At 40.3% G+C, this 72,089-nt stretch overlaps 2 protein-coding genes across 2 annotated transcripts in view; both read right to left on the bottom strand.

Moving 5' to 3' along the window:
• Window positions 1–5,125, bottom strand: part of LOC139148228 (uncharacterized) — a 27,312-nt gene extending 22,187 nt beyond the window's left edge. Inside the window, exon 1 of the mRNA XM_070719541.1 lies at window positions 4,534–5,125. Within this exon, the coding sequence (XP_070575642.1) occupies window positions 4,534–4,639 (106 nt within the window). The 5' untranslated portion in view covers window positions 4,640–5,125. The remainder of the gene's footprint in view (window positions 1–4,533) is intronic.
• A 10,717-nt stretch (window positions 5,126–15,842) lies between these two features.
• On the bottom strand, window positions 15,843–61,292 carry LOC139148227 (neuropilin and tolloid-like protein 2). The gene is made up of 4 exons (XM_070719540.1): window positions 59,994–61,292; window positions 43,023–43,460; window positions 24,147–24,275; window positions 15,843–18,666 (listed from the first exon to the last, which is right to left on the bottom strand). The coding sequence occupies exons 1-4, from the start codon at window positions 60,085–60,087 to the stop codon at window positions 18,290–18,292; spliced, it is 1,038 nt and encodes a 345-aa protein (XP_070575641.1). The 5' UTR covers window positions 60,088–61,292; the 3' UTR covers window positions 15,843–18,289.
• Window positions 61,293–72,089: the final 10,797 nt, after the last annotated feature.

The raw sequence follows: 72,089 nt of genomic DNA, 5'->3' as shown, positions 1-72,089 counted from the left end.
TGTCTGTTCAGTGTTCAGATACCTTCCTTGGAAATGACTGTTCTATATTGAAAGGCGAATCTGATATAAAAATTGAAACGAGACGCGTCATGCTAGGGTCAAAATATCATATATAGGCCACGAGCGATAGCATGCAACGCGCGCTCTACACAGGCGATGAGTTCACCTGGATTTGATATGGTGAAATTTAAACTGTCATATTTTATTTTTGAACACACTCATCAAATCAAGAGAGACAGTTTCGATCGTAGAGCATCAAGTGACGGCTGCACAATATTAGAGAACAAAAAATATGAGCTGCAAGCTCAAGAATGCTTGCAATAATTTGGAATAAATGGCAGTAAAAAAAAAGCAGGTTTGTCAGATCTAGCGATGGGAGGCAAATGCTCGGGATAAATCAAGATTTACACCAACTTGGGGCTATGTAATAAATTAACCTCTGTGGCAAGTCATGAATGTCTTGGATATTAGGCTGCCATTGGAAAATAGACGAAATTCGTGTTTTTAAAAGCAACTCTGTTCCATGCTGTCTTTGATGAGATTGAGAACTCGAACGCTTTCAGAACCAGACTTTGTAGAAGTTTGTTGAATTTTTCATTCCTCTGCATATTGCTATTTGAAATATCATATTATTGAGGGTCATTCTAAATTTAAAAACCTCCTCTCGTATGATTGCTAATATTATTATACGGAGGACCGAACATCACGTCAGCGCACAATTTCCAGTGACAAGCAGAGCGTGTACAGGGTCAGTATGTATACCGAGTATACCGATGTCTGAACAGAAAATTGTTATATAAATGAGCACGCATTGAGACGATGGCGATGCAACAAACAAGGGCAAGTAATTGTTTTTGGTGTTTTTTATCTCTCTCTCTCTCTCTCTCTCTCTCTCTCTCTCTCTCTCTCTCTAGAGCTCTCTCTCTCTCTCTCTCTCTCTCTCCGGAACTGTCGTCGACCATGACGGACTGCCTTCTGCGGTGACAAAACTGAAAAAAGTCAGAAATTTCAAGGATTCGTTTTCATTCGTGAGAACTCGAGGCGATGAGTCCTCACCTCTCTACCCTTGGATGCTAAAAATATACCATTGACGGGTCTATTTCTCACAGAAGCGAGTATAATTCGTCTTAGGTCGTTAATGATCAATAACGGGGGATTTCTTTAAGACCACTGCTGACAAGCATAACCAGCGTTCTACCCCTGCGGGGGTCATTTCATCATCTTGTGACGTTGAAAATATCGCTGCTGATGATAATAAATAAAAGCCTAAACCTCAATAAAAGGCCTTGCCCATCTGATTAAAGCCAGTATTATATATAATCGTGCTGCGAAGATTCGTGCGGACACACTTTCTTTGATTTACTACTTAGAACAACGTGTCCCCTCACAAATTGCTGGTGATGGCGCGCACAAGGTCCGCCATGTTTTAAAATTGACTAAGCTGCGTAGCAAACAGTTTTATTGGGAAAATGTGCTTGAGTCGCAACTAGTGATGTTTTGGCGGCTTAAAACTCCATATAAGGGGATGGCATTTAAGTCTTTTTTGCCATCTGAAAGGCGAAATTCATTTCTTTCATTAAATCAGGAAAAGATTTTTAAAGGCTCTTTTAAATATTGATGAAGCGTTTAGATGTATATTTGTCGTCAATGGAAAGCAATATACAGATCTGGCGAGTTCTAAAGATGTTCAGCCTTCGGCGCTGAAAAGAAAAATCCCATCTGAGAATCGGTACAAATCACCTGAATTCACCGGGATCGAGAGAAGACAACGTCCTTGTCACATCGCAAGACGCGTTGAGAAGTTTAAATCTTTTTAGTACCTATAACTGAGTTCAATTATTCTGCAGATCAAGGTTGCAATTAATCGGCCATGAAAAGCGTGATCTGGTTTTTTCTCTCCCTCTCTCTCCGTAAATGTTCCTGAATGGGAAGTGAGTAGTAAAACAAACTGAATGACCTTCCCAGCGGACGATGCAAGGCTATACGCGACAGAGCCGGCGTTTCAACACTTTGAATGGAGTGGATGAAATTCACATCGCTTCCCGTCATCAATCTCAGTGTTCGTTTCATATTGAAATGTGAACATTTTTATTCTATTCCTTCGTTTCCATGCGGCTACATTTAATTTTCAGTTCTTTTCGTTCCCGCGACTCGACACCTGCATCTGCCAACTCAGGAAATAAATAATGCCGGATAAATAAACACGGAGACGTTTCTTGACATGTAGACGGACTGAAAATGACACGCTTGGAATGAAATCGACATTCTTCCGTGAAATAGTTACAGAGAGCGATGCCATCCCGACATGGCGCGTCGCTGATGTACTGCGTGACCCCGCTGACCCTAATTATTTGAGAATTAATTCGAACCCCCGTGAATGTATTTTATGATCACGTTGTAAATCAAAAGTTTCGATAGCTGAGGGGATGATGTGCAGTAGTTTTAAGACAGCATTGCTTGGATGAATACACATGCAACATAAAGTATGATATTTTTACACTGCAGGTATTCTGCTGTCTCGTTGTGCGCATTATTGCGAATTTCCTTCACGGGGATGCGAAATATGATCCATAAAATTAGGTTATTTCTAGCCTGTTCTTCCGGTTTAAAACACTGCAATTAATTTGCTCGCCCCATATAACCGGGCAATAAACTCTAACTCGTTCATTACAACAAAAACCTCGAGCATTATTAACGTTAACGATGGATGGATATGACGAACAAAAACAATCTTTCAAATTACATGTCGCTGATTTAAGCAGGCTATGTATCATAATGGCGCATGATCAGTCGGTTTCTGCGGGATTCAAAGTTGAACAGCGTGAAAAAGAAACTGGCACCGTGTATCTCCACCTTCACATGTACCGTTCACAAGCCCTAGTCAATATTCAACACACGTGGTCAGATGTGCTACTGACAATTTTTCCCGCGTGATTCCACACTGAGGGGAAATAGGAATACTGTCCAATTCATTTAAGTGTGTGCAAATACAGAAGTTTTGCTTTAATATTTAATATAGCTGCGCATTAGCTCACGGTCTGTGCTGCTTTCCAGTCGATGGAACACATTCCTGCGTCACTGATTATGCCGCCCAACTAACCCAACCATACGAACGCCACCAGCCTCTGTACGTTCGCTGTTATCGACCACCGGGTAGTTGTTACTACACATACCTCAATTGCTTCGGCTTAGTTACGATGCGACGCGCGCCTACAACTGCAATTGACGTCATCGAGGACAACTCGCCGACGACATCTCGTCCGCTCCCACCATCATGCTATCGAGCACGCACGCCCGCCGTAGAAGCTAATTGAACGCGATAAAGAAAACATACTCGGGGGAACTGTTTGTCTCGCAATTGCCGGTAGTCCTCGCAATTTGTGACGGTTCATATTACTGATGCCATGTGCGATGGCCACTGATTAACACACACGACGATGAAGGGGCTCCGTTCGAGTACCGCGTAGCGAAGCAGCTTTGATATATCCGTCAAGATCCATTTGTGAACACGTGTAAGCCGCCAGACCCTGTTCGTTATACGCTACTGTCAGTTACATCACTATTATCAGCTTGTCAGCTGAAACACGCATGCCTACATGTGTAATGTTTGATTTTAAAAGACAAAACACGATTTAAAAAATTGCAAATTAGTTAATATAATTGATTACCATAATCTCTTGTTAATTAAAATCGGCTTATTGAGTTTCAACCGGGACCAGCTAGGAGATTACTTTGTACAAGCTAGCTATTTAAGTGTGATGCGCGTACGAAGTAGAAGGGAATACTAATTCAAATCGAGAATCCGTACATATTGACAGCTGTTGGTGACAGACATCTATAGCGCATAGTTCTATTACTGTACAGTAACAATAAAGCCAGAATATTCCTTGAAAGAAACTACCGACGCCGCAATATAAGAAAATTGATTAGAAATTGCATTAATGGTGAAGTGTCACCCTTGACCCCACACTCAAATCAAAAAACACATCAATATGTGAAATCCTTTCAGATTTCCGACTTTTTTCTAATTCCCTAACCAAATCACAGCAAAGATTGCTTTCTAGCTGAATTGATAATGCTTTTCTCCGGCTTCATCTTTATCGGCGGCTCGAAAAATTGGGGGCTGCTATACGAGCTGGCGTGTTTCTGGAAAATTGAACCACTTTATAATCATACGTGGCAAACAGAATATGAGAATCAAAGCATGGATTGCAAAGAGTAAACAAAATTTAGTATAAGTTAAAAATCAGGAGCTGTTCATAAAGAAATCGTCATGCCTGGCTGTATGTATTGAGAGGGCTTGCAATGAGCAAAGTATACCGTAGCTGTGACACAACATGTGTGCTTTTCACTACCATAGCTTCAACAACGAGTGTTTTCTAAAGGTCACAGGTTTAGATAAGCTATAGGGCGGTAGCCGAAAAGAGTTAGACGAATGCATGTAGAACAGCTGCAGCTGTACGGTATCGCGCGAACAGTGACATACTGCCTTTAGTGGCAGCACTGTTTATAGTATACATGCGCTCTGCTTACCTATTTCCCAAGCTATGCAGCAGAATGGCACAATGGAAAACAAATATAACAGAGCGGTGATGCCACGTCCATTGATGATCGCATTATCGTGATGGAGTCTCAACATATTGTCGATCCAACGTGATGCACCCGATTGTGCTGACCAAGTTACGGGAAGATGTATAATCCGCGGAAGCAGTCTCTGGCCGATCGATAGCTTATAGTACAACCCCCTTTACACGTCGTCAAAATAATGCAACATTTACAGTTGGGCTTGGATCACGTTCTGTGCTGACAATCCGCTGTTGAAAAAAATGTACTCCTCAGGTCTGCGAATGAGAAAACGAGTTTGGCTCACAACTCGAGAATTGGGTTTAGTCATGCGTGTGTTGACTCATCAGCCTGCCGGGAACGTCATTCAAAACTCCCCTATCACTAAGGGTCTGCCACGATGTGTCCCATCTGATCAGCAGATGCAAATGTACTAGCAATCAACAGTTCTCCATCATACACCACGGAATAGCGTCTACCTATCCAGTGCGTTCTCTTGCGTTCTTTTTCATTCCCTCACACAACAAACGCGGACCAGTTTTGTCAGGATATAGGTATACTAGCACGCACAGCGACTGCGTACGCACGCATACGGCTCCTTGTTTTATATGCGCGCAAAGACTCGATGCGCGGTGGCGAAACTTAATTGGATCACCTGGAATAGTTTCTGTGTCATTCCGGGTCAGCGCGTCGTCAGTGATGGGCAATTTCTCTTTTTTTTGTTTCACGGCAAAGGGAAGCCAGCTGCTATTTATCGGAACAGAAGTCACGTAAACAATTTGGAGACATTACCAGAACACACATACAGATTATGAACGTGACTGACACCAGTAGTGTAATTTTCAGGCGTATTTCCAAAAAAATAAAAGAATAATATTTAACATCGATGAATAATTCTATTTATAAACGATTCAGAAATTAAATGGTCGGGAGTTGAAACAGAGTAGCTATTGTTATTTGTGTATGTCTATCACGTGAGAGCAGAAATTTGAAGTCTACGATGATTTTAACGACACTGTCAAGCACATCTGTCGTGTCAGAAATTAGAAAAATTGCAACGTGACGCAGACCAACAGAATAATATCATTGGCACTTCCCCATATGAAGACTCGGAGAAATTAGGTCACTCTCTTTGTTTATGATGTATTATTTTACATGTCAGTTATTAATATTTGTAGATGTCATGTGACGCGCCGGAACAATGAATAAACATCCATTGCCGCCAACGGAAACCGAGATAGTTTGGCAATGACATTGTCTCTGTAACTTTTCTATAAAGAAATAATGTGAAGAGCTTCAAGTTGAAATGCCCATCTCTAGCAAAATTGCATGTCTTGGTGTTGTACAAAGTTAAGCTGTACTCGACACACATTTTACCACACATCGGCATTGCTAATTATACAGAAGGCGTTATAAGTTCTCAACCCATCTATACACAGAGACACAACAATATCGTGAGATTTTTGCCGTTTGTGCATTCGTTGAAACAAAAGCCTGATCATCATGCCTGATCGCGCGTCCTTAAATCATTCTAATGAGACTGGCCGTGAAAAGACCATAACGCTTTTATAAATGCGGCGTTTATATGTAGTTGATAAATCTAGCTTAAATTGACATAGCCAGCTGTAAAATATTTATTAATATTTTATTGTTATTATCAAGTTATCATAATGAATGCACAGCTAATGGTTTCTTCTTTGTCTGGTGTTTGTGGTGCGATTCAATTGATTTGCTGTTTCTTTTCCAATTGCTCTTTTCAGACATGCTCTCGTTGAGTTGAACTGAAGGACCGTGTCTGCTTTGCTAGCCTTGGATACACGAACATTCATTATGCGATTCGATTCGACTTAAAAGACTATAATAAAAAGGTTTTATATAATTATGGCCACTGCGCTGTGGATGTGCCTGCCGAGTTTTCTTTCTTCGCTCGTAATCAGTCAACAACAGTTAATGCAACTATTACAGCCGTTACAGATTTTTGATCGATTTTCCGTTTTATATAGCTCGAGTAGTCATGAGTACGCATGCGTTATTGAATGACTACCTGTATGCGAGAACACGCCGCTGACGACACTTGACTGGTAATTGAAGTATCGATTACTCCCCCTGCGTCAGAGTTGCCCTGGGGCCAGGTATCAGCGGTGGGTTCGTGGCGTACATGCTTGAACTCTAACCTCATTTTATCCACCCTCGAGAAAATTATTTCATGAAATTATTTGAACTTTGCCTCTTTGAATCCCGAGTATTCTCACCTTGCAATTTTCTGAACTCAAAAGCAACATAGCGTTTCTTGGAAACGTGCACACTATATCAAACCTGGCTTTCTGATTTACATAGGTCAAACGCTGTTGCATTCGTGCTCTGCTAAAATCCATTCGCTATCTTTGCTACAGTGTTGACAAAGTTCAAGTACACACACCCACACACACACACACACACACACACACACACACATATATATATATATATATATATATATATATATATATATATATATATATATATATATATATATATGGGTGAGTGAGTATGAATGTATATATATATATATATATGTATATATATATATATATATATATATATTATATATATATATATGTGTGTGTGTGTGTGTGTGTGTGTGTGTGTGTGTGTGTGTGTATTTGAAGTTGTGCGGCTCCGCAAAAAACACGAGATGACGTCATACAGAAAAAAACATCATGGGATTATATATTTATCACATGAACAGTCTTCTTATTTTTCTTTGATGTGGATGGATCAAAATTATTGTAACAAATTGCATGATTTTTATCGCGATTTTGTGTTTTATTTACGCGGATTACTTACATTTCATGAGTAAAGCGGCCCGTCACCAAGGAGATGTACAAATGTTTACAGGTATACTTTCATTCATAAATCCCATTAAGCTTAAAATAAGATACATCGAATGGTATCTCCACCAATCAGACATACGGATTCGGTCACGTGCGCCTGTCAATCATTGTCTCGCGCTGGACCGATGCCAAGGCAAGTCTGCCATCGCGGACATAGCTTTCACCGCGCTAGCGACGGATAACCACAGTATTTTGAGTTATTTAGAATATTTACAATTATATTTATGAAGTTAATGCAACGACACGATCGAAACAGTAGTTATCATTCTTAGAGATGCTGTGGCTTTTAAAATATCACAAGTTTACGACCTTTGCGAGCCCGAAAGTTTCAGATCGATGACAGACACAGTGTATACGCTTGTAGTGGGCACTGCCGGCCGTCACTGGTCTCCACCAGTGGCCATCTCAGTCGTCAATGTTTTCGTCTTACGGGCTTTGATATTTTCTGTGACACATAATATCGCCCGTAGGTGCATCCCAATTTTGTTACTTGAAGGGAACTCTGTTCTGTTGTGAGTGTTGTCAGAGTCAACTTTCGAAATACATCGGATTCTACAGCGCTGCACTGTACAGGTCGACAGCTTACGTCTTCACTACGTATACAGCCTTACGCTGCAGGTTTGATTGCGATCGAGAAACAATGGAATAATGTGTGTGATGAAGGAAATTTATCGTTGTTCGTCGAATGACTTTATGCTTATGCCTTCAATGTCGCTTTCCCAAAGATTATACGGTATACTCATTTATTAAGTTGAACTTTCGTTAAGGTGTATCTTTCGGGTTTATCGCCAACCGGGATCGCCAGGTACGACGTCGCTTGGCGATCGCCAGGTATGACGACGTCCACATTGGGCCTTACGACTGGTGCCGTGACGTTGCTGAGCCATTAAAACGATCGACGGTATCCTCATTCGATTCTTGGGAATAGCTAAAGCTTTAACGATTCGAAATTTCGTTGGACATGCCTTCTCTGTTTCGATATCTGGATTTATCGGGTCACCTTTTTGTCAAATTGCCATGAGAGCACGGCATCGATCACGAAAATCGGTCTATGTCGTGTCGCGACGTGCATACGTGCACGTGCGAACGGTACCATTGCAGGAAAAAAGTTCCGGTTGATGACGTACAACAGGGGTAATACGGATTTGTTATCTGTGCTGGTGTACGTCACACAGGTGGAGATACGGGCCAGTTCATGTGATAAAAATACGTATGTATGTATGTATGTATGTATGTATGTATGTATGTATGTATGTATGTATGTATGTAATATGTATATATGTATGTATGCATGCATGTATGCATGCATGCATTTGTACATGCATGCATCATGTTTATATGACGTCTGTAAAATGTGTGTTGGGTGTCGGTACGCTGGGTGGGTGTGAGGACATTTTCTCTAGCTTGCGGCACAAACAGATTCTCCGCATCTAGAGTACACGTACGTTTAGTTCTTGCAAGCGTTATCGCTGAAACTCTCCTACTTTATGGTCGCCAAGGGACCCATGAATACGTAAAATATTAGTACAAACATAACAGAAAGAGGAAAACTCCTTTGGGGTAAGTTCGACTAATTCGTTCATTACTAGTGACGTGGATGGCTAAATGACTGCCGGGGAAATATTCAGATGAAAGAATTGATATCACCAGTCAGACCTGTGCAAACGAGACTTCTAACTGTAAATTTAACGCGTTACATCAAAACATACGTTATTTATTGACTTTTGAGCGTTCTCACGGCTACAGAGTGAATACTCAATTAAGGCTATGCATTTGACTACCTCATGCAACATAAGTCTTCTTCAGCCGGTACATCTGACAGAAAAAGCCCCGAGTTCTACCAAACACTGTATTGCAAGATCTTAAAAAATCCACCACGATAAGAAGTGCACAGTTATAATCAAAATCAAGCGAAAAAATATTAAATAGTCGATGAAAAATTTTGTTTCATTTTGCGTCAGAGATAAAATTTCAAGATTAGAAGGATAATCTTCCGCTTTCTTCTCTCTTAGAGTCGATATTGAAAAAGTCATGTAAAGATTAATCTGGCAATATGCAATGCGATATATTTTTTCCGACATCAGAAGTTTGCGTTCTTATATCCCTGGCTTCTCTGCAGCCTATAAAACAGACCCAAAGTTGCATTTCGTGTCGAGCATAGTTCAGTATTGCTCACGTCATGATGTTAGAAATAAACGAAACGACTCGGTCATATCGCCGGTGTCGTTCACGGGGCAAAGACTATTTGTCACTCTCAGAGTCTGCATAAAATTTCCCCATCAAACTCGAAATATCCACAGGGAAATATGCTTAGCTGTCCAGCAGCAGGAAGATTTACCGCCGTACAGACAAGAATATCGATGATCTATTGAGGTAAATTTTTTTGCACCAGTCCTGACTGGATGTAGCTTTGAAGCAGTCCCATTCATCATGAGAACGTGTAATCTTCGTTATCCATCTCCCCGGAAAGTGACAGATGTGCTCCGCGATCTGCAGAACACAAATCCCGTCCCAAAGGGGCGCTGTGTTATCATACTTGTGATCATAAACTTAGTCATGGATATAAAACATATGGAAAATGAAAACTGACGAATTTCAAATGAAGTGGGTCGCTGGTGTGCGCAGTCTATCGCGCCGAATGCTAAAAACGAAGGTATTTCTAATCTGTCCGTTAGCGGTACGAAAATTCTTCACGAAGGTGTTCTGGCTTATATAGCAATTATTTATTGGTTCATTTCTTGTGTTTCGAAATAATCCTCTATTTAAGTAATTTACGGCTCGTGATATAAAATTGTGTAAATCATCACCAAGATTTAACAGTGTATATTTCTCTCGGAAAAGCAGTCCCACGCGTACAGGCGAAGCGGCTCAGTACAAAGTAGATTAGAACGCTAATTGCAATTTTCTTTCTCCTTCATTTCATGTCGACGTGGCAATTATTTTGATCGTTCTGCCCCCTCTTAGGAGAGCTGAATTGGTAAGTGTTCGACTAGTTTGCAAAGCCAGTATAAGAGTGTAGTATGCAGGGATTTTACTGTCGAATTGAAGTACGTCAAGACTTATGGAAGGATTTACGTCATGCAATACTTTCTGCATTCAGCTTGACGTCAAGTCCCATAGAGAACCCTTTTTTAAGGTCGATGCAATACACTTTATGCTTCCATCCTCTTTGTTGCGTCTTTCAAAGGCCCAGCGCCGCGTGATTTAGAAAGCAAATGAAAGCAATGACTTGTCATTACTCAAAGCGATTACCGACACAAAAGAACAAATCACTGCAGTCTGACCTCTACATTAAGCATTTTCTACTCGGATTACGGCTTGGTTGTAAAAGTCACCTGTTTCAATATTGTCAAATGAGTGGAAAGAAAGGTTACGGCATCGACGGACGCATTGACGAGGATATGCTCAATCCAAATTTGAATTTCTATCAAGCGAGACTTAAAAGATCACGTGTATGCGTTAGATCGCATTGAGCACACATATCGTAGATATTCCCATGAATGTTGCAATCTATTTAAACTTACTGTACATCTGTACCCTGGAGGGTGAAAGTACACGTGTTATTCACAGTACTTGCTAGAAGCATGTTTAATTTAATATAACCGTATGGGAATATCTGTGCATGCCCGTTGAACTGTCATCTTTGATATTGATCTTTACAGTGGGAGACCCTAATTGATTGGATGTTGTTATGTGAAAATAACGTCTAAGATTGGTATATTTTGCGAAATTGGACGAGTGACTGACACGCTATCTGGTAGGCAAGATATACTTGCATTTTGCATCAATAATCTATAAACACCCTTTCAAAATTCATCTCGATAATATGACCGATGCTGTTACTTTATACGACCCAGCTTTAGTGACTCATACAGCTCTTCATCGTAAAGAAACACCTTCAACATTCTCAAGCTATTAAACTCGGATTACCTTACTTTTCTGCTTGTAAAGCTTTGTGTGTAAGTATACTGCCTATAACTATTCCATGTCAAGATACTTCTGTTTCTCGTTCTACAGTTTTTCATTTAGCAAAGAGGAGGAGCTTACTCGCACCGTCAACCTCGTTCAAGAAGTTCTGCGATTTCAAGAATACGACCTCGCTGAATTTCTGAATGTGTCTAAAGTATCTTACAGGCAAATCAAGAACGGAGATAATGTTCATGTAGTCAAATTAAACTGTGAAAAGAAATATCTTCTGGTTTCAAAAATTGAGAGCTTGGGAAAAGAAAATACGCTCTGACCTGCATATGGGTGTAAGTAGATCTCCATTCTGAACATCAGTTAGTTTCGTAATGATTAATTCCTTCATCGAATGTGCCATAACACCGTGCCACGCAACAGCGCCCTCTAGTGATAACTGTAAATCCTGAATACAATCAGAGCGAGCTTGATAGACCAGCTAAAGACTTGATTTCAAAGTTTGCAAAAGAAATACATGATAGGAAAATATGGTCGATATACTATGATGTAATTAGAAAATGATTGATTTATTTTGTCGATTTCGTTTCATGAAATGTAGTGACATGGCATCACCTGTCGTCGAAATCTCTACGTTCGTGTAAAAATATTCCAGAAACTTCAGATGACCAGTGGTAATGATTTGCAAAATTGCAACCTACTTCAGGCAGAAACTAGCATATTTCAAGATATTAAAGAATGGCATACATAGAGATAGGATACAGCAATATTTTGGCCTATCAAAAAGATATGTATTATTTGCATTTACGATTTTTGTCGCACCCAAACACCTGATCGTTTTGTGCATTAGTCAGACATAATCATTGGATAGTCACTGTGACAGAGTTGATTTGAGCACAGTGTTAGAAATATACTAGTAATACTTTCTGTAATTAGAATTACAAAATAATGGAAATATAATCAAAAATAAATGATACGCATCTTCAATCTCATCATCTAACGTGCCATGTGAGAGTTATTTGATTTCTTTCAGCAGAATGAGATGTGTATCTTCTCAATTCTTGAATTGTGTGTGAGAGAAAGCATTTGTAGATGTTCAAATAATCATAATACAGAAATCTGCAATTCTCCTTGACAACTGACCTTGCCCAGAATTAACTGTAGAGTATGCATTCTTGAGCGTTTTTGGAATTGCTAATCAGTTTAAAAAATTCACGTGTAACGATTTGCGCACCATCGCATGCCCACTGCCTACTTAAAAGTTTTGGTTTCTCCTGATTCTGCGTTAACAGCTGATTCATACTGTCTCAGTGAACCTATTTATCTCGAATTTGACCTCTGCCGTTACATTACGGCTGAAGATAGGGGTATCGAGCTTGTTGAAAGTACACGCGAGCCAGTTCTCCATAGGCATGGTTGCGACAATACATAAATGCATGTAACAGCAGAGCGTACATTGGTTAATTGAATTTGCAATAGTTGAAATATGAGCTGTACGTGTCAGATATCTATAGAAATGATTGATACGGCGTCTAGGGAAGAGTGTTCAAAATGTGACCGGAAAACTCTTGATGAATAAACGACGTAATGCAACATATGTGTCACCAACTCTAAGAATGAAAAGGATGATGACCAAAAACAAATCCATTTAGTTAGTAAGTTAATAATTAGTTATCTATTCATGCATTCATTCATTCATTCATTCATTCATTCATTCATTCATTCATTCATTTATTGATTCATTTCTGTATCTATTATCTTTGACAAACAGTAATAACACCAATACTTGCGCCTGTCGTCTGTGTGTATGCATCTCTCCCCTATCGATGTTATCGCCCTCTAGCGACAAAAGACGTCAAAAAACTTGTATCGATGTCACCGATTTGCCTGTTCACGCTTTTTGTGACAATGAGAATGTACACAAAGCATTTAAAGCTCGCGCTATGACCAGTATCCAACCATATAAGCCCCTCATGCATGACATGGGTTTTCAGTAGGATATCTGACTGAGCAAAATATGAAAGTACGGGGGGACACGCGAGAGGCCGAGGGGAAATTGTCAGAGGGTAGTGTATCCTATCTTGCGTGGGAAAATTTTAAGAAATTGATGTGTGCAATGGTGCAGTATGGTGCAATCTGAAAGTGTTTTCGATTTGGATTTTTTTACTAATAAAACTGTAGAACACCCCAAGGAGGAGAGCACGTGAAGGGTGTCCACTTGTTCTGTTGCCTTATGTTTAATCGTTGAAAGAAAGTTCTGGCCTTGCCAACCAATGCATTGCGTGCAATATGCAACGTCATTATTGACAATTATATCATACAAGTATATTGATGACGCAAATACAGCGATCTGATTGGCCAAGACGTGAAAAGAACCGTGGTGTATTCGTGATATAGCACGGTATAGGCACACGTGCTAGCTCTCGCAAAAATCCTTTTTTGACGTTCCACGCCAGAATTTCAATATACTGTTATGATATAATAGCAATAAATCACACCCAGCGACGGTATACCGCTCGATTTTGACCAGTTCACTTCTAATATGCACGAGCGATAGCAAGTGCATATATGTCGTGAACTGGTAAAAATCTCGTGGTATACCGTCGATGGATGTGCTGTATTGCTTAAATGAATTCTAGTCCAGACCAAATCAGATATACGTAACCGCACACATAAAACGGACATGTAACTCACAGGTTGAGCGGTTGTCAAGTTGAAAGCTGGGAATTTCCATCTCATTTAAGAGTGGAACAAGAAACTGTATCAGAGAGAACGGAAATACTTATGGCAAAAGTTAAAGCAAATTGAGTTTTAAAGGTAGGTGTAATAATATTAGCAGAGTGACGAACATGCCTGAAATTGCAGTGACGAACTTCCGCTTTAGGTAGTGAGCTCCTCAAAACTGAACGAGCTAATAATCTTTCGCACATGCTTTCTATAAGAAAGCTTAAAATTGTTCCCTGTCGATATCAAGAATGAAAATCAAGGGTAAGCGTGCAAAGTTTGGTAATAGAAAAACGAATTACAGGACATTTACCGATATTTGAAATTCAAAATGTCCGCCATCCCTGCATTAACTCTATGGTGAAAAATAAAATATTCGATTTAAAAAAATACGCCGGTGAAAACTTTATATACTCAGGGAGCTTCAAAATGAGACCCAACAAGTAGTAGACCAAAAAAGTATTAAAAGTTTGAAAGTTCGAATATCTTTCCCTCTAGAGGCGCATTACAGCCACATTGAATATAAATGTATATTTTATACACAAGGCAAATAAAGTATTATTCTTACAAGAATCAATGGAAAATTACTGGCAAAGCAATCGACTTGTTTCTTTACATAGCATATCGTATAACGTATGTATTGGAATGTTTATGAAGTCTGCATTGAGAGGAAATGACAATGCTTCTGTCACTCAAGATAGAATTAGCGACCTCAGCGACAGATATTCGGATTCTCACGTTTTTTCAACAAGTCTACTTTTCTGATCTGCCGCTTGTGGGGCATCCTTTTTGAAGGTCATGCAGTAATTAAAGTTTCCATAGTCTTAGTTTTGTGAAAATAGAAAATGCAATTTTCCGCACAGAGTTAAAACGAGGGCTGGTGGCCATTTTGAATTCCAAATACCGGTAAAGATTGGTTGATTTGTATCTCCGTCTAGAACCAACGTTTTGAGCGGTGACCTCTGATTTTAATTCTTGATTTGGAATGAGAATGGTTTTAAGTTTCCTTGAGGACATCTGAGCAAAGGCGTCAGTATTTCAGTTTCGTTGCAGATACTATCTTAAAAAGCTCGTTATTTTTGGAAGGCTTAACTTTGTCAGAAAGCAACGGTGAGTTGCTGAAATCCAACGGTACCGTAATTCTCACGAGATAAATCTCAAGACGTAAAATGGGAACACCCATTTTTCTCGTCGTATTTCTTGTCTACGGTGTTACCTACAACATTTACATTTTTAAAGAAAATGACAATATTTTACTAATATGGCAATATGAAAATATACAGCTCATGACAAATTCAGCGGATAAGCATAAACCACGGTTGTGGAGGGACCGTGCATAAACATCAGGAAAAGTACGACCAAAGTTATTCCATTTGTTGGTGATCTTTTTCTCTCACATACCGACTTATTTTTCTCTAGAACGATGTAGATGACAGTGTTTTGACGCCTTGCACATCTAAGGTTGCAAAATCATTTATCGTCAACACGATTGGAACTAATTTGGGATAATTGGATCTTGATATTTTTCAAGTTTCTCAAAAGTGTGAGGTGCCATATAGGTGAATGTTACAATTATTACAAATTACTCATAAAAACAAGTGTATAACTTAAAAAGAAAAATTGATGAGGCTATATTTGCAGATTAAATCGACAATACTTCACCATCCAATTATCCAAAATTAGTTTCAATCGTGTTCGTCGATGTTATGACGTAATCAGCCACGTCGGTCACCGTGAAAGACAAAGACTCGGATCAGCATAAAATACATCATTACAAAAATCTGACGATTTATTCATGAAACACGATTTCATAAAATATCTCCTTACATTAAATAAGTATGTTTAAAAGAATTTTACTTGATAAAAAGTATACAAACATCTAGCTGGAGCGGCTCTTTTGAAAAAATAAACATTACTAAAACGTGTTATTCACGTAACGATTGTCACAACTACATGTCATAATCTTGAACTTCATACAAGTTTAATCCACCAATTGGTGTTTTGTTATCCATAAATTGTTAACCTTAGAAACATCAGATACTATTATGACAAACGGCCGCTGAGAACAATGAAGATGTCCCATATACTCTGTGACGGCCCACCACGGAATGAACCGTCGACTCATATTGTGTTTCAAGTCACATTACGTTTTTTAACTAACCACACGTTCGTTCCGAGCGCTAAAGATGAGCGCAAAGTTAACACGAGACATCTTGGATAAAGTGAATACAAAATGGAGATTGTATAGCTGTCCATGGTATGGCAAAATTCTCAAGGAAACCGATATAAAATGTATTCCAAGAAAACACCTTTTTTGTTCCTGATATAAATATTGTCGCTGTTACAATTATCGTATCTAGATCTATTTTTGTTCTACTTCACTCTAAGGGGAACTTCAAAATGTAAAATAATTATCGCTTAGTTGATCTCTTTTCAAAAGAATTGCATCAACGATGGAAATTATCACCAACAGACCGGGAGCGTCCGTGAGCCGCTAGCGTGAGAGTGCTGGTCACAGCTCATCCCCGAGCTGCTCGCGTGAGGGCGCTGGTGACAGCTCGTCCCTGAGGGATACAAATAAATAAGATTTCAAATAATCAAACTGCATATTGCATCAACAGACTTTACGCCAGCAAGTCAAAGCAGAGTTTTAAAGAGATGTTTTTAAAAAAATTCATTGAACTAGTAGCAAAAAGCCAACACGATAGATTCCATAACAAATGGCGTCTTTGTTTTGGACCGAACAGTCTTCCCGACGGTCCGCTCGCAGCCACTGACCCTTGACCCTTGAACGAGATCAGCTGCTCCAGGGTATGTGGTGTAACTGATGCCTACCACGTGACCTCTTCAGAGTAAATGCATAGTGTTAAACCCTTTCCACTTGTCCGTGTAACAAAGAAAATTATTCGACAACTTGATTGCTAAGTTAATTATGACTTTTCGTATTTTAGATATCTATACTAGTATACACAAATGAGATGTTCAAGTGCGATGTGAATACAGAGTGTCACTCGAACTGCTATTAAAATTGCATTTTCAAATATTGGAATCTTTTACTTGGAGTTACCGTACTTTAACTAGACGCTATTTTTAACGGCACAGGTGGATAATAAGATCATTACAATTAATCACAGACTTCAATCTTCTATGAAATCTTTGTCAGCGTACCTTGTCTACTTTTATGTAATATGCATACTTTTCTTTGAAAGCATGATCAAGTCACCCCTGCCTATGTCTTGACCTCAATACAGTCTGATGTCACATGATAAAGACACAGGGACGAGTAATAGAAGTTTTAAATACGTAAATGCACAGAACAGTACAACATACTTCGCTTAATTGTATTTGCTGCAATTGGTTAAAAAAGACCGTATTTGAGTCCTTCCTGCGCGTATAAAAAGCACACAAAAGATTTCGCCCTCGTTTTGATAAGAAAAATGACGTAGATACGTACAAAATATTGAAACAATGTAAAAATCGATTAAACCTAAATCATAGTACGTATATTGTTGGTACCATCCGGGACATTTATTTCAAACTCTGCCTTCATGTTCGTGTGTCGACCAAAATCTTGATTTGAAAACTTGTAGGAAGTTTATTGGTCATATTTCATTCTCTTGTAACTCTAAGGTGCCGCCTTTTCCATGGCACCCATGTAACATAGCAACAGTCGTTATGGCTACCGGTTACTGGCATCATGTCACCTCATTTCCTGTCCTACCCGTTTTCTTTTCGTACGTTGATTTACACACTGGTAAACTTAACATCCCGGTTCATTTTCAAGAGCATGTGGAAAGGACGAGTGATTACACAAAGATCACCGAATGAAAAACGAACAGTATTCGCGAAGTGATGGAAAAACCTTAGGTTATCATAACGCATTATTTTTAATGATGAGAAGAATGTTTCTTTAACGTGTTCAAACAAGTTTCATAAATTACGTAGTTACATATGACGAGACGCCATCCATGGCCTGTAGAACATAAATTTCCAAGTTCAAGTGGAAGGGGAGCCGATCCACTGAATTCGAACATAGTCTGTCGTCAACGTTTCACAACAAGTTACCATTACAATTTTTTAACAAATTCGTACCATTTTTCACAACTGCAAAGTGAGGGACACTGACAATCAGGTAATGGTTACCGTAAGTTCGCTTTGTACAAGCCGTTTACACATTTCCAAATAACACTTTGCTCTGATGGCTCTCGGTCCTATATTTTGGGCGGCAGGTCCACCGACTCGTAACTGTGGTGGTACATCACCCCAGGGCCTTGATGGTGATGGTGTTGTCCGCCGTTGTACATCTGGTAGGCATGTGGCGGATAAGGTGAGGTACTCGGCGGTGGAGGTGGCGGGGGCGGAGGGTGCGCGGCGTAGCGGGGCACCGGTGAGTGGTTAGGGTACGAGGCTGGGCGGGTAGAGGGCGCGTTGTTGTGGCGGTTTTCTCTGTTGGACTTCCTCCAGCGGCAGCAACACACGATGCAGACGATTAGGACGATCAGGAAAACGAGGCAAATGACCGATACGACAATGACCACAACACCTATACCAAGTGCTCCTACACCGAGGGCGAAGATATCTTGAGGAGCTGAAAATTAACAGGAAATATTATTAATAATTTTGACCGATATCACCATCGTGCGCTAGTCGTCAAGTTCAACAAGTGCTTAACCTGTGTTTTATTGTCTAACGGAAGTTATCGCTTTTCAAAGACATAAATAAAAGCAACAAACAATATCATCATCATCATCATCATCATCATCATCATTAACTCAATTGTATTCGCCTCAGATGTTATGAGAAGAGCCAGTCAATTTTACTTTCTTTATATTACTTAAAGTTTTCAAAGCAAATGTACTTCAAATGTGACATCAATGGAAAAAATGCTCTCAGTGTCTTGATCTCACTGGATTCTCAAATGCTGGTCGCATCACTGAAAAGTGTAGTTATTGCGAGCCAACATCAACAACGCCCTCTATGAACAGGAACAGGTATAGTAAACATGCTTCAATTGCTGTCTAGGCGACTGCCTAGAAATGTAAAATATCAGAATTTTTGTTTCGATGATGATGATGATGATGATGATTTTTGCAAACATCAACTCCACAAGTAATTGAGAGTGGCAGTGAATTGAACTAGGTAATGTGTGGTGTCTGAAAATTTTCGATCGGTGAAAAAGTTATATTTTGGAAAACTAATGGCAACAATAGTACAAGATGGGGCTTGCTTTTAACTGACTGTCATATTGAATGTAGTTAATGTTCAGTAGTTTTAGTAGTTACGTAGTGGGCAAGGTATGGACTCGACCCTGCATATACACGAATTTAGCGTTTAAGGTTTTGAAGCAATTTCAAACTTCTTTTGTTTTGTTTTTTTCGCTTTTGATTGGAGAAAACTGAATGTAAATGGTGACCGGGAGTTATGCCGAAATAGAATATCAGTTAGGTAACGTTACTGAACATCTGTAAAGATGGCATCGACCCATGGTGGCTACAATCACGTGACTGAAATTAACTACCCGACAGTTATACCTGGGCAACGAGACGACAACGGTTGGGAAGGTCCTTAGAAAAAATACGCATATTACACATATACACTGTATACACGTCCGCGTGTAAGACAAGTTTTAATTTATGCAAAGTCCAAACGACAGCCTGGTAAAATTTTAGCACCTAAGCCAGTTTGCACAAATTCAGACACGGATCAAACGGCGCCCTCTCGCGATCGATGTTGATTACATTGACACACCGTGTTGACCGCGGCGGGGTATCAATTACGGCTTAATAAAAAGCTGGAAAATCGGAACAGATCGGGCAGAAAATCGAAATATTACATTTTGACGCATTTAGTTTATAAACATGAATAAAGCGGATGTGGACAAATCTGGGCGATGTTGGAAAAGCGACGCTGTACAGTGCATGCCAATAAGCGAAGGTTTTTGTCAGATGTTACCGAGCATGGCGGCGATCGGAACATACCATGTTGCGGCGCAGCATAGCATGCCATTTCTTTTGAGGAAGGCGCGCTGCAGCTGTGACCTCCCTGACATAGCTTAGGTTCCTTTATAAACTAGACACAGCCAAACTGTTTGTTTAACATCGTTTGTACCTGGTACGTGTTTTATGAGGACGTGGGTTTTGGATTTCCCTTCTGTAAAGGGAACTCTCCTGGAGAACAAGGGTCTCTTTGAGAGCCCTTCCTTGCCACCCCATTTTCAAAATATGACACAGGTTTCTGCATGAGGTACCGAAAATGTATGCCTCATTAACACCGGGTTGTATTTCCTCGCTGAGTATTGTAATCAACCGATTGACCGTTATATGGGAACAGTCTCTTTTTTCAAAAGATGGAGAATATAAAACAGTTTACATGCCGGTTAGTGTTGGGTGTTTGCTTTATTTTAATTGAAGAGAAAATTGGACGATAACTGGTCAGGCTTTAAGAGGTGACAGTGTTGCACACGACGCAGTGTTTTGGGGGGATCTTTGGCAGTTGCGTGTACAGTCATGTGGGAGTAATAAATATCGCTGCTGGAAAGGTTCATTAGCCGAAGCAATGGGCGGGTGATGGCGTGCAAGACAACGTCTATGGCCGGATTTGACATATGTTATTCGTGAAACATAAATCCCGCTAAAACTATAATCGACTGTCACAGTGAAAGCCAAAACATTCACTGATAGCATAGAATCTATGCTGATGCTGAGGAGTTTGAAAATCCGAGCTTGCTGTGAACGCCGCCAGCAAATCTCGTCCTGCCATGTCTTTCGTCGAGCTTGTTTGGCGTGTACACGTAATGAACCGACAAGTGACATGTCAGGAATGACCCGACGAGTGATATCGCCAGTAAAACTTATCGTACACGATGCTCAACTTTCTCTTCTGCACAGTCAGGTTCTATTTGCGGTAATCAGCGTCAGATACGACTGGACACTATTATTGTCATTACAAAATTATTATTTTTTTAAGTTTTTAAGAAAAATCGTTCGTTTTCGTTCTTGACAGTAACGCCTTGGCAATTGATAAACGATACTTTACTCACTGTGGGTGACGTATGTATGTATGTATGTATGTATGTATGTATGTATGCATGTATGCATGTATGCATGCATGCATGCATGCATGCATGCATGTATGCATGCATGCATGCATGCATGTATGTATGTATGTATGTATGTATGTATGTATGTATGTATGTATGTATGTATGTATGTATGTGTATGTACGTACGTATTGTCTATCCATTTATCTATCTCTGTCTCCCGCTGACATTTTTGTCTTGCAGATCGTTATATCTAGTTCATCAGTTCTCACACGAGGCAATAATACTAGAAATACAAAAAAGTCAATATAGAGATTTACGAATGAAAACGGTAATTTGAACTCTCAGGTCGAGATTAAACCTTTTAATCCTATTTTCAGCGATAAGCTTTCCTAACAAGGGCCAAAGGTCGGGGATTTTGTACGTAAGTATTCAGTATTGCATGGCAAGGTTTTTGCATCAATGAGGTAATGTCACTCGGTTAAATGAGCGTGGGAAAGAGAGTGCGAGTGGGCCCTTCTCCTGATGATTTGGCGTCTTCTTAATGAGCGAAATGAGGGCGTTGGCATCCGGCGTGGTGAAGCTATAGAGTTGTTTTTTGTAACGACCGGAACATCACGTGGTCCAACCCCTGACGTTTTGGGTTGGGGAAAAACATGTCTGTATGTTTGTGACATAGGGAATAGATTACTAGTAATTCCAGCACGACTGGATGGTCAAACATACTTAAACTGGCCAGCTGGTCCAACCGCAGCGCACTGCTCTAATTACAGAAATGTGAAACCGATTTGACGGGACACGAATTCCTGAGCCGTGTTCTATGTTACACGGCTCTCGTTGGCAATATACAACTGGTACCCATCCTGACCTTTTGACCTCCGTCACTTTTCTTAAACAATAAACCTGGCACAATAAATAATTTAAGCACAAGTCATAAGAGATCACCACTGTGTGTAGATGAGTTAACTTTATCGCGATGTGAAGAAACGGACAGAGTTAGTCGAGTCGGTTATTATAACGAATGTACGATGTGCTTGTGAAGCCATTGCGAGCTCAAATATCCCAATAAATTTAGTAAACCCATCATAAATCGCGTTCACGGGGACTGAAGGAGCTCTCCAGCCTATCTCTTCACCGACGCAGCTCCGACTTCCACATTTCGCTACTGTCGCATTGTGAACGACGCATGAATTTTTCATCCACCTACGACGACGACGATGATTGGAACAGGAAATGGAGATACGCTTTCGACGACAGAAACTACGCAGGTGTCAGGCATGTCGCGGAGAGTGACTGTCAATCAAACGTAGATTTGCAATGAGAGATGTGTCCATGGCGCATGCTCATGGCGGACTTTCCGTTCTCAATAATGCATGCTCTATAGAATGTCATCGTGGAAGATTTTTCCCCTCTAAATAATGCATGCAAGAATAATAACGCACTCTGATAGAAGCCGTCTTGGCAAAGTTCAAGCCATTTTTTAAAAAGTCTTCTTCGTATTATATTTCCTGTCCATCAAGACAATTAAGCTGCCTGAAATGAAATATTTTCGCGAAGAAAAAAATGAAAAATTCACGAAGCCCAGATCAAACCGTGCTATCACGTTCTATAGGGAATATGGTCAGAATACTCGTAGTGTTGCTACCGTTGTTCGGCAAAGGCTAGATACTAGTATTTTGCAAAATATCCTTCTGTGTTTTCAGAGAGGATAGCATGAGATAGCGACTCTTGGAGTGCTTTCAATATTTAAATATTCATCCATCCGAACAACTGCACGAGGCACCATGGAAAATTAAAACCGAGCGCCTGAAGTCATGAATTGCAAACCAAGTCGGGTAGTTTCGTATTTTAAATATTTTATCGGCGCACAGCTGACGGGGTAGGGTGGCCATGAGTAACCCTGTAGAGTGGTTGTGAAAAACTTGGCGTGGTAAAGGCAGTGTAATAAGTCGTTCCCGTGTATGCCATTTTGCTTAAAGAATAAAACTTGAATATAACGCAAGGCGATACAAACTTGCAGTGGTAAGGACAGTCACATGTACAAACAGATTGCCTACAATTTGTGCGTATAATGCAAATGAGCGATGTCGATTTTCCCGCCTAAATCTCGAATAATGCAGTTTTGCACGTTTAAACGTTATACAAAATGGACAGATAGTATTTTTAACGCGTACAAATGGTAGAAATAGACCAAACACGTTTTAAAGAGCCGTGCCATTGCTTTTGCGTTGCACGCAGGAATGTCATTGGCTAATTATCAAAGTCCCACCTTAGGTCGTTTTTTTTTAATTGTGCTTGTCAAAATTGCCAAAATACACAATACTTGGGTGGCGAACCCTGACCAGGTAGTGAGGGCCGCCTACAACTAGCGCCATGTGTTACATCTATAACAATACTTGTCAGTGCCTTAGACAGATTTATTTGGATTCACTTGACAACTTTCGATGAGTCTGAATCGAATTCAATCCGGCACCTTTACCCTCCAACGCCGAGCTCCCCTCATAATTTCTCGTGTACACTGGGAAACGACAGTAATCACGTTCGAAATTGAATAGTGCGAGGCTGAACAATGTCACAACGCCGGCCAATAAATTCTAAAATGTGACACTGAATAGAGACTTTTTTCTTGAAAAAAGAAAGACTGAGGCGATGCGATTTCTCCCTTGGGTGTGTGACTCTTCCGTGTGTCTATTTGAAGAAACTGGATAGAAAGCCTTAATTTGTGAGTTAGCCTTACATTTGCAAGACCCGGTGAATGGCAACGGCCAAATTGAAGTACTGATGTGTTATAGTAACACTCATTTTAAGTAATGGGACACGTGACTGGTCCCAATGCACATGCGCCGTAGCATTAAGATCAAGGTTAAAGCCAAATCGAGGCGAATTTGCATTGTTTAGTTAATTTCCTGCCATGATGGGATGGGGCAGGTGTTATGGGAGACGCGTTAAGACATGCGCAGTCTATTACCGCGGGGATATGAGAAACTCGAAGGGCCGAATGTTGACAATAATGAGATACTCCGACATACCGTCTTTACAGCGGCTATTGGTTTCGTCACTGTTGTCGTTGCAGTTATTTAGATCATCGCAAACCAAGTCCTGATCAATACACATGGTGCCATCGTCACAGGTAAAGCAATCTGTTGATGTTGCACCATCTGCAGAAAAAGATAAGAAAAAACATAATCAGAATAATAATCACAACACTGGGAGAGCACTTCACTCGATGAGACTTAATCGTGTGAGGGAAAACGGCTGTCATTAACACATTGGCGAAGGGTCAAATGTTGAACATCACTAATTAAGGGGCTTAACCTATGTACCATCGACATTTGAATACAAAGTGTTAGGTAATCCTCAAAACAAGGGTCATGAAGGTCTGCACGTAATAAAATATGATTGCTTATGGAAAGCAGCAAGATGACGCGGAGAAAGCCACGTGCTTTCAATCTACAAATTTTGAACACTTCAGCCTATAGTTTGGATCTGTATGAGAAATCTGATTAAAAAATGTCGTTGTGTAGCCATCTTAAGATAAGTGAGTAGAAATTGGAAATCGGCAAAAGACGGCAAACCCAAAGAATAAACATTTTTACTTCTACGTCGGGCTTCCGACTACAAGCGCCAATCAATCATATGTCACGTGACAATTCTCAGGGGTATGACAGGTGTAATGGGGGTCATAAGACAACCATTGATCAACTAAATTTAAATACGCTACGCTAGACTTAGCTGACCTTTCAACCGAGCTCAATAATTCTTGTCACCAAAAATGTACTATTTTCCCCATTTGCATTAACCTGCCGTCCCGGCATTAGCAACCTTCTGGTATGCGGCTGCGCCATTAAACTTTCCATGGCAACCAAATAACCCTTGTCAGCTTCTTCAACAAAGCCATCTTGTACGATTGTGGGTTCAGGATGACAAGTCTGTTTCCTTTGAACTTGATTTGTTTTCAGTTAATCATTTTCACCGATGGAAAAGGAGACTTTTATCAAATATAGGTGCCATTCAAACGTTTAGAAACATTTGTAAAAAGTATTTCCCATAGGCACTAGCATCTATGTACCGCTGTACATAGGTAAACATGTAAACTAAATAAGTGCAATGATGTATGTATGTATGTATGTATGTATGTATGTATGTATGTATGTATGTATGTATGTATGTATGTATGTATGTATGTATGTATGTATGTATGTATGTATGTATCTATGTATGTAGGCAGCCAGGCAGGCAGGTATGCACGCATATTGTATGTATGTATGCATGCATTGCATGTGTTAATGGAATTGCCGATATTTCAGTACTGACACTGGACAAATTAATGGAAAAGTTGGTCAGTTCTCGGCTTCTCTGGACCTGAAAGATTGCAATATCATCTCAGTCCGGGCTAAGTACGCATCGGATCATTGGGATCGCATCGGATCATTGGGATATAAGTTAAATTTTATCCAATAGCCAAAACCAAAGGAAGATCAATCTTCCAGTCTTTAGACTGAAACATTGCCGGATCTATCGAGCCGTTTCACCATAGGGGTCACTGTGGAATGACCCCAGAAGCAACTCGGATCGTTGTACCATCCGACGGCGGACGCGACACTCCCCGCTGAAAATTCACTGATCCTGTTCCTAAATCAAGCCAACATTCCTGTGCATATTGCATTGTTGAAATTTGTAATGATGCGATAACCGGGTGAATGATGTATTAAAGTAACCAATATCAGTCCGCGTTATTGATGTCAATTCGTCAGCAAAGTTTTCCTGTATCGTCTTACTCCCTAGAGTCGTTCGTGTTTGCTTCCCAATGCGCAGCGCCGTGCATTGTCACATATCGACTTTCAGGGACCAAGACATGGCGGATCACCTTTCGCCAGCATTTATGGTTCGCCTACCCTCCCTTCAAAACAAATTACTTCCCTTTTCTCACGTTTTATCCTCACCCAATTACCGTGCACTTTGACCTCGCTTCGACCTCGTGTATCATTTCGCCACCTGCTTGTGTTTATCAACAAATAGCTGTTAGTGACGGATAAATCTTTTGGTTTTAAAACAATTCTGCATCACAACGCAATATGTTGTACAGCGGCTTGCAGGAAAATGGTCGCTCCGTTTTCTTGGGGGGGGGGGACACACCACAATGAAAATCGACACTGCGAATTATTGTGAAATTATTTTCCAACCTTGTCATGAATTTTGGCCTACCATGCCTGATTAGCCCTTTGTAAGACTGAACTCTGATATTCTCAAGCCTGCCCATGGGACCCGGTTCTGGCGCGAACTGGCATCTTCAGAAGCAGACGACATCTGGTTTTGTCAACCAGCTCATACAATGTGGAGCGCTAATCCAAGTGATGGAAAATTCTCATGCCCGAGACATTGGTTCTCGAATTCACTAAATTGAAATGCTGTCGTCTGGTTCATGAAGGTGAAGTAATCAACTGGAGACAAAAAAAGCCGAAGACTATATGCATGGCTTTCCGCTCCAGGCTGAACTCAAAAAATATCAACAATAGTTATAACATATCACCTGTAGTCTCAAAGGGAAATATTTGACTGACAGTTCAAAATAAAGATAAATGAGAAACGGTTCAAAATGAATATCAATTAATAGAAGTGAAGGTCGTCTGATCTTGCTATCCTAACATCCACTTGCACGGGAAGCAATGCAGATTTTCTTTCAAACATGGATTTCCCCTCTGAAAAGCTGGGCAGACGAAAGTGACTCTGTTTAAACTGAAGATTACGTGCAATATTTCAAAATTAGGGTTTGGCGCCTGTTTTTGGAACAGCCATAATCCTGCAGGCAACTAAATCGTTGGCTTCCTCGTTACAAATTCACGATAACCGATTTCTCCTTTCAGTTTGTCAGAATGTAAAGATGATGCATCGTCTATTGAGAGAAAGTACGACCCGTACCTTGTTAAAAATGCAGATGTTTCCAGAAGAATTATTTTTCGGCGGATAGGTTAAGCTGGCAAACGGCATGAATGATCTATGAAAACAAATTTCGAATTTACTATCGTCTCAACTGAAATTGTTCCGGGCGAATACTTTGTTTTGTATCATACAATTTGAAGAACAGTATTGAGCAGGTGAACGGGGATGAACACTGACTGAAAGCAGTGAACCGTCGTCCTTGCTTTCACTGCCAGAGTACCTTGTCGTTTGTCCTAAATATAGATCTACCATATACCATTTAGCAAAGTCCTGCCGTCTACCTACAAGCCATATACATACTTCTGATAGTATACAGCATTCCATTGTATTCAAGATTTGTTGTAGATTGTAGTTCATTGCTAGAGAGAGGTAGAGAGCGTGAGAGATGGCGAGACAGACAGACAGAAAGAGACAAAGACATATACAGAACAAACAAACAGGCAGAGAGACAAACAAAGGTCGGACAGTAGCGACATACTGACCGGCCGGCTACAAGGGGCAAAGGGAATCAGTGACGGAACTAGGGACCGACAAACAGGAAATATATAGTGAGTGAAAGACAGAGCCACAAGCAGGGAGGCGGACAGACAGACGGAAAGACAGACAAACATACGGAAAGACAGGGGAACAGCCACAGAGAAGCATTGGGAAGCGTTGAACCCTGAAAGAATCTAGAAGAGAGAAAACGGGTGCCGGAGACGGACAGCATATCAAGGTATTAAGGAGCTTTACTATTCTCGGTCAACCCTGCGGCTATACTGGAGCATTTCAGAAAACCAAATATCAATTTGTATTAATTCAACATTCAATCGCAAGTGCTCGATCAGATCAGGAGTGTTTTTAGGTTTTCGCCGACGTCTCCGCTCAAATCCTGAAATCCTACTGAGCACAAGCAAATACGGCCATGCACCTACTGGAGTGAGCTATTGGGTTAGAAACTATGATTGGCAGCCCAATTTCTGAGTGGGAGATTTGAGCTGCGCGGTCGGGATGAACGGACAGATTTATTACATGTCACTCCTGAACAGAATTGACAGAAGTGGATCCCGTATATCGACTCTGGGAGTCAAGAAAAGTGTCACTGAAAGTGATTGTTCTAAATCTTGCGACTGACAGTGAATGCGTTCCGATGCTACTGGCCAGTGACCTTGCCCGCCTTGCAGCGTCAAAGTTGTCGTTTTCAATCAACGCACTTCATTTCACAGAGATTCATTTTTAAAAAATAACTGAAGAAGATGCTCAAACTCCCCACCATATGCTAAAGCAGTACAGCTGAGGTTGTCATTCGCTGTACTCACAGCTTAGAAGCTAGACCACTAAATCCCTAGAAATTCATCAAAATTCTCATTAAAACTACACGTTACTTAGTTTCCCCTCGTATCAAAAAGCTGACACGTATGACGTAAGCTCCCTTCCAGATTTGTTCTTACCGCCGACGACGAACGGCTTTTACATCGCAGTATCTACTCCGATCACGTAAGCACAGAAGCGGCATGCGTAAAGTTTGTAACATTTTTGTATACTTTTGCAGGATATTCGGCGATGAGTTGAAAGGCATCACGTGATTTTGATGAATTGTGCGATCTATTAATATCCGTGGGAGGTCATATCACATATTAAGGCGGAACGGGCCTCGGGGACAGGTTTTGGGAAACTCAAATTTTGACATACTTTTGTGGTAGGCTACTTGCATCATGCACTCATTTTGAAGCCCATGAAGTGAGTGGACTTTTCTCGTCTCTGTGAAAATTGAAAATGTAATTTTCCAAAAAGGGTATGGCGGCCGTTTTGAATTTCAAATATAGGTAAAAATGAGAGAATTTATTTTCTGTAATCCAAAAAAAGAACGATCCCTGATTTATATTCTCGGTTACGAAAGAGCCCGGTTTAATTCTGGACGCGTATTACTTTAACATTATCTGCGACAAAGAATAAAATATTTTTCCCTTAGAATTCCCCAGGTATGTTGTGCCGAAAACTTATTATTTTCATGCCCTGCTGGGTAATACTAAGATTCGCAGGTGTCTTGTCGTGATATAATGTGCTAGAACAGAGGATGCACAGAACATGCCAATCGTTTTAGGTTGGATTCAGAATGAGATGTATGTATTCGCCCCGGGGCCGTTTATACGACAAAGGTTTGTTCCTTGCCGAGGAAAACGAAAATTGAGAGCGAAAACAGCTGCCTTGCTATATCAGTATTGGTCAGACTCTATGCGATTTTAAGATTTTTCCCTGCGCAAGGCAACGTGGCTTCTGTTCATCAAAGGAAGGCGACACGTTCAATATGAATATTTCAAACAACAGGAATAAGTTCGCCCAGCGGCGCTTGCAGGAAATCCTATCGGTTTTGGTCAGAATTCTTCACCGAGCTGGTGGATTAGTAAGTTTATATGGCACAGGAGGCTGAAAAAGTGGATTAGTTGAAAAATTCAAGAGTTAAAAGTTTAATGATCGACATTTTAAATTATGATGGTGATCATATTAGATGTAACACTGTCCGCTTAATATTTTACCAACGAAGTATCAACTTCCGAGTCTGAGACTGGGCACTTCAGTCTGCACGACGAGCCAACGACAAGCATCAACAGAATAGCTCGTTTACAGGGGGGAAAGTTTGCAGTCAAAGTTGAAAAGCCTACAGATGTTATCCAAATGCAAGCGATACAGAACTATTCCGGAATGACATACGAGTAAATTCCTTGTTTTAATGAGACCTACAGCCGACCTGTGTCAATTACCAACACGGAGATTGAACTGATACAGCCCAGTAATTCTGTCCATTCCCTCACTGAAACCTGGGTAAATTGGATGGGGCTTTTCATTATATGTCCCCTTTGGCCTCTTTAAGCTGGAAAAGCGCACTGTACGCCCTGTACAGTTGTGGACAGCTTTTCAAACAAGTGGCAATATTCTGCGACCGAAGCCAGGTTGTCTCGTTTTAGAGTTGGACTTTTATCACTTCGTCCATCGAGGAAAGATAAACTGATATGTTTTCAGTGACTGAATCGTTACAAATTTGTGTCTGCGCCGAGGGAGCTGTCCTTGTAAAAGCGAGCAGGGGTTGTCTTTCAACACGGCCAATCAATTAACAGTGTCGGGTTTCAAAACAAACTATAGCCGTACTTTCCTAATTAGGGGTTTGGAAAAAACATCTATTTGATAGTTGGCTTATTTCTTTTTACCGCTGACAGATTGCCTTTCTATCTCGACAGAAAAAAGAGACTCCGCTGTGTTTGACATTGAACCTTTCAGTGCAGCCTGAGGTCACAACCACTTATCGTCTCAAGGTAAACCGCGCCCCGGAGACATTTTCGGAAATGTGAATGATCTCCCATTGTTTTTCATTTTCTTAGATCTTTAGAAATTAATGGAGTCATCTTGAAAACTAACAAGAAGTTACGGGTGCTCATCGTCTCGTTTTTCGGGAAACTCTACAAGTATTGTTTCAATTCGAAAGAATGGCGGCCATCTTGAAATTAAAATGTGAAGCAAATGACAAGTGATCGACTAGGTTCTCTGAGGCAAAATAAGCATTTCACGAGGTGCTGTTTTGTCTTTTTTTAATCTGCGTTTTACTGAACTAAAGCATGATAGCTATTGGTCATTTTCTCGGCAAACATTGCCTAGTCTGAATACGAATCTTAGCAAAGCCTAATTTTATTTCACTCTTGTTGTCGCAACTTAGAAAACATTTGGACGGGAGTTTAACTCGGTTACAGTGGACTTAGAAAGGGACCCCGACTCGACATAGTAAGCGCGATTTCTCGAGTAAATTATTGACAGTTCTTTTTCTACCTGTCTATTGGAGCCCGGCTTCGTTCCCAACACGTCGTGACCCATCGTCATAATACCTTGCAATCAATAATTCTCATCGACATGATCGCATGAGAATGGGATTATTACGGGCACTGTCAATCATATCCATGAAATGTCATTTTTCTTACGCAATATCAATATGTACATTGAACAATTACATGCACATGCATACCGTGGCTTCTATACAATACTTGTTCCATTGAATATATCATCTTCGTATCAGACATAGGGTTATGTTATATAAGTTTCTTTTTATCGTTATTTCTAAGGTGAAACCTTTAAAGATGTATGGATAATGAACGGACCAACAATCACGACAACATCTATTTACGCAGAAAATCGTACCAAAAGATGTTATCGATTTCGACAATTGCGCTGTATGGACGTCAATATTGACATTTAACCCGTTGCCATGGCATCGTCTCGCGAGCAATACCGTATCATGACGGTGTGCTATCCATTCAGAGTGTTTGATGAGGATGTTAGGGGTTCCTGAAGACCTAGAAAGCTGATTGTCAGACTGGGATTTTTGATAGCCCAAGAAACGGTTAATGAAATTGTGATGACTACTATCAGTGCGAGACGGATGATGGGTAGTTGGCTGGATACCACATGTATTCCATTGCATCGACCTCGTTTAAAATAAGTCGTCCCTGAAACGGCTTCTTTGATTTAGACTTAAATAAACAACCACTGTAACTTTTGATAATATTTTCATTGTTTCGCTCTGTATAATAGCCACATTTCCCCATTATTCTCTCTGCAATACGTTGAAAAAAACATCTGATCTGAGCCCCACCAACGTAGCCCCTGGTGTGCAATGTGTAGTGTTGTTGTTGATAAATTAATCACAGTCCACACTACTGAAATTCAGTTAACGCAACATTAGACTTGAAATATACAAATACGGTGACGACAAGTTGAAGACTGGGTATTTTGATATGGTTTGAGGAGTGGGACAGGAAATAGTATTTTTAAATTTTATAAAAGAACAAATGCGCTGAAAACTAAATAAATAGTGTTTGTTTTCTAAAGGTGTGTCGCGATGCTGCATAAATAATGGAAACCTTAATCGAGTGTTTCCTTTAAGCTTTTGTAAGCCTTACAATTACAAAAATGCATTTTCAAATGTGGTTTTTGGTGAGTCATGAATAATACTTCATGCGTCTGGCCTCGTGCGGAAGATCAGGTCCGAGTGTTTTGTATATCTTGAAGATGACATTGAAAACAAAATCATCTTCTGTGGTCACCGTAACCGCACACTTATCTGATGGTATCCATGGAAACAGCGCAACAGAGGTTTTTTTAATTTGCAAAATGACCGCCTGGGAAAGGCTTGGTTGAGGTTTAAAAATCGGTGTCTCCAAACTATCAGGACTCTCATTATTATGATCCCCGTATGAAATGAATCATCGAGGTAGGGAAGTGCTACAATCAAATCGATTTTTTCTATGCTTGGAGCGCGGCAACTCGCCGTATATAACTATGGATGAAATCACGGGCAGGTCCTGGGTACCTGGCCGAGTAAATACAATCAATTACGAAGCAGACGCGTCTACGTCATAACCGATTTTAACTGCACTCTACAAATGGGAATTGGCCATCATTACAGGCAAGGTATCAGATGCATTTGGCCAACATGATCATTGCCATGGCCAGGCGAAGAATGGAGAAATGATTCTTATTTCGCCTAAGGTCCTTTCTGGATTGTTTTTCACCGCTTATACAGAGACCTAGCAGATATCTTGCTACTCTAATGAAGGACATGGCAAGTGAGAATATTGGAACGCACAAAACATACACCCTGTGGCCGGGTCTCCTGGATCAATTTGCATAATTAATTATTCGATGCATGACGCTCCTTGAAAAAGAGGAAAAAACTGCATTCCAAGATTCATCTCCGAAATGAAATCCACGTTGTTAATGACAATGACAATTAAAGTTATGTTTCTCAATGGAGGCTACAATCGATGTGAGCGAAGTAAGATGAATCCATAGGTTCTGCTTGAAAAGAGTTCGACCGTGAAAACCGCGCTCACTACACGACGATCTGGATTTTCACACATTTCGATTTCACGGCTGAAAATAGATAGTGTGTACCTTAGAGCAACGAAACAGTACCCAGGGGGCGTTACTAATAGACAATCGAAACAGGGGGTGCTACCATTAAGTAGTTTTGTCTAATCAAACAAAGGTAGAATATTTCAGCAATCTTTGTCCAATGCGTTTAAATAAACATATCGATAGAAACGACAGCTAGCTTTGCAAGTACACCAAGGACTACAATCAACTTACTTAATGGAAAATGTTTTGGATAATTGAAAATAGCTTCTGGGACTTAATGAGAAGTAAAGAAATTGAACGTGTTATCTTAAAATGTCATCTTCTCTACCGACTGTCCTTCAACGTCTGTGCGCAAGCCATTGAAAGAGAACGGTCTGAAGTTCGTTCAACTTTTCAAACGATAGAGCCTTCCCTCCCCCGCCCTTTTCAACACACAAATCCTTTGGAATCACTCGCCCGTACAGCTATGCTTCAATTCTCTGACAATTAGTAGCAATTAGAGGCGATCGGTACCGATGTACAGACAGGGCCGGCAATGTACCGTAATTGAGCAGACAGACATCTGCCAATTCAGATGACCTAAATCCCTACATATCATGATCATACAGCGCTTGAAGTAGCTCATGAATATTAATCATCCTAGTGGTCACTGTTCCAAACCTGCAGTTTCTCTACGTCAACAGCTGGTCTGCTTTGAATGGAAATACATCGTCAAAACGAAGTTATATTTACACACGGCAGTGCAAACGGTAGCAAAATTCAAGAGCTGAAGATGAAAACTAGAGTGTTATGCACCCTAAAACTTGTTTGAGCGTAAATCAACTGGATGGATTCGAACCGATATGGCTTGGAGACTGATGAGATTGTAAAGAAAATGCGTCAAGCAAGATGTATATATGAAGTGATTACAATCCCGCGGGGAAATTAAGCCACGGCTTCAGTGCATTCATGTATGGGTAATTTTGCACTCACTTTTGAAGGGGTTCCATCTTTCAAAAAAAAATCTTATTAAGTCGATTAGCACCGGCATTATTTTATTTCAATTCTCGTGGCCCGGCTCGCGTTCGGCAGAATTGCCGTCCAATGGGCGATGAATTGCTTAACTATTTATTTCCAGGGGGTGATTTTCATGCCCAGTATGAGTGTGTGGTACTCCTTGCTGAGCTCTTGCTGCAATTAGTGGGTGTCTGTTACACATCAATGATAGAGATATTCATGAGTTGTATTAGGCTGAGCGCAGTGAAAGTCTCATTTTGATGGAAATATATGGAACCGATTGTATGTTCCCTACCGGCAATGATTATCTCCCTCCACACTGCGACTTCTGAAATGTGTGGATTCTAGTCTATAGCTGAAATCACACGTGACCTGTTTAACCTTTGACCTTTTCGACATGACAGTGAATTTCTACTCTTCAATAGTCATGGGAGTATGACACCCTGACTGGTAATAATAATAATAATCACCGTCATCATTATCATCATCATCATCATCATTATAATATTGTCGTTATTTACCATTTTAAATATAATATCTTCAGATAAATGGCGATTTAGCATTATTTCATGAAATCGGAGGCATCCGTGGCAATTTCAAGCAATGCACTGGAAGTTGTAAATTGTGTAGTTGCTAGTGATTGGGTGATACCTGGAAGGTAACGATATATTTTGAACGGAAGAGGTTAAGACCTATTGGATGAAATTGTCGCCCAAAAGGAGGGGAAAAAATATCGACGCCAGGATGTTCCAAAAACAATGCTATAAATATAATTTTCGTTTGGGAAATACATGTGACTGGCGCGAATTTCGACGTAATATGTGGACTGACTGCTTTTCAGAAAGAACTACCTAGTTAGTGACTCTTAACGCTATTTCTCAACTGTCAATCTTTATCATTCGCTGTGGGAGTGTTTAAAAGTGTAGTGTGCTTAAAGTGAATTTATCGAAGCGTTGAAATGCTTGGCGTACATGCATCTAACGCGTCCTAACGTCAGCAACAAATATGAGAATGTCAGCACTGTGCTAGCTGAGGTGGTACGCCAATTTCATCGCTACATCGTTAGCGCGAGCGAGCTGTCTGTGGTTTCCTGTGATGTACCAGTCTAAATTCACTTACGAAAATGCGATCGAATTATTATTGGTGACTCTGCCAAGAAAGGTCGCCACGACAGCCACTTAACATGTCAATTGATGTACAACTTGACGAGAACACCCTTTAGTTAGAGAAGCGCTAACGCTGGTAGCTTGGCACGCTTGACTTCAGATGAAAGACGGATAACCAATTGAAGCTCGCAGGTTTTCACCTGTGACCTCTGTCCGTGGGGGGTTTCTTTAAGACAAGCCTTTGAGAACACTTTGCCGGAGTATGTAGAATATTACAAAGCGACGTTTAAATTAAACGATCCTGGTTATCCAATGGCTTTGTTTGTTTTTTTTACGGATACCTTCTTGTGATCAAACGATTCATGTTGTTTCGCCCCTGAAATGGAAAAGTCTCTTTTAAGGTATCCGTGGTGGGATTCCAATATTTTCCTATAAAATAGTCGGTGAGGCGTTTGAATAGCAATAAATAGCTGCACAAGCTCACGAAGATTCTATCTTTTTAAAACTAGGGGAAGTAAAATTGAATAGTCAAGCGAGTCTGAGCCAAGTACTGTGGACATGATACGATGAATCTATCTTTTTTTTAAACAAAGAAGAAATCTAACATTTAGCACTATACCGTTGCACTTCAAGACTATTCTTCATAATTATTCTTAATCTCGGATTCCTCTCCTCTATAACATAGCCTAGACCCTATACTTTGCTTTCGGCCTTCGTCCACACATGCCGAAGGTCAAACATGTCCGAAGAAAAAAATACTAAGTCTAGGAATTAGGCTACTATAATACGGCTAAAGGTCTTGTAGCCGTAAAATTTGATGATTATTTTTCACGATTTCTGTCTTTGATGTAAACTACAGTTTATTGTTCTACTCCCCAAAGCATTATGAAAGTGCCTGCTATGAAACTTGTCAATACAGTGTCTTCAAGTGTAAAATGCAATCTTATTGTTTACATTTGAATTCCAGTCCGTACCACAATTCACTTGTCAACGATAACAATGCGATGTACAGCGATGAGCTGACAAGTTGAATACCGTGTATCTCAACATGTGTTGGGAGTAGAACAGGGAACTGTATTTGACATTGAAAGACAGAAATAGTAAAACATTCATCGAATTTTACAGTTATACACCAACCCGGATTGGTCTAAATTTAACCCTCCAACTCCGAGCCTGGCGCCATGGAAACACGGTGAGACGACTATCTGTGAAGGACAGCCGTTAAAAGATCCATAAACGCATGACCCAAAGAAACGACGGCCTTCTCTATGCGACATCTGCCTACTAACGGTCAGACACTTCAAACTGTTCCACTGTATCACACAGAAATTCCCCCTACTTGTGTTTTGAAAGAAGTCATCATTCCTCGAAGCCAAAATACGTTGCAATTTTACCACACGGGAAAGGACAGCTTAGGGAGCGTTCAGTTATTATGGCCAGGGGTGGGCCGGCAAATTCTTCCTGCGCATCAGTCAAAATAAGTGACCCCCTACCCATTGCACCAAAAAATTGATGACCCCCTTTTAAGATGACAAAATTTTCATTACCCCCCCCCCCTCCATTGCTTGAGTAAACCTTCACACACAAAAACCTAGGGGAGGGAGGAACGATAGAATAAAAAAAAAAGATTCTCAGATTTTTGCAAATGACCCCCCTCCCTTACAAACTCACATGGTGTTAATGATCAAATTTCCCTTGTGACTTGCTATAATTTTGAAATCACCACTCAAAGGAATTGGACAGATCGCAATTTTTACGCAAGCATGTGTGTACAAAATTTGATTTTTGGATTTAATTGATAATCAGCTGTTGATAATGTTGATTCACTATACATGGTAGTCTATGAGAAAACAATGTAATACTTTTTCAATACAAAACTAGCAATATCTATGCATTTATAGACATTTGATAATTGACATAAATGTACTTAATTGGAATAGGGTTGTTACAACTAGTATGTTTACAAAAAATTTGACTTTGGAATTTCATCAAAATGTTCATCCACTATACATGGGAGTCTATGATCAAATTGTGAATAATTTTTTCGCAATGAAAATCTTGCTATACTTGTGCATATACAGACGTTGGATAATTAACATAATTGTACTTGATTAGAATATGACGGTTAAAGGTGCGTATTATGTGTACAAGAAATCTGACTTTGGAATTTCACTAAAAATGTCTATACACTATACATGGGAGTCTATGAGGAAACTATGAATAATTTTTACCAATACAAAAGTAGTTAAATTTGTGTATTTATGTACTCTCGATTATTCATATTAATGTACTTGATTAGACTAGGGTGTTTACAAATGGATATGTGTGCAAGAAATTGGATTTTAGAAATTCACTGAAACGTTGATTCACTATACATGGTAGTCTATGAGGAAACTAAGAGTAATTTTTCCAATACAAAACTAGCTAAATCTGTGTTTTTATAGACGTTTTGATTATTCTTTTTAAAATACTTAGTTAGACTAAGTTGTACTTGTACACAAAAGTTTATATATGTGCAAGAAATTGAATTTGGAATTTCACCGAAACGTTGATTCACTCTACATTGGAGTCTATGAGAAAACTATGAATAATTTTTTTCCAATGCTAAACTAACTTAATATTTGCTTTCATAGGTGTTTGACAATTGATACAAATGTACTTGATTAAAATAGGGTATTTTAAAGTTCAGATGTGGACAACAATAATGATATTGGAATTTCACCTAGAAGTATTATTTCACTTTTCATGGTACAAGTACTAGTAGTCTACAAGTAACTGTTAAATATTTTCCCTGGCACAACTTGCTATATCTCTAATATGTAAGTGATAGGAATTGTTCATTGCCCTCACAGTGAGCTCGATTTAAAATAAGACAAGCCTCAGAGTTGCCAAGTCAAGATGTTCATGTGACAGATACTTGCACTTTTGTTCAGGTTTACAGTTAAATGACTTCAGAGAATGATATCATGCAGCCAATCATTTTTATCTCCCAGAATATTTCTGAACACTGAAACTGCTTTTTGAGGGGACGGATACTTATGAAAATTAAGTGACACCCCCCCCCCGAGTTGTTTAAAAAAAACATGACCCCTCCCCCTTGCGGTTTTGGATTTTGCCGGCCCACCCCCGGCCGTAAAAACTGAACAACCCCTTAAAGGTTTCTGGTTGTTCAATAACAAACATGATTTAAAACATCCGTATGTCCCATGATCCTGCCATGAGAAGTGCAGAGACTGAAAGTTTAGGTTGGGATAAATTATATCGATAACCTTGCTCTTAATCTGGTATTCGTGTTTGCGATAATACAACAGAATTGCATAGTATACAGTTGTTCAAAACCTAATATCACTTTCTACTCTTTGACGTCATAGGCAGTGATGTCATTTCCGAGTGTGTGTTCCATATTTCTTTATCTCGAATGTAGGTTTGAAAATTTATCAGATTGTATGCATGGTTGAGTCAATGGCTTTTAGAAACACAACACAGCATTGAAACGTTCATGATCGGCCGTACACATCGCGGTGTGCATTTATTTCCAGACGGTAAACGGGCATGCGCAGAACAGTCAATAGGCGACGTGAACTGTCGGGGCGCGGGAACGCAATGCGGATCCCCCAAACGTGTCAAAGAAATTGTCAATTTAATTTGTTTTCATTGGCTCGTTTATCAACTCCGTACTTTCCCTGTCCAAATAATCCGTAAACTCCGCGGGACGCATGCTTGGCTTTTCTTTAGGTGTCCCCACTGCAACACAAACATCCAGGCGAGATTTGCTATGCCGCGCACATGGTGTGAACAAACAACGAATCATGAGAAACCTTTAACAAATCCGCGCATGGAGATCGATTCTTTTGGTGGGATATCTAATTGCAAGCCAGACGTGACCTTTTTCGTGAGGATGAGGTCATGTTGGGTGCTGAACTACAGGCTGGCTTTAAAAGGTCATACTCTGAGGTCACCGGTACCAGGTACTTTTTGGCGTCTTTTCGAAGGCTTTATACCCTATATGTATTAAATGAACTTTGGAGTTAATCTTATTCACTTATACAACTTACCTGTCTATAGCTAGATGCCTTTAGAATTAAACGGTTGGTTTACATGAATTTGTCGACGTGAAAGTTTCAAACTTCTTGAAGTTGTGAACGTGAAATGAAGCGATCTTTCGAAGCAAGCGAGTGCCGCTTTGGATAGCCTAGATTCTTTCCGTCCGCTTGGGGACGGAGGTACGGAGGCAAGCGGACGGAAAGAATCTAGGCTACGCTTTGGAAGATCTAAAACACCGAAATGCAATGAAAGAATAAAAGACAATTCGAGAGCTAAGGCGAGTCGCCTTAGCTTTCGATTGTCTTTTATTCTAGCGTTATTTCCTTTTTTCTATTGACCCTACACATCGTTGATTTGTTGGATATGAGCGCCAATCAACTCAGATCAAAATTCCATCATCAGCTGTTTTTAATTGTACAGCCAATTAATTCGGCAAGAACGCTCATGCACACACGGTGAACGAGTGAAAAATCGCTAGCAACAAGAAGATGTTAAGATGTTTAAAAGAAGTGTTTATTAAATCGAGAATTTGACAGCTTCGTGGAATATTTTCACAGTCATTAAACAATGATGAAAGATTTAAATTCTTGAAAATACGTCAAGATGCATCATGTGTGTGTGACAGAGGGTGAGAGATGCCAGTTGAAATGATCGTATCGGCTGTGATTCTGTTAGTTCGCGTTAAAGTAGTATGAACCTTGAAAGTGAAAGATAAACTTTTGGTCAAACTTTCTTCAGTGAAACTTTCGACCATTCTCTCACAAAATTAAAAATAAAAGTCAGTGGTCACGCTGTAAACATCTGGTACTAGAGAGACAAATTACCTTAAGATTTCCCGATTATTGAAATTCAAAATGGCCGCCATCCCCGTGTTAACTCTATGGGAAAAATACGATTTTCAATTTTCGAAATCTAAAACGGTGAAAACTTTTGTTTTACCGAGAGCTTTAAAATGAGCCCTAAAAGTGGTAGAATAGATCAGAAAAGATTTGTGAAAGTTTGAGAGTATCAGTCCCCGAGGCGAGTCCCAAGCGAAAAGTCTATCGTTGTCGGAGATATGTAAAAGTAGAAAAGTAATGTTGATGACACCGGATAGTGCTTTTACTCAGTTCTATCCCAGCTGTGCTTCGACCAGGCGGTGACCACGCGGCCACTCACGCTGCCTCCTCGTGCCATGGTATGATGATCATGCGCATGCGTTCTTTTGATTGGCAATTTTGTGACTTGCTGGACGATTTACTCTGACAATTAGGTCCTAATGAAGGCTCCGAAATTGTAGACAATTTAATATCGCTGTTTAATGTTAGCATCCGTTTACGCTGCTGTCGGGTGTCGCTTCCTTGCAAATTACGGTTGCCACGGTCTTGTTTGTTGAATGGCATTAGCGTTCTTTACCGGTTAAAAACACTCTCTGAGTTGAAAATAATCCCTGCACTTTTTAAAATGTTTACGTTAATCAACTTGCGGCTGAAGAATCAGTTGACCTCATACATGATTTCAATTTACGTTTCCCACGGCTGATCAGCTGCCCGTGGACACACGCATCGTTTACTGGTTACATATAACGGGACAGAGAAAAGGACATCTGAGTTAATGGATTTATGGTCTCACAACCTAAATGTCGTTAAAAGTACGTCTCGAATGGTCAACTGAAAGTCTAGGTTTAAATGACTCGCCTACCGGTCCGAAACAAAGTAAACTTCAACGACATATGACCATCAGGCCGGGTAAAATTTACTTTTTTTTCTTTCAGAACATTCTGCACTGGGCGAAGTCCCCGACCGGACGACAACCCTGTCTGGAAGGACTGGGTTCAGGCATAGACCTAGGGTCCACGGTTAGGGTTCCTTTTGACCACGGCGCAAGGATACCGCAAACTTTCAAAGGGTGTAATCCTTAAAGCCGATATTACAATCTGTCACCGATATTCTACACACAAAGTACCCCCCCCCCCCAAAAAAAAAAAATTGACTAGGTATGATAAATTGTTCAGCCTGAGTCCATCACAAATTGTTAAAATCGGTTCAATTCAGATTTTAATTGACTCTGCCCCTCCCCCCCCCAAAGTTTCACCCCCTCCAAATAAAACGAGAGAAGTGGACAGCGTGCATACAACGTTGACAAACCGTGAAAAGTACATGTATACAAGTTCTGTTTCATAATGCTTAAAGAAGCAAACCGAGATGCAGTCATTGAAGACATTCTCCAAGAATATTACATTTTTAGAATAGTACTCGAGCTGTTTTTCTTTCAACATTTCAGGTAAATAAGCATTGAAGTCTTGTTAATGCTTTGCGAAAGGAAACTTTCAATCCTTTTCATCGGCAAATCATGCAAATTCGGGAAAAGATAATCACATTACGTCAATTTTATCAATATTTGAAATTCAAAATGGCCGCCATTCTCCATATGATATGAAGTTTGTCGGAAAGTCATATGAGTGCGATTTCTCAATGCATGTGCCCCGGCTCAAGAAAACAAGACAGTGAAAGTTGATCTTTCTCTAAAGGCTTTGTAAGGAGTTTATGAAAGCTTTAGAACAGACTATTGAGAGATTTGGGGAGTCCGAAAATATACGGAGGCGCATTCTGTCTCAAGATTATTAATGCAAACACTTGAATGAATAACAACGTCCGTTGAAACACTCCTTCATGTCAAAATGTTTCGGCATTCTTCAATGAGTTTAAAGAATAACCTCGCTTCGGAGCCGTGAAGAATATCGCCTTTACTTAGAATGTTGGATTACCTCCAAGGATTATCGTAATTGCAAGTCGCACTGGAGTCTTTAAACTTTGAACAAGGGATGTGAACAGAAGTCTTCAAAAGCAGTGCTTCACAAGGTTGGCATTCAGAAAAGCGAATGACTGACTGGGGTCACTGTGTTTTTCTTGGGTACGACCGAATTGCAGTTTTTGAATCGCCGAGTGGTGAGGTGTCTATAGGGAACCGCCAACCGTGCAGAGCGGCAGCTGTTTATGAATTGCGAATTGTGCATGGAGGCGGCCATGATTGTTAACACTGAGATGTACCTGAGAGGCAGCCATATTGAACTCCATAGGTTCATGGCAGAACGCTGAACTTGACATCACAGCAAGAAAAGCGATATCACTTTTCCTTTTGGGTCTTGACTACAGAATGTAGGTCTATTCGTTGAGCAGTGCATTGTCCATTCACGCAATTTGTTAGGGACTGGTAGAAGTCAAATTTTCAAATGGAAATGAAACAAAATAAAAGTAAAAGATAATGGCGCGAGTTATACGCCAAAACGTTGACATCATCTTGTTCATGAAGCGTGGTGATAGAATTGGGTGTCACTATAAGTTCATAAAATGTCACATAATTATCCGACATCAACGCATATACGTCACGGAAACGTTTGCTTTTGGTACATTAAAATTCAGTGGAGGGCTTGGAATTTAATAATAAACGGTAATTATCGTAACGCCCGGTTGAAATCATCAATGCATAAGCTAACAAGATACAATCACACTTAATGAGTTTTTGATACATTATGGCTGCAGATATCCTGTGCATTGCGTTTTGGTATGATGCTTGACTTGTATCTTGAGGATAATGGCCTTTTTTCAAGCTGATTCAGTCGAATTGTGATGAAGTTATTTCAAATGGAAAAAAAAGTTTTGTGTCGTCTCCCTCGCAAGATCTGTCTCTGTCGCCGCTCCGGGTGTATTGGTGTTTTAGTACGTGCGCGTCGTGCTTCTCTATATCTCTTTCTATCACAGATTATTTAGGCATTTTTTATTTTGCTTGTTTCTTGTCGTTGTTTTGCCTTTCCATCCATCAATTTACGGTATCGTTCTGAGCCTGGTATGGTAAAATATCTCCAAGGTGAGACGGTGTTATTGGGCTAGAATATCATATCGTCTTGGAAGAAATCGTAAACCTTTGGAGATGAGAAAGATCAAATGTTTAACTTACCCGTTGGAGTCGTAAATTGAGTATATATAAACTTGAAACCCGTGTCTTCCGTTGGCGCTGCATCACTTATGAACCTGAGAGTGACCACATTGCCCATCGACTGGTGATCGGCGGGGAAAGTGCCCGTGCCGCCGCACAGCGTTACCTGCGGGATTTCATTGTCATTTCGAATGAGCAAAATGTCTCCCTTGTCATAGATGTAAACCCTGTCGCCGTTACCTCGGCATTGTTTCAAAATGGTGTCGTACATAGACGACAGGTCGAAAAGGTCAAAGCGAATGTTTATCCTTTTGCCAGGTTCGGCGTTTATGGTGACCATGCAGTCCAGTCCGTTCTGGTACGTCGTTTCTTCGGCGCCCCGATGCGAGTGCACTTCCCCTGTGGCGTAGCTGATATTGTGTATGCAGGCGTAGTTATTGACGTAGTCTTGAAGATATGCTAAAAAACAAAAGAACAGGCGGTCATTTATGCGAGGAACTGACTTCAACTTATAAGGGCGCAACGCGACGAAAAATATACCCTTAGATGGATGATATGTGCCGAAGAATTGGCGCCATAAGACAGAAATGAAGTTGATAAAACCAAGGTCTCTCCGCAGTACGCCACCTTCCCAACGGTCCCCTTTGATCGAAGGACCGTGATAAAACGCAGCTACCATCAGGTCATCATTTTTGAATCACTCGAAGACGGGTAACACTCATACGACCTAATACATTTTAAATAGATACATATAAATTTTCATTAATATTAATTTCATTATATTCTGCAAAACTAATACAATTTCTTCTTCAGCATAAAATAATTTGCTCAAATACACAATGTCAGTTTCGTCAACACAGCGCATTGTATGCAATATTTTATTGTTGACAAATGGTTTCTAGTCCTGACCATGCTGGTTTGTCGAGAATAGCAGCTATATGCATGCCGTTTTGAAGCATTGAATAATGGGTATTCTATATCATTTTGGGAGTAAAACTATAAAATATTTCACATACGGAACATAATTACTGAAAAAAACACGTCGATGATAAAAAAAAATTACTTCTAATGGAGCTATAATCTCCACTTCCTGTAGTTGACTATATGATGGCACCATCGCTACACAACATAATTCAAAACGAACACCTTTGTGAATCATTCATGGTAATGGGCCAGAGATAGTACGAAAATCGTCTACGAGTTGCCAACATTGAAGTATATGAAGAAACTATAGGGCTGTAGGTTGATAATTCCCGATCGCGGACTGACTTGCTACACTCAATATTACTTGTGACGTCACAGATTCTCTTACGTCAAAGGCACTGCATCTTGTGGCGCCTGAATTGTCTTGAAGATTTGGCCTCACAGCCTGCGACGAATACACGACATTTTCCGGTACAGACACGTTCGTTGCTACGATCACACTTACTAATCCCATTTCCAATCATACATCGATTTTTGTCTACAGCCTGCACCACCACCCCCCCCCCTCCCTCCGAAAAAAATAACCTACATGGTTAAGTTTTGTGACGTGTGCAATGAGAAAAAACGAAACAAAATGGCGCGGTAAGACCGTTCAGTAAATCGAAATCCAATAAAAAGATGCACAGTTGAATGTGCTATATTGACAATGGACTTCGAATTAAATTCGTCTGCCGTTGCTTTTATGTTGTTCGTCCATCGCCTAATACGAAAAATCATTCCTATTTTGTGAAAATCCCACGGCTCAATAAGATGTTTGCTTTCTACTCGGACTAGAGGAGAACTAAAATCCGGATTAGCATTCTTATTTGGCGGACTCAACACAAGAACCGCTACAAACGTCAGTTTTCCCCTGTCAGGGTATTCTCGTCACGTGCAAAAAAGGCACTCAAATTTAGTCCGCGACATTTGGGGAACTCTTGTCCGCCATATTTTGCAAACAAAATCTGAAGCATTTGCAGAATTATCTAAAACAAATCATCCGAAATTTTCTGCGATGTTTTTGGCGACTTCCCGTCAATAATAATTTGCCAAAAAGTAATTATGAACTATTCAAGGAAAATAATTGGCATCTCTATCAAAACTGATTAGCTGATGAACAAAAAATATTAAACATCTGGCGCTAGTCATATTTGGTGCATAAATGCAAATGAGACGACGAGTGCTCGGCTTTGCAAATTAGACATCTTCCATCTTGTCTAGTTAGACTAAATATTGACGACACTACAGCTATGAAAGTGTGATCAATAAATTTGATTTTTTTCAGTTGCAGCTGTTAGCTCCTTTATGAAGTATATTGTAATCTAAATTTTCTCCAAAACAATCGCAACGTTTTGTTTTCGTCTTAAACCTTCTGGTCGAACAGACAGCCTAGACTATTCAAAATAGAAAGTCATACACCTTGAGTTTGCCTGTGAAAAGGAATAGCGTCCTTATTTCTACAATAGCCAGAAATGATGTTTGCAAAAGGCATTACGCGTTAATCGGTGAATCGGCCGTTTAGTCAGGAACTGCCTTTAAACGAACCGTCAATTAAACCGTTCGATAATTTGCACATTAAACAAAGACGTCCAAACATTTCGAGGTAATATTTATTTCTCTTTGTTTAGCCGAAAGTAAATATTGCTTTTTTAGTAACTGCAGCAAGAGTCATTCTGTATTGTGGGTGAAAGGTCATAAATGTGACTGAATGACTGGAATTTTTAAAATGTCGTCTTTAAAGTATGCAAAGTGACGCGAATTCCGACAGTCAAGTTTACATGCTTTCTCCAGTCATCTGTAAACATTTTTCTCACTTTGCCTGCTTGTTCCATTACTGTCAAGGCGAAACATTTTTAAAAACACTGAAAAATTAATTTTGTTCTGACCGTGGTCTGAAACATTAATTAATGATTCGTTGTCAAGGTTATGAAAGAGAATTTTCTTCAAAGCATGCTTCAAAAGTGTGTACGGCCATCCGTAATGAGAATCCCGAGGGGTCAACGGGGAAAAGCGTATTTTCGAATCAAATGCGAGTTCTTCACGTCTGAGCGTCAGCGGAGACACGCAAATGGATATTTCGTCGTGGGGCCAGCGAGCTATTAAGTAGCTATGAACCCACAAAGACTCCCTTAAAACACGATCGATGTAGTCGGCGTTACAAAGCACGAAGAGGCGCCCTTTAAAATGCATTTTTTTTTCATTGAGGCATATTGTCAGATGTGAGAATGGAGCCATCCTCCATTTTGAACCAAATTGGCGAACGCATGATTTGAACTTCATGCCGCGTTAGAAATCAGACGAGATGATTCCCCTCTCTCGATGCAATTTAGGAGGGAAATTTTGTGTTGCATGGCAAGGAGAGAAGCGAAGAGAAAATTGCTCTCTGACACCTTTCATCCGAAAGGTCATCACACAAATACACAAAAAAGTCCCTATGAACAGAACTGCACCTTTCAGCATGGCAACAGAGAATACATAGAAAGAAACGCCCCTTCACAATTTCCGATAAAAAAGGATCAAAAAGAGGTGGTGATATTTCAGCTTGAAAGGGTTCCCGCGACGACTGAGTGACTACAAGTAAAAGGGTGCTAAAGAAAGCATCGTTCATGTCGCGATGATCTTAGTGTCACGATGAAATCCCTTGTATTTCAAGAGAAGATAAGGAACATTTCGTCTCTCCACTTTCCAACCTGACATTTCCACAGGTCATACGAAAGCTAGAGGGGAACCACGTGCATATAATATCGGCGTCTTTGATTTCTTTTGTGGGTTATTTTTTTTTTTTTTTTTTTTTTTTGTCTATTGTCAACGATGGGAACCTTGCAGTGAATTGCAAATGAACTCTTTTTTTCACCGAGATAGCTCACAAAAGTTTCGAGTCTTCGTTTGTTAGCGCATCCTGCATTCCAAGGGGCGCAAAATCTCCACATGTCAGTGTTTAGAACGCGCTGCAATAAACGGCGCACTAATTAATAATTAGCTACCATCACACTATACACTCCGTTGGCCCGCAGCCTTTTTCGTGACAAGGCCAATTTTCTGCAGCCATTCAACACATCTGGTCTGCCTACGACACAGCGCTTTATTGCACTACACGCGCTCAACTTTCATCAGAGGTAAAGAGTTTTATAAGGCAATATTTTGCGGCCACAAAATTTGAACACTGCAAAGATGATTTACAACTGAAACGGGAGTTGAATATTTCATATTGCTACGAATCACAGACCCAAGCGAGTTGTAAATTCATACCCGCATTAGTAGATATTTCCAAGTTAACCACTGCTCGTATATTTCTTTGCGTAAATGGGGCCGTCTTTTGACAAATAACGCAGTAAAATGTGCATGAATCGTAGTCCATTTCTACCGGTCTGTGTGTCGACTAAAATAAAATACTAGATTCTGTGCATCTGTTCCAACGCATGCTCTCTGCTACAAACTCCGTGTAATAACCTCCAACGATCTATGTTACCGGCGTTGCTGGGGCAAGCTGACTCGTGGGTGATTATTGCTGTTGTAATCCAATCGCAAATTATGCGCAAATCATACAGAGATCATTACGCATGTAATTGTACAGAATCGGCGTCTAATAATCAATGATGAGGGTGGGTCATCCAATGCTACTGCTAGCAATTATTCTGTATGTTCTTTTAAGAATTGTGTGGCAACATTAAAACGGTCACTTTTCCTTTTCTTAGAATGGATAATTGCTTCCTCTCTCTCTCTCTCTCTCTCTCTCTCTCTCTCTCTCTCTCTCTCTCTCTCTCTCTCTCTCTCTCTGTTTTTTTTTCAATCTGCCGTCAATCTTCTCATTGCACTAATGCAGTTTCTCTTCCGTTGCAAGTTTAAACTAGTTTGTCCCGTTTGATCCTTCTTTCCGGGGATTTTTTTTAATTTGAAATCCGTTTCCTCGGAACCTCATTTCTTGTGTCACGCAAACTCACTGCATCTTAGTCATCGCCACATCATCAGGTTACCATGGATACAGCACTGCAAGGATGACTGGGCTAACTTAAGGCAGGCGCGTTCCGGTTTAAACATCTAAACGTTCGTCGACCGTCGGAGGAAATTACTAAGTCGCGAATTGTTCGAAAGACGTTCTTGTCATAGCCATTCTGGTTTGTTCCAGGGCAATTTGTAGGAGACTTTCTCAACTTGTACGTGGCTTTTTGAAAAGCGTGTCATGGGAGAGAGAATAGCTTTCTTCCTTTTCTCTGCCTGAAAGGACGCTCTAGTGAGTCTGATTAAACAGGGTAAGCGAAGCGGAACCGCCAGCGATGCGATTTCTCCATGATTCCAACAACCTTCACTCTGTGCCTGTGTGTGATAGTGTGAGAGTATGTGCAGTGTGTGGAGAGAGAGAGAGAGAGAGAGAGAGAGAGAGAGAGAGAGAGAGAGAGAGAGAGAGAGAGAGAGAGAGAGAGAGAGAGAGAGAGAGAGAGTCTGTGTGTGTGCAGTTCCTAAAGCCTTTACGTTTATCAAGAAAAATCGTCAATACAGGCTCCATTAGCCGTGAATTTACATCAATTTTCAAAATCGATCCACAGCTGCATGAATTGCGGAAATAGACGAATGCTGAACTAATACTGAGACGATGGAAAAATAATACACAGCTGTGTGTCGTTCAGGTTCATGGACGCTATGAATAAACGTTAAGAAATAGACCACACGACTTTCTTAACACTTCCGGTAATGTCAGACGTTCAAGGTATTCATTATATGCTCGAATTTAGGTCTCTGCATGTATATATGAATGTGTGTATCCATGTCTCTATATGTATGTATGTATGTATTTATGTATGTACGTATGTATGTATGTATGTATGTATGTATGTATGTATGTATGTATGTATGTATGTATGTATGTATGTATGTATGTATGTATGTATGTATGTATGTATGTATGTATGTATTTATGTACGTTTCTTTGTATGTATCTAGTATGCATGCATGCATGTATGCATGCATGCATGCAAGTACGTATGAATTTTTGTATGTATGTATGTATGTATGTATGTACGCATGTCCAATATAGGAAGTAAACATCGAAGAAAATTAATGATCTGGTGTTGGTAATTGAATGATAAAAAGCGACCGAAAAGGCTTGTCTCCTAATCAGCCAATCACGTGGACTCTGTGACGCTTACATGAATCATTCCATAAGAACTATCCAGCATAACAAAAAAGCTGACCGGGTATAATTGGGGACGACACAAAACCCCATCGTCATTTCTAAATTATTTAAAATCGAATCAGAAAAATTTTGATGTTAAGACAGAATCTCCCTGTAGCCTGATTTTAGGTGCAGTTCGAGACGGGCAGGGTAACACCTCCGCAACAGAATGTGTTGTTCGTTGACAGTTCACACGAACACGAAAGTGACTGAAGGTAATGAAGTCAATATGCTACTCCCGGGCTGGCCTATCAATAGTAGCCACTTCGAGGACAACATATGCATGTGTAAGAAGCTAGGGCTTACTAACACCGAACCGGTCATTTAATACAAACAGATCTATGATAATAACCTCTGTAAATGAGAATAAGATGGCTTCCCGATCTCGTCTTCTTGAACGAGCGGAAAATCTGAATGTTTCATCCTTTTTAAAACCGACACTCGGGAACTCTGACGCGTTCAGTGAGACTCAAAATAAGATGACATCACTTCGTTGCCACGCTGAATGAGGAATGAATCGGGCGAGTTAGGTTTGTTAAGGTGGTACGCACCTCAAAATTGAAAGATTAAATTAGACTTTTACTCAAACTTTTCTAAAAGGAAACTTTAAACCATTCTATTTCAAAATCAAAAATATAAATCGGGGATCATCGTGAAACCTTTGGAACTATGCAGACAAATTAAATAAAATTCACCTATATTTGAAATCCAAAATGGCCGCCATCCCTGTGTTAACCCCCATAGGTTAAAGTTTAATTTTGAATTTTCTCAAAACTGAGACGGTGGAAACTTTATTCATTCTAAGAGCCCAAATGAGCCCACACAAGCTATACAAAAGAGAAGAAATGCAAAAATTTGAGTGTCCGTACACCTTTACCCGAGATGCATTCAACCTTATTTTTAACAGCAATGATCACAAATCGGTTAAAGGGTCACAGCTTGAGATCAAGAGCTTCAAGAAGTTTATTTTTTAGTATCATATCAGTGTTACACTGTGATATTTTTATTTTTGAGTTTGCTACGATCAACTGTTGAACACTTATATTGTTATTTCTCCATTAACAAGACAGGTCCAACATGCGCAGATATGACGGTCTTCGCCCTTTATGTCAAATTGAGCAAGACATTGAACCCGTCAATGCAGAAGATAGTGTGATACCGATAGGTGATAGTTGGTAACTTCAACGCCCTTTCAACAAAACACAGACAAGGAGAAAAATGATGTAGGCGCGTTTGACTATTGTGTCATCGACACCGAGCGATGACGTGTGCAGTTAGCAGATTCGTGACTGTTGCAATCAGTTTTCCGACTGAGCAAAATCAGTGAACAGTTTCATGACTGATGCCGCAGTCAGTCCGCTGGATGTCTTCTGACGTTGCGAAATCCTGGAGAATGCAGCGACCAGTCTGAGAGCAGAAATGATACTTAGGCGGACCTATTTTGTGATAAAGCTTTAAAGTAAGATCGAATAGCATCGTCAGCACCGTCTTGGTTAATCAATAAAATGTTGCCAAAAGGAGGGTCAAAGTTTTCGCTGCAAGTGCAGTGTTTTAAACATCTGTTGTAACACTACCTACAAGGCTTTGCGTCATATCGTTACGGTGACATGTCAACAACCTTCGAACGGTGGCACTCAGATTAATTGATACACTTCAACGTCTCATTACAATGTAGTAATTAAGTCATTTGTCCATTCGTTTTGTTTCAAAACGACTTCGACGGAGGAACACATCAGTCGAACGAGTGTAGCTTTTCCAAACCGGGCGTCTAATGATGTGGGATTTCCCGCGCTCGTAAGTTCCAAACGAGAGTTTTAACACCGCTCGGAGATGAATCATTGAACGCCTGCAGGAACGCGTTTAGGAAAATCGATCTTCGACACTTACTACACCAGCAAGGTGATTCTCGCAAATTAAGCTTCCAAACGCCATCACATATAACAATTAAGCTGAAGAACGCAAAGTAAAACGCACATTTAGGCCTGTACGAAAATGCATTTAACTCGAAATAACATTCAGAGCTGTTTGCATACAGAACGAGCTGACTATGCAAGAAAGCGAGTGTTCGAGCTGCCATTGAATCAGCAAATGGTTGTTAACGTGATTATAATTTTTCCCCTTTTTCTTCGAATCCCAATCCAAAATGTTGCATTGGTCGTTTCCAGGTACTGATAGCCACGTGATGAGTAAGCGAAGACTCGGGCGTTCTGATTCGTCTTATACTGAAAATCTGGGCCGTAGAACGCAACCTTGTTTTCAGATATTTTCCAATCATTTTCCGACCGGCCTCCAGGGAAACACGAGGCTTCGCTATGGCTTCTCAAAGCTCAGTATTGATTAGCCCCATGAACAGATGCGACCCTCTGCGAAGCTTAACTAAACCCTCCAAGGATACTGCAAAATATACTCTCGATTTTTTTCCGCCCATATTAAATCTCTTCTTGTTTGTGTTTACCATCGAGAATCGAAGTATAAAAGAAAATGTTTGAGTTTTTCCACGAGAAAATACGATTTTTTTCTTTTAATTGCACCTTCAAAACAGAGATAAGGTTTAATTCCTTATCATGTACAGTATGCTGAGTTCGTTGAATAGTGGATGATCATCGTCAAACATTAATATCCAAACAAATGTACAAAAGCTCTCTCTCTCTCTCTCTCTCTCTCTCTCTCTCTCTCTCTCTCTCTCTCTCTCTCTCTCTCTCTCTCTCTCTCTCTCTCTCTCTCATATGCTCCACATGTTATATATATATATTGTACACACAGACATTACATACATACATACATACATACATACATACATACGTACATACATACATACATACATACATACAGCATGCCTGTGACTCATATATTCAAATCATATACAATTGATACGCAACATTATATCGTGAACTCAAAGTCGTGTCTCCGTCCTGCGAATTGCGTATAATTTTAGCTGACACGGAGCGTTTCGCCGCATTTTCCTGAACTGGCGCCATGTCCCGTGTCTATTGCACATTAATTGCGTTAGCCGCGACAGCCGCTTTGCATTGTCTTCCGAGTCAAATTGTGCGCCTTTTATTTTACAGCCGTCAATCCGTTATCCAGGGGCGCGAGTGACTCTCTTTAAAAAACAACGAAGGGTCGGCAGAAAAAGATATTTCATCGACTTAACAATTTCGGTGATGAATAAAAATGATATGACCGAAATTTATGAATATGCTCTAATCTATCATGATGTGTGATAAATGGAGCGCGCCGATCGATAACAGTGATTGTATATCCACCGATATGACTTTCTTTATACCTTTCTCTTTTCACTATTATTTCATAATTCACAAGGATCTGCTTTACAAGTACAATATCATATCACGGGAGACCAAATAATCATAATTTATCGATGGTGGTGGTAGTTATGAATTATACACAATACATTCGCGTCTATTCTGATATAGATTTATTATTTTTTTCATTCAGGTTTTTCGAGATCGGGGCATGCGCAGGTCATTTCTTGTTGAAAGAGGGTTTGAAATGTCAAGCTTTGTATAGACAGAGTGGAGCCAACCATCGATCGGGCTAACTTTTTTTACGTTTCGAGCGTATGTATAATTCAAACATGCCTGAATGGTCTTGAATGAAGAGTAGAATGACAGCCGGGACTGGATCCGTCATCGGTAGAAAATGGTTCGCGCATGGCGTAACTTGCAATGAATTTTACAACCCGCTTTGCGAGTCGTTCGGGAAGGGGTGGCTGATCTTAAACAACCAACTGCTGGGAGAGCGTTTTATGAAGTCTGGAACAAAAAGCGAGTTAATAAAATAGCTCAGTGAAGATAGCTCTGCAGTGGAGCCTTTCAGATTTCAAAGAGGGATAATGAGTTACACGGACCATTGATGGAGCATTTTGTCGGTGTAAACGTTCCTAACAATTAGGGGATCGTCCTTTTAATTATATCAATGAACCGTGTCCGCGTGACCCTCACCTCTGACCTCTTCCCGTCGCGTTTCCATCGTGCATTGTAACGCTAATTGTGCGTAATTCATTTCTTTTCAAAAATGTCCATTTCGTTGTCTGTTCTCGATTCAAATCGCTACCGTAATGATTTCTGTAATCGATTGGAGGGAAAAGTCGAGAGGGCATCGCTTTGTATTACGGGGACCATGTTACAAATTCGCAGCTACCATTGAATCCTAGATGTTATTTGAAAAGTGATTCGGCAGCTTCTTTATTTTTTGACATCCAGAGAAGCATTCTAGCGAGCGCATCACCTTTCATACGCGCCAAATAAACCGATTCTGTTTCATGTCACAGAGAGAATAATGATGGGATTGTTGATTTGCTCGTAAAAACCGCTAACTGCGTCTTTAAACAAATAAACTCCGAAATTAATTTTTAATCAGGATAAATTACTTTCGAGCAGGTGTCAACTTCAGATTGCATCACGGCGATCACTCGGCTTCGCTTTTCCCTGGCGATCGTCAGTGACGGAGGAGTAATTATTTCAACATCGGGGTCATGAAGAGAAGAGGTGCCTAGCCATTTAACAGTGTGCCCATGCTCCAATCACGACGGCGTGAACTGAATACGAAACTACCCCGGTTCCTCTGCTGCGTCAGACAGGGTTCTTATAGCCCGGAGTAATTTGATTCTCATGCGCTCGCAGAACAGAAAAAGCTTTTATGTTGGCATGGCAACGTTTATTTCCAGATGAAGTCAAGGGTATCTTTTCCTAGCTGAGTAAAACAAACAGCAACGATGTAAAATATCCATAAAGCCATCTGAAACCTGAGAGCGACTCCTGAATATCAAAACTTGATATCAAGGGGGCGGATTCCTGTATCTCTAGTACGAAGATATGTTTAAATTTTTAATTTTCTGTCATGCTTACGGGCAGTTTTTATGTATTGTAAGCCGTATGCAAAATTGAAAATGTCGCGTTAACTGACATTTTTCTGACTTTCAGAGTAAACACGTCATATTCGTTCACGAAAGCTAACACAAGAAGAAATCTCTGCGTCATTAGCATGTAGAATTCAGTGCTTGCCTGAGGGTTTCTTAAGATTAATGAATACGAAAATGACCCCCTAAGATAACGTTGCATTGTACCACCGCTTATCATGGGTCCAGGATTCTCCAGTCTTGCCCTGCCTGTGGCAACTGCATGTGATTTTTGTACGGTATAAATGAGATTCCGTCTCCCTTTCCGATGAAGTGAAGCGTTGCGCTGCCGTTTTCACACATCTGTCATTGATGACGTAACATCTGTGACACATGGACACTGAGAGAACCCTTAGAAGAAAACTATCGGACGCACTCAGGTTCCAGATTGACACATCTTCCCGTTAATTTATTCATGGCTTTGCTAAGATGATTGTTTTTGCATTTATAATCTCTCATCCTACATTGATGACTAAATCAAGCACTCAGCTTCGACCTCTCTCTCTATATATATTGAAATTCTATTCCGAAATCGAACTTTGCGTTAATGAATTTGGAAGCTGCATTAATTTATTGCTAGCTGAGATTTGTGAAAAGGCTCTCCACACAAAACTCGTCCCGCGGTCATGATATATTAAACGTTCATTAGCTGTAATTTTTCAGATGCATATGCTTTCTGTAATTTTATTTTGTCTTGTTTTTCAATGACACCTACTCGTTATACTAACAAAATCATGTTTAAATGCCGAGTGTTTAAATTTCAACCCAGACTATTTGTTGAAATGTCCAATGTTACTGTTGAAAGCTGAATTTTAGTCTAGACTAAAATTTACATGTCATCAATGTCTTTGCATTTTTTGTTACAAAAAACGTTACGTTGACAAGACACACACATCATATTTTGGAGGAGAAAATAACGTAAAATCATACCGAAATGTTATCAAACATCAATTACCCCTTCTTTGAGATATGGACACTTATTATAAGCTTACTAGCCAGCTAATAACGGAGCAGCAGTGTTAGTATCGTGGCCGCCGACGCCATGGCTACACAGACATAACTTGCGTGCACGGCCGTGAAGGGCTCCCGTGTTCAGCCGAGATGGGAAGAGGTCAAAGTTGTGATACATCACTGAACTGCGCTGGTATAAGTCGGCTGTAATAATATGTTTTATCCTAAATTCAAATGTCGAGAGAAGGCCAAAGTCTTCCTACAGGTATGAATATGAGCATTGTCGCGACAAATTAATTTTAATTACATGCCTTCGTATGTAAGCATTATACACAATGTTCCCGCATTATCATGGTATCGCTTCTTGAATGCATACTAAGTCTTCAAGTTGACTTCAGATCTCCATGACATGTAAAAATGTACGATCATGGAAAATATCTACTCTAACAGCAAGAGTATCTTGAACACAGATCTTTCGGTTAAAATGACGCCATCAAGTTAATTCTCTGGGATAAACTGCGTGGTAGAAGCGGGGACTGGCATTTCTTTGAGGTAAACGTTTCGTGGACAATATTAATATTACACGATAACAGAATAACCACGACATCATGCGAGTATGTACGCAGGGAATCGGGTTTTCAGATAGATATCTAACGTTCGCCATCATATCCTTTGTACTTTAGCTTTTCCGTGCACAATGGTTTACTAGAACTTAAATATAGCAGCTGGAGGCCTGCTGTGAATTTAAAGGACCAGTAACTTCATTCTTTAATGCGTTTTTCAGCAGTTTTGTTATTTTTGTCAACTACAATTTATTTATCTACTCCCTAAAAGCATGTTGAGATACCAAGTATTTTCAGACTCAGTCAACTCAGTCTGGACATGTTGAGATCGCATTGTTCTTTATTGACAAGTGAATTCTAGTCCGGACAAGAATCCAAACGTAAAAAAAACAGTGCACATGTTACAGATGTCACTGCTTCTGGGCCTTTAAGTGACCAATGATTATTCACGATGGTATAAAATGATGACCAAGAACACAGCATCATGGGAAATTAGAAAACGTCAATATCTGAGAAATGGAAAATTTTGCGTCACTATACCCTTTTAATGTCATTTCGTGGTCACTACAAATCTGATAATTTAAGTGTCTGCTCTCAACAAGTCTGAAAAATAGATATACTTTGGATTCTGTTGGTGACGTGACGTTACACTCATATTGAAACAACAAGTACGGGTGATATTAATGTGCCCAATGGGTGTGTAGGTTTTTCTTTCCACGACATGGTTAATTCCTCTTACGACGCAAATGACAGAAACGTCAGTGTTCCCAATGCCATACCATAGTGCTTTGTCCATCCTCATGGTTTTTGTGAGAGCTTGGAATCCTAGGCTGCTGCCTCTTGCCGAAGACGATTTTTCACAATTGACCCCATTTTGCCATGGACGTCATCTTGGCGGAAGACCTTAGCTTTGGACGACATTTTGCCATTAAACCACCTTCGCATAGATACAAGTTTACCAAATCCGCGTTTTCCTAATTAAAAATACTATTAATAGACGATTTACGTCGATGACACAAGTTTTCCTTGGACGCCATATTGCCGTTTTCGAATCCACCTGCTTTTTAAGTAACCTACTTGAAGTTTAGTTTTCCAGTGAAAGCTAGTAAAGGAAAGTATGTTCCGCGAAATTATGGAAGTTAGAACACATGTGAAAGACTAAGTGCGTGAGAGCCATGTGACCATGTACCTCCCACCCCCATCCCCTATCCCGCTATTTTTGAGTGAGTCTTTATAATTACTTGACCCCGTGCAACGTGACGTCACATGAAAAAAAACACTCTTTCCTTCTAAAAGGTTTTGGAGTAATTTCAGATAGTGGCAGAGTTAACTCGAGTGAAAAGCTTTCGAAGCCTCTTTAGACAGTCTAGTGCTACAGGAAGTAGGGAAAGTGTATGCAAAAAGGGGCATTTTGAGACGATGACTGGGTGAGATAATACGACAAACTGAAAATTGTTTGCTGATTTAAACTGACACCGTAGGCGACTTGCGCTATCTCGTCATCACTTTGCCATGGTAACAGAATGGAAAAGGCTTGTTTGAAGGACGGGAACGTGCGAAAGGCTTCTCGGTTTGGGTGGCAGAGTGTCACCTCTTGTGGAAAAATTTGCATATTCTGCTGCGTGACTTAACTACGCAAAAGACAAAATGAAATCAGAACGGTTTCAAAGTCAGGGGCGATGAGCCAACGCCCAAATCTAAATACATCGAATTTTCCCTTACTGCTGAGCGCTTTTCGAATTTGAGCTACTCGTTTATGCCATGCTTTTTGAAAGGCACTGCAAGACCGTTAAAACAAAACAAGAGTTGTTTGAATCTTAATCGACATAAGAAAGGATTTATTCAGAGGTATTTAATTTCTTACTAGACGGCCTTTGTATTGCGAACTGGTGTACCGTAGAGCGGGTGGCTTCGTCATTTCTACTGCAGCGCACATCGTGTTCACGACTGCAAATTTCAAATTCCCTCATGGCTGCAAGTTCAAAAATGGGGAACACAACAAACTCATTGTGAACAATCAGGCCGGGTAGGTGAATGCGTTCTCGACATATAGGCAACAATTAAATTCTCAGCATTGACCAGTTTTACGTGCTAAAAACCGAAGTCCATCGGAGCAGATACATCGACGCGTCTATTGTTCATCGTTTGAAGGTCTGCAGTGTCGTCCTTTCATAGATGTGAGTCCCTATGAAAGAGGCTCGTTAAGGCCCATTCAAAGAATCCTTCATTGATTATGACACAGTCGACAAGGCCTACACTTTGACTCATTAGCGCCGGTTCGTCTCCATGTGTCTTTGTTCTGCGATTTTTTGTACTTCCTTCTTTTTTGGGGGGGAGGGTACCACAAAACCATCATTTTGTAAATCAAATTATTCCGCTAGGTACAAGCGACTTTTTCCGCCTGTGTATGCAGTCACCATGCAGGACCGTCGCTTTTGTCCGTGCCATCTGAAAAGCGCCGGCTGTGTTTGTTCCCGTCAATAAAGCCATGTAAAGCAAGTCTCCTTTTTATACAGTGACAGCGCTGTCCGCACACGGTCAGATTTGCATACTTGCAGGGCCAACCCCATTTTACGACCAGCCATAACTCATTTTATGAATGTGAATAAAACGGCACCTCCTCGCTAATTCACTGCCGATCAATCAATACCTAATTTTTAGTTAACAAGCACGTAAACTGGCAATTGAAACAGTGTCGGCCCCTCCCGACTAATTAGAGACGCCGCAGACCGTATATCTCTCGCCATATATCACCAAATTTGCAGAGACGGTGGTGACAGCAGTGACACGTACGGGGTTTCAATTTCTTTTGTTCGAATAATGATTTCAGGCAGTTTCTGTCGGCAGATCGCTTTGCTTTTTTTTATCATGAACGGCTGTGTGGTCTCAGAATAAATCTTGTCTACAAGACAATAAGGTATAAATTACATTTATTTTATGTGGTATGGTACTAACTTCGGCCTCATTCTCGGTAGATATATGGAGTAGATTGCCAGACAAATTCACCATGTTGAAGCAGCCACATATATTCACGGGGAGACAAGTATCTCGTGAACGTTTCACCGAAGCCCACTCGTTCCAAGCGAACCCCGTGACATGAGATGAATCTCGTCCGTTCTGCGCGTGTTGCCAAAACTGTCTTTTGTGAGATAGGGTGGTTAAAATGGGAGTTTTAACAAACAGTCCTTCGGCCAAGATTTAGGGGAAAGTTTTCCTACGTAATATGCACGGCAAACACACAATGGGTCATCGAATGACTGCAAAACAAACAGCAGTTCAGAGTGAGAGAAAAAAACCCGCATTCAGCTCTATAAGCTGTCAGACAATATTGCAGAGCCCATGCCTGAACCGACGGTGCAACTCAAACAAGGAGGGTAAACTAAAACCAGAAACTGTTCAAATGTTTCGTTTACTCAACGGTCAGCGCAAAGCTTGGTGGATTCGTACACGTCTATGCTATTTTGTATTCAGGTCGGGTTACATTTTCCTATAAACATACATTCGCGGCTCTCTGTTTTCTTTTCAGATTGCGCCCGGAACCCTGAACCCGGGAACAGATTTTTACGAACTGCTGTCAAAACACTGGACTCACTTCGGTATGTTTACCAGAAATAAACTCGACCGGATCCGGAGCTGCTCAGAGAACGGCGTTAATAAACGAATATCATGCGGCCTCGTACACTATGCAAGCACATCGGTTATCGGTTTTCACATTTTTTTTCCGTCGACACAATGCCTTATAGATTATGCAGGGCCTAGTGGGAACTCACTCGATGACAAAGGCTTTGTGAATGGTCTCAAAACAAACACTAATTTGTACTAGATTCATCACCGCCTTACACAGTTTGCAAACCACTGTCCTTCCCGAACGACACCAGCGGAAATTCCACGTCCAGCTCTGTGGGGTTCATCGTTGAAATTTTGAGGAGAAGTTAAACGTGTGCGTAAATCAACATCTGAGTTACTTTGGCTGTCATGTTCTCATCTACACAACCGCGATCTGTAACTGTTACAGTCGCCACATATATCATCATTGCTTCCTATACTTCGGCGCATTTTTGACAGTTGAGATGGTTCACACACTTCTCAGAAGTTCTACACTCCAGCAGTGTGTGCCTGCTCTCAAAATATCGCTTTCTCGGCGGCACAACCACCGGGTTTCCACGGACTCTCTTTGTTAAATTGTTGGCGATTAAATGTCATTCATAGTGAAGAGGAAAAATCAATGCAATGTATCTCGGCAGTCACCACTCAACAACTGCCATGGTTCTGTATACACACAGACGCTGTTACGTACCAGCCGTACACATACACACGCTCTCTCGATATCAAATTTACTTTTTTGTGTAGGATCTCGCAAGTAGAATATTACGCGCGAATGAAGTAGCCATAAAGCTAAAAAGAGGTAAATTATCGCCCCTACTTACTCGTTCGGTGCTGAAGTCCCTGGGTCCACACTAGTATGAGTGAAAGTATAGAGAGACGTATTACCGACCGTACCATGTTTGTTGAAGACGCCATAATGAGCAAGTATTGTGCATAACAAAGACGTTCTCTAGTGGTCGACCACGGCAGCACAGAAGGCGCACTCCGTAAGTAAATGCTATGGAGTCGGCCCTGTTTGCGCTATGAGCGTACACTGGTCGTCCAGCGAGGACACTCGTGAAGAATCGGCGAAGGCTCTCTCACGTCAACTCCGCGGTACCCCATAAAAATTTTACACTCATTATATAATTGCTGCGGACACTTTAAGTGAAAGCAGCGGGTTGCCAGTTAAGCCCCGCCTCAGTCGTTTACAGCTCCTTGTCGTCCCGAGGTTGGAATGCGATAGACTAGGTTGGCCGAGGCTGTCCTGTTTATGTAGAATGTGACCCCAATTGTTCCGTCTTGTAGCAAGCACTGCAAGCCAATCTTGTGTGAAATCACAAAAATCCGCGCACACTCAAGCGTAAGCCGGTGTCCAGATTCACTCAAGCAAGCAACCAATTGGGGGATTATAGGGGTTCACAAAATGAAGAATTTCTCCCAGCGATGAATCCAAGTGCCTCTTGCTCTTCATCTATAGTGTAATGAGTCACCTTTCGCTTTCAGCGGCCACAACGGCACAATGCAGTGAAACAAAACCCGTGGAAAAAAATCGCAGGATCACTGGGGTTGCGCCCGGCGTGGGCACTGTACGACAGAAGGGAGCCTTAGCTTAGCGTGAAGTCTCACTTCATAGCAGTGGCGACAGTGGGAACGATGCGTCGTGTAGGAATGTGAGTATCACGGACTTAACTTGAACTACTAAGTTGTGGCCTCTGTGGATTAAACATAAAAAAATCTAATCCCACCGGTTGCTCAGGAAGGATGTGCACGAAATTGCATAGTTTGTGCGATCTGACTCTAAAGAGGGCGATCAGGCAGACTGGTATCACAGATAATAACAAATGGCCGTGCAATTCCTCTGGGTAACCATGAACAGGATCCAGATGGACAACTGTACCTGAACAATAGTCCCGGAGGGATCCACCATTTACTCGCAGCTCGGGAAAAGTCTCGGGATCACAGACAGGGTCGCACGATGGCACATAGAAAATCGCACCTCGCCCGAACTGAAAACGCCAAGCGCGCTGAACAGTGAGCTGTCCAGATTCGACTGAAAGCGTGAGTGTCTGACGCCGAGTTTCTCGTCGAACGTCCCCGCTGACACAGTTTCATTCAAGACATGAATGATAAATGAAGCTAAAGCGGCAGTGATAAGATTGGGTCACTTTATATTCCACATATCCCATTCAGGCGCTACGTTGCGCTCTAGGGATATACAGATTTTTTATTTTTTATTTTTTGGCGCTCATCCATATTTGCCGGCTGATGTGTCTTACTCAGCATGAACTTTCCAGCCCGCCCCTCTCTCTCTGGTTTATTCTCAGGGAGAAAGCTGCTCTTGAAAAATTATGTAAAACTCTCGAAGACAAATTATAAAACGGTTCAAAGTACATATCAATAAGGAAATTAACGCTCGAGACATACAGGCAGAGCAGTATATGCATCCATCCAGCCATTTATACATCCATCCATACACATACATACATACATACATACATACATACATACATACATACATACATACATACATACATACATATATATTAAAACCGTGATTTATTTATTTATATATATATATATATATATATATATATATATATATATATATATATATATATATATATATATATATATATATATATATATCACAATACAGTTTCCCAGTTAATGTTTCGGTCACAATTACCGAATTCCCACTTTTATCCCATTGGACGTTACATCACACAACATCCCCACAAGATAAAGGCTTGTAGCCTATAGTAAAGAACTTAGTCCCAACAAACGAAAGATAAAGTGGGCGATGATCCGCCGATAAGCTCAGAATAATAATGTAAACAAGCCATCCTAAGCACCGCTGGGGAGCAGCAAATGTGTTTGATAATACTAACTGAAAGGCGATGAAAACGCCCTGGAGATGTAAGAACACCATACCAATTAGCGACCGCTCATCAAAATGGAGGACGAGCACAAGCAATCTGTGTCACTGGGGTGTACAATGTCTGATGCATCGCTGAGGGCGCTCTTCAACTGTTATTATGATCAGAAGTTAGATGCGGAGATATTTATAACATTGAGATAGTTTATAAGTATAGAAATGAATCTAACATAGGCACTGTTTTAAGCTCACTCGGAAAATCTTTTGTTGTATCGATTTCCGTAAAAGTATAGTCTTCAGATTCGGGGAAAGCTTGGCTCAATTCATTCATTCATTAGTGGGTGTAACTTTTGGTTTTCATTCACATATTTCCCTGAACATCGAAATAACTTACGATGTGTCTGCCGGTAATGATTGCTAACTCACCACAGTTGGTGTTAGAATTATGAGGGGAAGAACATGATGACAAGAAAAAGTTATCCCATGTAGAACACGGGAATCATTTGCAAATAAACTCGAACCTAAGATTCTCAACGCTTTGATGAGTGCGAGAGCAACCGTGACAAAACACATACCAGACGCTAAAGCTATTTTGGCCAAAAGAAGTAGTCACGTTACTTCATCTGAGCTATAAAAGTTACACATGTTATCTCTCTCCCGTGTAAGCCCTTCAACAGGTTACAAAGGTTTCACAACTTTCGCGGGAAGCTTGCCAAGCTTGCTGATGAAAAATGCGAAAACATTAAATGATTGCCAATACAAAACCTGAAAAAAGAAGAGCGTGTTATGCCTCCTTGACAGGTCTTATAACCCAACCAAAGCAAAGACGATAAGGCGCGATAAGTCAGAAGACTGATCGCCACACGCGCTGATCGTCCTTATCAGCGCGCTTTCTCGCGGTGATATGGCATCATCACAATGCGCGCCCTCGCATTAATCATTCTTATCAGCGCGCGTTCTGCTGTCGACAACCATTCTACACGCTATTGTTCTCTATTTGTAGCTGCAGTGACAAAAGGACATAACTAAATTGAGTACCTGTGAAAGATATCGCGATGGGCAAAAATTTCCCCTTGCCCTAAAGTAATATTCAAACTGAAAGATAGTTTCTTGTCTAGTTCCCTAGGCTGTGTCAAAATGTATAGCGTTCAATTTGTCAACATATTTAGCTTGGTGTATTTTATAGTATCTTAGGTTGTAACCTTGGTAAAACTTGGCGTGGAAACGTTTCGATTGCTTGCTGTATAGCAAAGAGCTTTCTTTCTTCGAGTTCCCTCCGAGACTTATGAAAATAACATTATTTAAGGGAAAATAATGAGAAACAATGCGGATACATTTTGTCAGGTCTATGCTAAATGCTTTAGGTAAAATAAATTGATTTCATGATGCCAAAAAATTGATGTATCGAGATAATCTCAGGGGCAATACAGCTGATCGGAGAACATCTTCATCAAAGTGTAAATACGTCTGAAATATTTGCATAATGCATACTAATTAACCTTCCATTAAAAGTTATTTGCATTAGGCCGGACAAAATTTACTGGCCACATGTGGATGATGTAGCTGTTAATTCTGATACAATTTCATTAGTTCAGCTATGTATCAAGTTCATGTTTTATTCGCCAAACAAATGAACTATGTATGTACAATTGCAATACTATTGTTGATAAATGAATTTTAGTTCACTGACATAACCTCCAGTTGTAAAGAATCATATCAGAGATTCACATCCATACTATGTTTACAAGTTGAACTGATAGCATTTCGAAATGTCTTTGTTTGGTGAACCAAGGAAATGTATTTTCAGCACGCAACACAAAACGCCAGAAAATACAAAGAAAAATTACTGCAAAACTCATCGGAATACTAAAGATAAAAAAACTGACGTTTGTCATCAACGACGACAAACAATGCAGAAATAAACGATAGTTTTCATTTTACTTTGAGGTCTTGTCACTTAATATCACTTATCGCGTCTGAGGTTTGTTATCGAAAGCATTGCCTCCTGTCAGTAGAACTCTAAGTCGACCCCTTTGTTTATTGCGGCTTGTGGTAGGGTCACTTTACACGTGATACAGTACGATTTTTGGTAAATTACTGCACTTTGTGATCACAAAATACCGTTTCAAAAATAGTGCACGAATGACTTCCAAACGTATTGTAACACTTCTATCTGATAAGAAAAAACTGTGGCATGATTTGGTGATTTGGAATCACCTTGATCAGAAAGTACGCACGATGATTGAATGGTGCATGCCGGGTACAGTGTTATATCCCGTGCCAGTTCATATAAATATTTTCAGATGCCGTCACGCTTCTACACGTCCCTCGGACAAAACTGCCAGCCATACCAGACTCTTTCCTCATCCAAATTTTATTCATTGCTTGTGTCCCGGCTCTTCTTTCTGCCTGTCTGGCTTTGACAGAAGAAACATGAGCGGTGAAGTGTCATTATGTCGTCCCGTCTTCTGAACTCTCCCCATTGGCGAGTGTAATGAAGTCCATCATGCAATAATGCATCGCCATAGACAACCTGGCACCGGCTTGAACTCAGAGCCATATATCACTACATGAACGGTTCGAGACCGGATTTAGACCATCCAAAATATTATGTTCCAAGTATAATCGAAAATTCTTTAATGAGGTACAGACGACGCTGGTAAGAGCGACTAATCTATTTAAAAGGTGATCTATTCGAGCAACTGTCATCTTTGGGATTAATTTTATGGTGGTTGGGTTTTCTCTCGTATTTTTTCAATGTTGGTAAGTAGGATTTATGGAAGGGCCGCAATAAGTCTCGAAGGGGAGCTCTTATCTGACAGATACGTCATTCTAAGGTCGTTTAATATGAAGATTTCTCTCAAATTAAAAAGTATATTTCGCAAATATTAAGACTAAAGTGAAGAAATAAATTTAAAAAACACATTACAAGATATAAACTTTATATTGTTTTATTGAGGATTTTTTACTGTTTTATCCTTTTCGTCAATGCGTGCACCAAATAAAAGTACAGATCGTAATAAAATGAACAGGGCCTAAATTCTGCATTAATTTGGTCGCTTTATGAAATACTTTCAGGCACAGGGAAATGAATTTATGTATAAATGGAAATGCGATTTGCTAAAATCGGAAGAAAGCTCTTTCGCTTGGGCGTCGCCCTGTCCGACCCACTTTACCTTCCGCGATCGCGAGCTTCCCGCCAATAAACAGAATAGAAGATCGCCGGGGAGCCATTGAGTAAAACATGTCGGTCCCGAGGGAGCTATTGAAAAACAGCGAGGGATGGAATGTTTAAATTATTCCACGTCGCAGGGTTCTGCCCCAGAACTTACTTTATCCGACTGTCTCCTCACGTTGAGACCTTACTTACAACTATAGGACGACTGCGAATTTCACATTACCGTGCCCGTCTCACTCACCGTGGCATTTGAATAACCGAAGTAAGTATATTATGCAATTGACAATTCATAGGTGCGGGCGAAAAAATGCGACACTGCAAATGTTACTCAAAAATGTGCATGCATCCTTCAAAATCGCAATATCTGTGCCCCGAAAGAAAGCAAAAATGTACAAGTTTCCTACCGAGAAAAAAGGTTCCCCAAGGCTCCATCCGTCTAAATTGCAGGATATTGAAACATGGTTGAGAATCCGGGTATCAAATGACAGAATCTGCAGCATTCGTTTCTGGAATCAAGGAACAGACTCATTATCATAAGAACGCATCCCGCTGTAGCGCTGATATGATTACGATTGTAACTTCGTTGCTGAATACATCATCGCATGCGCACGGTATTGGATCCTGCCACAAAAAACTGTTAAATTTGTTTGTTTTGTTTTTTTTGCCTGCTGCTGGAGCTTTGTGGTCAGATCCTTCGATGTGCAATTTCAATCATTGCATCGTTTGTAACTTGAAAACAATTTTTGTCAGTCGTTTAAGCATAATTTCCGACAATTCCGTAAGCAATTACGAACAAATATCTGTGTCTGCAAACTGATGATGGAATTGTGATATCATTGGGCGTTGACCGAGTTAACTCCATATCTTCACAAACCAAGTTTGATTTGTTTTCGTATTTGTTAACTGCCAACGATGTCAAAACTGATATTTGGGTAGACTCTTCCTCATTAAAAGCTTTATATTTGTATCTGACCTTGAAAGTGGTCAGCGTACATGGCGCTAATGTCCATGTTCCGACCACAAATGTTACTCTCTGAAGATCAAAGTCCCTTTATCGACCTGGAGATATCCGGATATATTCCGATATATGTCAGATCGAGGGCTTTTCAAAAACCTCTTGTGGAAAATATCATGCTGTAATATATTACCTGCCGGTCAAGAGGGGTCATTGTACGAGCAGACTTATTCACTGCAAGATTTACATCTCATTATTTTCTGTTGGCATTCGTATCCGTAAGCCTTCATCTATTCTTGATGAACCAATCTCAAACGAGCGACAGAAAGGCGCTTCGCCATACAGGGTCGGTGATGGATCGCCGTGAACATTTCGATGACCACTTGAAAGAGTTGAGAACATTGATTGAGAAATCATAAGCACTGCATTTGCAGTCGATGCCTCGATGGACATTTTATTGAGATCGCTATTTGAGAAACAGCTTGATGTGAGTCAAGAAAATGATTTTCAATAATAAGATGGATTTTTTATCTGTGCTCTACCACGGTTGAATGACTTCTTATTGACTATGGAAAAATGTACGTAGATGCCAAGTTATTCTTTCTCGTAAATAGAAGTCTAGCGACAAATTAACTGTTTCAGATTCAAGGAGTGTCATACTGCCCTCCCAGGGGGGAATCACAATTGATGGATTTTACACACTCGTCTGAATTCCGACGTGTATGTGAAATATTAACGTCGGATGATAAATTTTCCACACATAGCTTTGCAAATCGCCGATTTCTGTTACAAGTAAACAAAAACGAAACTTGAAAAAACTTTTCTTGTATGGTTGTCAGTCACTCGCTCGCATTATGAATGTGGAAATATAGATTTTCGGCATTGTCAACTTTCAGTTGTAAATACAGGCGTTTGTGTCATATGCGGATGAAGGCGTGGTTACTGCCTGATATGTCATGCAGGTTTCTAAGTGTATAAGGTAACAAGATTATTCGTCTCAGATTCATCTGTATATCAAACATAACAGTTACTGAATTGGACAGAAGCGAAGACTTTGCTGAAGTGTATGAATCAGTGTACGTACGAGTAATAATGATTGAAGCACTGTAAACAGTTAAATATTGGTAACTTTGGCCGTTGCATCCGTTGTAAACATCAAACAGACATATTTTCCATCGATGACTAAATTACACCAATTATCTCAAAAGGGTTGCAATTCGTTAGTCTTATCCTCGAACTGAACTGTGTGTATAGATGATTGCATTTTTTGTATGACTTTAACACTTTGAGCACCAACAGCTTTGTCTCATAATTGCATGTCTTGTGGATGGTTAGGGTTAAAGAGGCGGGTTCTTGTAATGGGTACTTGAATGATTCCTCTGTCTGCCAAAGAGGCCTATGACTGATGACATAAACCAGAGCACAAGTTGTGTTGACAGAGTAATAATTTGAAGGGAAACAAATGGTAGCATTGAGTGCAAATGAACAACAATACTTGTATGATGTATCAAGTAAAAACATTAATTTAAATAGTCTTCTAAAGTAAGCAAACGTTGCGACATTATATAACGACCGTCCCTCCACCACGGGTGGAGGGACGGTGATATAACTTTTTGTTTTACGGTGAAAGGTCACGCAGTGCCTTTGTTACTTGTACACGTAGGTGACGCCCGCACTATTACCGCAAAAATGTTCCTTTTTAGCAACGCTTGTATGATTCAAGTCACTTACAGTAAAAATCAACAATCATTTGACTAACTCTCAGAACTGTACACACTCATATTTCAGAACTTGTTCTCTGTTATTGATGTACCAGTACCCATGTGTTACCGAGCTAAACTGCCCTGAGACTTAAAAACACATTTCAGGCATTCACGCGGAGGAATATTTGAAATTTTCCTGTATTCTGCTGGTTCCCAAGAGTCTACTATGCTTCCTGCATGATTCCTCTGAAGTACGGGAAAGTTAAATTTTGATGTCTTTCACACCAAATTGCTGATTTTTTCTACAGTATCTTGATGGAGACGGTGATCACACAACCATTGACAACAAACAGGTGGCCGCGGGGTCATGCCAAAGCAACACCTTAATACTGGCTTAATGTGTGAAGAGACCTAGCTAATGCGCCTCGCCAGAGGAATTTGAATACTACATGTGCGGGCAATAAATATTACTCGGATGGCAGAACGGTTACCTAATCGTCAGAAATCCCAAATCATGCATAAAATTACTGTTAGCGTTTTTGACTTGATATGTCTCGAGGTTTATCTACGGCGCCTGTGAAATTGAGATGGAAATGCAACGGAAATATAGGGTCATTTGTCTTCTACATTCCTCTGACTTGGACAGGGAAATATGGTACATAGGCCTGATTGGGCTCTCCGAAATCCCAATAATTTGAAATTTGTGTCCGCAGGCTATACGATTTGACTTGTGCCCTCATATGAAACGAATGAATCAAGGGTTAATGACATTGGGGGCGCTCTAAAACGAAGCACTTGTTTGACAATTGGTGGGCGTAGCAAATGTTGTCCTATGGGGCGTCATTTACTTCATTCACCGTGACAATCTGTCATTTCATCAGCAATCTCTTGAACCTATTTCGCTGAGATTAGTCAGTCTCACTTCTCTTTTCGGAATAAATGAACTTGAAAGAAAATGTTTACCTATGGGTAGTGCAGGTGTAGTCAATTCCTTTGACTTACATGTGGCAGTACTGCGAGAACTTTTTTGACAATTATCACATTGTGTATCTTCATTGCTCAGTCAGCAACACATTTTTTTCATATAATCTGCAAGTCACATGTACGTGAAAGATTTAGGTTTTTCAGACTGGAAAGAATTAGCAATGCTACAGTCTTTAGGTTTTTCAGACTGGAAAGAATTAGCAATGCTACAGTCTTATCTTAATCAGCTCCCTAGAAAGGGCTAACATTTGTCATAAAACTGTGAGCTGCACACAATCGAAGAGTATGCAACCATTTATCTCAAGCAGTAAGATGACGCAAACACAAATATTTCTCATCATATTTGTTGGCTACTACAGGTTGCCTACAAGCCGTGTCATTGTGAAAAAATGACAATGTCCTTACTTTTGGTTGTCATCAAACTTAAAGATATTTGCATATGTTTTTACAAGATATGTTTTTACGTGATATTCTTCTAACTCCAAGTGAATGCCAATTCACATTTTACAAGTCTTTTAGATTAGTTTTCTGTTTATTTATCAATCTTCTGAATTTTATCAGGCATATGGTTCTGAAGGTCTCAATGTGACTTAATTTTATAAATTCTACACCGTGTAGTTCCTATTGGTAATTTGTCCTTTCAAGTTCAAAGCGGTAATGAATTTCACGACAATTTCTGTTATAAGATAGACTCCGAAGTTGGTAGTTTTATCACATCTAAATGCCAGTTGGTGCAAGTTGACAGCCTATCTACAGTTTGCTTTTCACTTCTCTGTTTCATTAATTGCTTCTGTATATTAAACGTTGTTTTTATTTAAACTAATATTTTGCAAAACACATCATGTACGTTGTAACAACGTAATAAACAAGTCTTCTAGTTGCCGTAGCGTTCGTTAAAAATATTTTATTTGTTATCATTTGTTCCGTGTTCGACAGAGGCGATCGAAGCAACAATTCGTACTTTGGAATTTGTCAATGATAATAGCGATATTTAATGTACAACGGCGCTCCCAGGTTTTGTTCGTACTTTAATTAATGCATGTCTTTCTAGCCATTGTCATGAAACCAATCACGGCGTAATGTCAAATAAACGCTTCAGCTTCCGTGTTACGTAGGTTAAATTATGATGATTAAAGTGTTAAATGTCATGGCTACACTCTGACACTGAGTGTTTCTTTAAATGACCCCACCGTGTTTCATGGACCGTTATGAATAGCATCTCATTGTGACAAATCCACCCGGGCACTGTGGTTGTATATGAAAATAGTTACGGCGGCAACATGTAGAGAGGAGAAATGACATTTATCTCAACTGTCACGATTGTCGTCAAACCGGTTTGTCGTCACAAGTACTCTGTGTTTGCATGACCTGTGTCAATAAACCCCGTGCAAGGGAGTTCACGGAATATATCAATTGCTTTTTTGAAACCCAAGCGTACAGATCGACGGCTTCTATGGCGACCCCTCTGAAGAGACAGTTTAATAATGTAATAGCTTATGCTAGCGTCAGAGCTGGGCGAATCTGCACTTTTCCCCCGCAGTGCACTGATGTCATGCTACCAAAGATAGGATCTCTTAATAATACCCCGACGGAGGCTGCAAAGGTTAAGATGCTAACAAGGGATATATATGTTGGAAAGGTCACGAAAGCATATATAAAAGCGAACCTGTACTATATGATTCGTTTGTTTGCACTCACTTTTCGTGTGGTCTCATGTAAATGTATGTGTGGAATATATGTATATGTAAATACATGTGTGGAACACTCTGAATGGAATCTACCTTAAAAGAGCAGACTGATCGTTTGGTTTGTTTATGTTTATTTGATTGTTCGGATGACATTACCACATAGTGACGATGACACTGAGTATTTATGCTTAGTGCAATAAAATATAACTAATTTTGTGACAAAATAGGCATTTCGTTTTATGTCATCCTCCAATTTCAAAAAAACTGCTTTGGTGCATTTTGAGACATTGCGGCAGTTGATGACAAACATACTGTTTCTGCAAGGATTCAAATGAGTATATATACGCTACGTCTACTGCATAGTTTTAGCATATTTGCGCGGGGTTGTCATATATGACAGAAACAACCGTCATCTTAACGATGCGACTCAGGTTCAAAGGTCAATTTTAGCAATTTTTTTTTTATTTCAAATTTCGAACCACTGACACATGGTCTTTCTTTTGGGGAAAGGTGTTGGGTCACATCGTACCGGGAAATTCCTGAAATATTACTAAAATGGCAAACTATCAGCTACACCGCGTGCCATTATTTCCCTTTTGTCTTAACGGTCGCGGATTACCGACCACGATATCTTTGATAAACACGCAGAGATTACGTATAGGCTTGGCGGTATAGTGCGCATGCGCTAGCTTCAACGTTATGCTCAGCGTTTTGAACTCCGCATGTATCGGTACGGCAAACACGTCGAGCTGACCAAAGCCGGCGCTCGCGCTCCGTACCGTCGAAAAAGCAAGCGAGGTCCACAAAAGCGGACCTGAAAAAGATGGCAACGTGCGCAAAGATCGATTTAAATGTAAAACAGTCCGACTTTGACTCATACTCCCTGCAATAACGATCAAGAATGCAGTGAAGAGTCAGATTTGGCCGAGGACGCAGACGATAACGGAGACAACTATGAAAGTATTTGACACGCTGCTTTTCGAACATATCCTAGGCTATGCTGATTGCATACCCGAGTCCAAAAATTAGCCTGAGCGAGATGAAACTTCTGTTAGTTGCGATAATTTTATCACTCTTGCTGTACATGCTTGGTGTTAGTATCGTGTTCTTTTATATTTTTAAACTCGAGTTTATATCGTGCAGTCTTTTCGTGTCAGCTGAGAAACCTTGAACAACACCGTACCCGACAACAAGTGACATTTATGTTAAGGAGTTTCCAAGCCAGTGCAGGAGTTCATACACACATAATGTAGATTCACAAGAGCAAGTTCACCGATCTGCTAATTTTTCGAAACGAAATGGAAATATTTTTTTTGATTTCATGCCTTTTCTTTCTTTAAATATAACCCAAAATTAAATTACGTCAAACGTGAATTGCGAGGGTTCACAAATGATTATTGTGTGCGTGTTGTCTAAACTTATCAATTACCCGCAGACTCCACAGCTGCTAGCTGGACCTCAACACTGAACGTAAAACAAATCCGGCTCAACTTCTAGAAGTGCTGAAACTAGCAATTTTTGCTATATGAGGTCAGTCATCAAAAGTTTGACT

The sequence above is a fragment of the Ptychodera flava genome, chromosome 13 (genome assembly GCF_041260155.1).
Source record: "Ptychodera flava strain L36383 chromosome 13, AS_Pfla_20210202, whole genome shotgun sequence".
In the NCBI taxonomy this organism is placed as follows: Eukaryota; Metazoa; Hemichordata; class Enteropneusta; family Ptychoderidae; genus Ptychodera; species Ptychodera flava.
The sequence above is the reverse complement of the archived record's forward strand: the minus strand, read 5'-3'. Positions and strand labels throughout refer to the sequence as shown.

Coding starts and splice junctions, on each gene's coding strand:
- LOC139148227 (XM_070719540.1), bottom strand. CDS start 60,087: ATGGCGTCTTCAACAAACATGGTACGGTCGGTAATACGTCTCTCTATA. Junction 43,461..59,993: donor GGGACTTCAGCACCGAACGA/GTAAGTAGGGGC, acceptor TTTGTTTTTTAG/CATATCTTCAAGACTACGTC. Junction 24,276..43,022: donor TCAATTTACGACTCCAACGG/GTAAGTTAAACA, acceptor CTTTTTCTGCAG/ATGGTGCAACATCAACAGAT.